Source organism: Biomphalaria glabrata, chromosome 1 (genome assembly GCF_947242115.1).
Source record: "Biomphalaria glabrata chromosome 1, xgBioGlab47.1, whole genome shotgun sequence".
NCBI classification, from domain to species: domain Eukaryota; kingdom Metazoa; phylum Mollusca; class Gastropoda; family Planorbidae; genus Biomphalaria; species Biomphalaria glabrata.
In genome coordinates this window covers 66,697,995-66,752,199 of record NC_074711.1, presented here as the reverse complement: position 1 = coordinate 66,752,199, position 54,205 = coordinate 66,697,995, and the positions used below count along the sequence as shown (strand labels likewise).

The following is a 54,205-nucleotide window of genomic DNA, read 5'->3' as shown; positions in this document are numbered from 1 at the left end:
AAAATTGCTATGAGCGTAGCCAAAGAGGTTTTGAGTTACCCCCCCCTTTTTTTTTCAGCGGGCTTGAAGCAAAAAAATACCACTTCAGTATAAAAAAAACAAACAATTTACACACTCAGAATTCTATGAGCGTAGCCAAGCCAAGGGGGGTTTTGAGTTTAAACCCCCTCCTCCAGAGGGCTTTTTTAAAGTTTAAAACCTCTCCAGATGGTTTTGAGTTTAAATATCCCCATACAGAAAGTTTTGAGGTTGAAAACCTCTCTCTTCAATTTTATTCTAAGTCAAACTACAGTCACCACATTATATTAGCGTAGCTAAGGGGGTTTTGAATTTGTTAAAAAAAAAACTCAAGAGATTTTTTAGTTTAAAACCCTCCAACAAATGATTTTGACGATAAAACTTTCCTTTTTCGATATAAAATCTAAAGCAAACTACATAATTCCAATAGCGTATCCAAGAGAGACTACACATTTCTACCAGTGTCTGGGCTCCATTTATAAAGCGCAGTGCCGAAATTGAAAAAGGCTAAATGTAGCTTAACAAAGATGGCTAAGAAGGTTTTTAGAAGTCAGTTATTAAGACCGGGACTCAATCAAGGAAATCCTATTCCGAACTGGGAGTCGACCCCTTAGTAAGGTTGTGACAGAGCGTCACATGAGGTTTGCAGGACATGTTCTCCGACAAAATGAATTACGCTTAATAAGAGTTGCGATGACATGGAGGCCATTACGAAAAAATCGCACACAAGGACATCCCAGTACAACTTTCACACTTTCATAGAGGTCGTCAGAGCAGGTGGGAAGTGGCTTCAGACATTGCCAGTGATAGATTTTTGTGGAAGCAGTTTGCCGCCCAATGCGCCGAACGACGCGGGAGGATCTAAGTCAGTAAGAATTGCAAAAAAGGTTTTCGAAATAAAACTTTTAATAGCAGGATAATGCACTGTAGATACCTCAACATATGCATTTTGTTGGTTTCAATACCGGAAATAGTGCATGGTGGTGGGGCTTCGCCCCGCATTAGGGGAGCTCACAGCACTCCCACAGACCCCGTTGCTGGCGATGGCTGGTAGTCTACAATTTTTCCACTAACTCCAGGAATAACCTATTGTAGAGTACAATAGACGTCTCCCGAAAGAATGAAGGGTCAGAATGTAATAAAGATTAATTATGTGAGTGTGTACACACACGCACACATATATATATATATTTGCGGGGGGAGGGGGGAAAATCCCCCCAACCCCTCCGAATAAAATCCTGGCTACGCCCATGGCGGGGACACCAACTTTCAACTGCCACTGGGCATTACTCTGCTATTCCTTTGCCTCCCGATGATTTCATTCTCATTCTTCCTATTATACGGAAACAAGTGTTCCGCCATTAACATATACGGAAACAAGTGTTCCGCCATTAACATATACGGAAACAAGTGTTCCGCCATTAACATATACGGAAACAAGTGTTCCGCCATTAACATATACGGAAACAAGTGTTCCGCCATTAACATATACGGAAACAAGTGTTCCGCCATTAACATATACGGAAACAAGTGTTCCGCCATTAACATATACGGAAACAAGTGTTCCGCCATTAACATATGCGGAAACAAGTGTTCCGCCATTAACATATGCGGAAACAAGTGTTCCGCCATTAACATATACGGAAACAAGTGTTCCGCCATTAACATATGCGGAAAGCAATAATTCTAAGTGTGGAACGAATCTGGGAATATTGAGATGTATCAATATAATAGTGAAATAATGAGAGCTGACAACCACAGTTTCGACTGTGATTTGACAACAGTTTGTTTTCCGCTTTTAAGTTGGTCTATTCCGAAATGATCATCTCAATATTTCGTTTGGGGGGGGGGGATGAAGGAGCAACTATATGAAGTCTAGGATGTGGATGATTTGAGCCAGACGTGAAAGATCAAGAAATACATGAGAAACTGCTCTTTGAAAAAACTTTCACAAAGATACTTAAATGTTTGAAGGACTACTTCATAGAACAACAAATTCCTATATGAAACACAATATCCATAGCAAAGGATAATAAACCAGCATAAAAAAAAATTCCAGTGTGTTTGGTGATATCTGTAATACATATTATTTTAATAGGTTTAAATTTGAATTTTATCAACAAAAAAAGACAGATCTTTCTAGCTTATAATGTAGCTTTAAATTACTTTTTCATTCTTCGACTCACTACAGTTAGAAATTTGTTTAAAAAAATAGAGATGATTAACTAAGAATGGGGTCTACCGAAAACTAGAAAACATGGCAAGGGGTCTACGAGACAAAAAGTTTGGGAACCACTGGTTTAGACGGAAGCTATCACTGATTCAATGATCCGCTCTGAAGTCTTTTAACTTGCAACCATTCTAACAGTGAACATTTTCTAAACAAATTAAGGAAGCAAGAGAAGAGTTTGAAAGCGATACCATTGAATGATATTTTAGATTTCTATATCCACCTAGAAGCAAATACCTGAAATGTTGTAGACGTGGTCAAAGAAGTCGCCTCCCTCACATCCCCTTAAATTTTGACTAGACTGATCCTTTTAAAAGAAAACGTCTAAACGCCTAAAATACATGATTGTGCTTCCTTATGTTTATCAACAAATCTCTCTCGGTTGTTTGATTCTATTTATTTCATTTCTTCTCTTATGGCCATCTAGACGTGGGCTATTCAAGCTATTCTCTGTAACCCAATTTGGTTACGAAAGTTGGACACTGAATTTTAAAGCTGAAAGAAGAATTCTAACATTTGAGAGTAAATGCTAGAGAAATCTGTTAGGTATCAGATACATAAAGACAAATGAGTTTTTACTTTTACTTTTCAACACTCTGGCTGACAATAATGAGGAACTTCTCAATACTATAAAGGGACGAAAGCTGAGCTGGCTCAGTCATATTGTAAAAAATGATTCACTGTCATCCTTCAAGATACAAGGGAGATAGCACGAAAAAAGAGTCGTCCAAAGAAAAGCTTTTATAAAAAAAAAATGATCGGCCTCTCTCTTGATATTCTGCTAAGAACAACTGCTGACCGGGAAAAGTGGACGGATTTGGTTACTCGAACTGTCAGAGAACTCTTACGACGAAAGTCAAGGGACAGAAGATGATGGACAATTATACTTTGAAAAGGCTGAGATAGCTGATTGATTAGAAACATTCTCTGTCGACTTAGTGTCCAAATAGAGTCACTGGAATATTAAATCGGGATTTGGGGGCGTTGTTAGATTTAAAAAAAATAGTTTGGTTGTTGTTTTGTTGGCCACGTAATAGTCTCATTTTTATTGACAATAAACATGAGCAGAATTATTTGAAAATAACTTTATGTGAGTGGACAGGAAACTAATATTATCATAGCATATATACATTTACAAAAAAAAAAACGCAAACTAAAGCTTTATGCCCATATCACAAGGTCCTCATGGCTCTCAAAGACTTTCCTTCAAAGAACAGTACCAGGGAAAACAAAAAGAGGCAGAGAAAGCGATGGGAAGAAAACACCAAAGAGTGGACGGGCCTATCACTGAAAGTGCTTCTACTCAAAGCAAATGACAGCATAGACTGGAGAAAGACGGTCAACAGATCATGTGTGGTGCCCCGACGATGCAACTTACTGAGGGATAGATGTAGGTGAAATTGATATATAATATGCAATCTTTAAAGAAAGCGGATTTATTGCGTTCATTCTCCAGTCCATTAGTTCTTGATGTCAATATGACAAATACGAAGCCGTAAAATTAGATTTAAAAAAACTGACAATGTTAAATAATATACAATTATTAAACAATAATAAACAAAATACCATTTTTTTTTACATATTTATTTGTAAACTTTTGTGATTGTATATCCTTTTCAATAAAAGAAAGTTACCATTGCACATTTCCAAAGTATTGTTTAAAGTGGTTCACATTCAAGTATTTAGTTTTATCTTCAGTCAGTACAAGAAGTCATATTTCATTTTTTTTTTACCTATCTTTTGGACTCCAATTATATTGTTTTTGTCCTGATGTTTTGACACTATCTCCATTTGATAACAACAACAAAAAAAACTATTCACAATTTATACAAGATGGCATGATTCTGTACACTGTCTCCAAATGTTTATTTCAAGTGCTGATCAAAAATATATTCTCCCAGCTTGTAATTGTTTCCGTTGTTCTTCTCGAAACTTCGGAGTCTGGTGACGTGATGGGCAATCTTGTTAATTGAGTTGACTTGCTCTTCTAAGAACTCGTGCTCCAGGATGTGGGTCAGCTGAGAGAACAGCATTGCATTTGATTAGAATATGTATCAAATAGAACAGCATTACATGTGATTATAATATGTATCAAATAGAACAGCATTACATGTGATTATAATATGCATCAAATAGAACAGCATTACATGTGAGAATAATATGTATCAAATAGAACAGCATTACATGTGATTATAATATGTATCAAATAGAACAGCATTACATTTGATTGGTTACATTGTTAGATGTATCAGAATATATACAAAAATATAGCTAAATATTGCTGTTAAAACATTTTGGGCACCACGGGTGACTGGCTCGCTTCATATTCAATTACACCAACACAGACAAATATAGTTTAACTCTTTAATAGAAGGTAGTAGCCTTGTGGTAAAGCTTTTGGCTTGCAACCGAGGGATAGTAAATTGGAATCTCAAATTTGCCGGTTGGCTTTTGCCATTACACACCCTCGTTGACTGTCTAAAGAAACTGATTAGCTATACATCGTCTACTCCAGTGTTTGTATTAGGACGTAATGAGCTTCAGGCCTGTCGTCCAATGTTCATGAGTTTGTATAAGGACGTAATGAGCTTCAGGCCTGTCGTCCAATGTTCATGAGTTTGTATTAGGACGTAATGAGCTTCAGGCCTGTCGTCCAATGTTCATGAGTTTGTATTAGGACGTAATGAGCTTCAGGCCTGTCGTCCAATGTTCATGAGTTTGTATTAGGGCGTAATGAGCTTCAGGCCTGACGTCTAATGTTCATGAGTTTGTATTAGGACGTAATGAGCTTCAGGCCTGTCGTCCAATGTTCATGAGTTTGTATTAGGACGTAATGAGCTTCATGCCTGTCGTCCAATGTTCATGAGTTTGTGTTAGGACGTAATGAGCTTCAGACCTGTCGTCCAATGTTCATGAGTTTGTATTAGGACGTAATGAACTTCAGGCCTGTCGTCCAATGTTCATGAGTTTGTATTAGGACGTAATGAGCTTCAGGCCTGTCGTCCAATGTTCCTGAGTTTGTATTAGGACGTAATGAACTTCAGGCCTGTCATCCAATGTTCCCGAGTTTGTATTAGGACGTAATGAGCTTCAGGCCTTTCGTCCAATGTTCATGAGTTTGTATTAGGACGTAATGAACTTCAGGCCTATCGTCCAATGTTCCCGAGTTTGTATTAGGACGTAATGAGCTTCAGGCTTGTCGTCCATTGTTTCCGAGTTTGTATTAGGACTTAATGAGCTTCAGGCCTGTCGTCCAATGTTCATGAGTTTGTATTAGGACGTAATGAGCTTCAGGCCTGTCGTTCAATGTTCATGAGTTTGTGTTAGGACGTAATGAGCTTCAGACCTGTCGTCCAATGTTCATGAGTTTGTATTAGGACGTAATGAGCTTCAGGCCTGTCGTTCAATGTTCATGAGTTTGTGTTAGGACGTAATGAGCTTCAGACCTGTCGTCCAATGTTCATGAGTTTGTATTAGGACGTAATGAACTTCAGGCCTGTCGTCCAATGTTCATGAGTTTGTATTAGGACGTAATGAGCTTCAGGCCTGTCGTCCAATGTTCCTGAGTTTGTATTAGGACGTAATGAACTTCAGGCCTATCGTCCAATGTTCCCGAGTTTGTATTAGGACGTAATGAGCTTCAGGCCTGTCGTCCAATGTTTATGAGTTTGTATTAGGACGTAATGAACTTCAAGCCTATCGTCCAATGTTCCCGAGTTTGTATTAGGACGTAATGAGCTTCAGGCTTGTCGTCCATTGTTCCCGAGTTTGTATTAGGACGTAATGAGCTTCAGGCCTGTCGTCCAATGTTCATAAGTTTGCATTAGGACGTTATGAGCTTCAGGCCTGTCGTCTAATGTTCATGAGTTTGTATTAGGACGTAATGAGCTTCAGGCCTGTCGTCCAATGTTCCCGAGTTTGTATTAGGACGTAATGAGCTTCAGGCTTGTCGTTCAATGTTCCTGAGTTTGTATTAGGAAGTAATGAGCTTCAGGCCTGTCGTCCAATGTTCCTGAGTTTGTATTAGGACGTAATGAACTTCAGGCCTGTCGTCCAATGTTCCCGAGTTTGTATTAGGACATAATGAGCTTCAGGCTTGTCGTCCAATGTTCATGAGTTTGTATTAGGACGTAATGAGCTTCAGGCCTGTCGTCCAATGTTCATGAGTTTGTATTAGGACGTAATGAGCTTCAGGCCTGTCGTCCAATGTTCCCGAGTTTGTATTAGGACGTAATGAGCTTCATTTCTGAAGGAACTTCCAATACGTTAAACAAACAAAATAGAAAAATCCTTTAAAAAAGAAAACAAAGCTTATCTAAAGGGAAGAACTCCGCCCTTAAAACTATATCAATAATGTACAGGTTATTTCCATTATTCGATATCAAACAAAATAATTAATTACTAATAATTAATTGACTAATTGAGAATTTTTGTTTATTGATTCAAGTTTTGTTAGGTGCAATAAATAAATTGTTTAAAGCATCAAGTTGATCGGAAAACACGGGTTAGGGTTAGGATTGGCGTTAACAATTAATTAAGGGGACTAAACCCAAAAATTTTAACTATATCTGTGAATGCTTAAGTATTAGTTTCCCTTGTTGGTAACTTTGTATTTGTCGATCCATGTTGTTGTCAATGAATAATTGTGCGAAGTTTCAACTTGATCTGAGAATGGTTGTGGGAGGAATAACGTGTACAAACTTTTTACCAGACAGACAGATTGAGTTAATATAAGCTTTGTAAAAACAAAGAGGAAATTGACTTTTACAGCACAAATTTAAGATTTCTAGCATTTACTTGAGTCACGTGATATCTGATAACAGTGACATTTTTTAATGATTTCTATAAAAGAGACCTGATACATGGATATTTTGATGCGGGCTTTATACGCCTAGATATTGCCATTGTTAAAATATTGCATAATTAGTAATAAAACAGTTGTTCATCGAAGTGGACATATACTTATCAAGAGGTAAGTTTTTTTTATCACATTAACTAAGAATTAACATAAAGTAATCTTTAAGAAAAAAAATCATTGGTCTATTTTTTGTTAACGATGGCAGCATTAATGACCAGTCTTTAGTCATATTATAATTGCCTTAAGCAATGTTCACACTGCCCAGTCATTACTTTTTGTTCTCCCTGTTCACACTGTACAGTCATTACTTTTTGTTCTCCCTGTTCACACTGCCCAGTCATTACTTTTTGTTCTCCCTGTTCACACTGCCCAGTCATTACTTTTTGTTCTCCCTGTTCACACTGCCCAGTCATTACTTTTTGTTCTCCCTGTTCACACTGCCCAGACTTACATGAGCGTCATTTTCGGCGTCTGCCTTCTTGTGGATGTCCAGCAGTTGAACATTCACGTACCTTTCAATCAACAAAGTGTCCTCAAAGGCCATCAAACCTTCTTTCCAATCTTCCCGTGGGCCCTAGCAAAATATAGATGGAAAGAAAACAAACTTAAGAGATGTTATTTTTTTTACATGTTATTATAGATTTTTTTTCAAAAAGTTATTTTTTAAATTGAGTCTAAGTTTTGACTTACGCAGTTATCATTAATTGTTTTTGTTGCAACGAATCCGCAAATCTGTAGATAAAAAGAAAGTAGCTTAAAATAGTTCCTATTGACAGATGTCTATAATCTTCTTCTACACAGAAAAGTAAACAAGATCCAGAAATAGAATTCTGAGTTTTCGTGCATCCATTATTTACATTTATGTACATTTATTAGTCAAAGGGCAAATACATTAAACGTCACAATATCTCTTGTATATCTTGTTCTAATAATGTCTAAAAGTCTCTCCGATATAACAAAATACGTCTTTTGCTTTAAAACTATGGAGGCGCGGTGGCCGAGTGGTAAAACTGGAGGGTCCAAGATTCGAATCCTGGTGAAAACTGGGATTATTTATTTCGTGATCTTTAGAGTCCATCCAGCTCTAATGGTCAGCTGACATCGGGGGAAAGTAAAAGCGGTTGGTAATTGAGCTGGCCACATGACACTCTGGTTAACCGTAGGCTACTGAAAAAAGATTGCAAAGTCTGAAAGAGAAACTTTAAACACTATGGCATTTGCTATTTGCTCCTGTCAGAAAGAGTGGGAAGAAAAGAGTGGGTGTGGTAGTGTTGGTGAACAATATGTAATTGTAGATGTTCATAAATTAGTCAACATAAACACTTACACACATTCTCCTGTCCTCAAAGTCATTCAGGCCGCTGGTGTCTGATCTGCCAAAGGATTTCACTGTCTCACAAACTGCCTTTAACTAAGGAAAAAGAGTTTTAAAACAATAACTATCAAGTTATCTGTTGGTGTTCAGAGCAAACATTAGTCCTACTAGTGAAGCTATATGCCTTTTTTTTTTGTTTGAGGATCTGAATTAGCGAGATGGTTTTAAAAAACACACTTTCAGATGTAATCTCAAGATTTCACGTTATTAAAGGCGTGTAGAATGTTAAGAAATTCTTCGTTTTACACAGCTCCAATAATGCATGCGTTCTCCTTTACAAATATACAACAGTTCGTCGTTCTCCTGGGCTAAGGAATCTGTTTGTTTTTTAAACTTGTCTCTTAATTGCTATAAATTGCTTTAGCTTCAAATTAAAAGTCAATTGATAAAACAACAAAACAATTACGACTTTAAAAAAAAAAACATTGCTAGATGTGCACTGTGATTAACAAATTTTCTTTCTTGAATATCGCGTGACTATATTGTTATATCCTTATGGTCTTCATTAGTCGTTTATTTTGTAAACATAGACTTAAAAAACTCACGTCAATTTTGTCATACTGGGCGTGGCCACCTCTCTTGTTGATGTAATCAATCAAAGATTGGGCATGGTCACGCTCTTCTATTGAAGCATCAGAGAAAAACTTTTTGATTCCAGGAAGACTTACATCCGCTCTTTGAAAGTAAGAAGCCTGCAGACACAATGAACAGAATTATGCAAGTAATGGAAGACATGCTGATAGAAAAACTTCGGTTGACACCTTTTTCCGACTCGTGTATAAATATAGTTGTGTACAAATAGGTAAAGTTGAATAATTACATAAGCTTGGTAAATGTAGCTGGCAGTCAACTCTTTCTGCACTTGTTGGACAAGCATATCATCGATAGTCATCTGGTAGTTTTGAGTCACCAGAGGAACCGACTCTAGAGATTTTTAAAAAAGACAAAATTATTGTTATTAAAATAAAAGGTTTTAATAATCAACCCCCCCCTTTTTATAACACAAACCTACACATATACATAGGCTATACACGGTGGGAAATGATATCTGTAGGAATAATATATTGAGAAACAAGAGCAGTTAACGTTGATCACAAGTTGAGTTATTCCCCTTGATATAATCGTTTCTATTGTTTTGAATGCTGTAATCTGGAAGTTCTGTGTCACAGGAAGAGCCAGCCTTATAGCCATTTTTTTTAGCATACACCTCCTACGGTTCACACATTTATTTATTACAAAGAATTCAAAACTTTGATCATAATCATCTCATTTGTTTTGAATTCTACTAATCTTTGACAGATTTTAAAAGCCGAAAGTTTGTTTAGTTAGTGTCCATGTAAATGTTGCAATATTGGCATAGTAGAATTCAAAACATTTCTGTGACTCAATTCTGTGAAAAGAAACTTCTGAAAAAAAAGTGTATTTATCTGAGAAATATGATTCTTTAGAAAGGGGATTAACAGCCTTTGATTTACTGATATGTTTCAACGAATACATTGTAAGTTTAAATTTTAAAGTTAACTTTGTCTAGTCATTTATTTTGTTCTACATTGTAAGACTGTGTCCTCCTTTTTGTCCTCCTTTGGCAATACTAGTAACCCTACTCATAGCATAACAAATTCATGTATCTTTAAAACATACCTTTACTAAAAACCACTAAAAGCAATAAGAACATACCTTTACTAACAGCTTATGGAACATATCTTTACTATAGCAATAAGTACATACTTTTGTCAGAAGCAATTATAATTTTACCATTTAGCCGCAAATAGGACATACCTTTGCTGGCAACATAGCTGACACATAAACACAACGCTAGGAAAACGACAGAGTTCATTTTGTTCGGTGAAGAATCTCTTGTCTCGCAACCAACAAAATGAAGTCAGTACCTAAGTCACTGCTTTCTAATATTGTAATGGCAACGGATGGGACCTGACTGAATGATAACAGCTTGAACTAGTTTTGATAACATGATTTTCACTTTTATCTTACATATCGAGGCTCTGATGAGTGAATATATCTTCTGCTAGTGTAATTAGTTTGACGTGTTAATTGTCAGCTCCCTAAAAAGATTACCTAAGCGTAAATAGATTAGGTCTATAAAGAAAAGTAACTTTAAATATAGGTCTAATTAACATAGCAACACGGACTATTTTAGACTATTTTAGACAAATGTTGAATGTTATCTATTGAGAATATGCGCATAAAATGCATCAATAAATGCCTAGGGGTATTTAATCATAGCAACTATTTTATCCTTAACTCTTTATGTTTAATTTATTTGTGTTCCTTTTGTTTGACTTAGTTATTAATTGTTAAAAGAAAAGTAATTGTAGCCTACATTAGTTCATTATCTTTGATTCGGTCGTTCGATGTTAAGCTGTTAACCCTCCTTAAGCTGTTCCTGGGACTGGACCTTTTATTTTGGCGAGTTGGTTTTAATGCTGTTTAGAAAAAGAACTAAAAGAGGTACTAAAAGGGGACACTAATCTCTTCGTTATTTTCATGGCTATTTTTTTTTTCTTGCAAGTCTGCGTGACAATGTTGTTGAATATATAGTCAAGTGTCATTGTAAGACGTGGATCATTCATTGTAGATTTTTATACATAGAGGCAAATTCATAAATAACAAGCTTTTTGGTGTATCCGGTGTATAGTTTATGGGAGTATTGATAAGAGATGTATTTAATAAATGATATTAATTTTTGTCCACTATTCAGCATCGTAGAATCCTATGTCTACGCTAATTCGCCTTTACTACGAAGTAACTTTCATTAAGTTGTCAACAGTTGATCCTTCAATTCGTGTCCTTGACATTTACACTAGGCCTACCTCTCTTCAAGTCGCATATTACGAGTGAGTGGGCACACACACACACAAAACCAGGGTTCACACGATTCTAGAAAACGGCTATTACGATTTTCCTAGAAATTTGACAGTTAATGTATATTGTTGAGAAAAGAATGACTAGCTCGATGCCCACACTGAGAAAAGAATGACTAGCTCGTTGCCCTCACTGAGAAAAGAATGACTAGCTCGTTGCCCACACTGAGAAAAGAATGACTAGCTCGTTGCCCTCACTGAGAAAAGAATGACTAGATCGTTGCCCACACTGAGAAAAGAATGACTAGCTCGTTGCCCTCACTGAGAAAAGAATGACTAGATCGTTGCCCACACTGAGAAAAGAATGACTAGCTCGTTGCCCACACTGAGAAAAGAATGACTAGCTCGTTGCCCTCACTGAGAAAAGAATGACTAGCTCGTTGCCCACACTGAGAAAAGAATGACTAGCTCGTTGCCCTCACTGATAAAAGAATGACTAGCTCGTTGCCCACACTGAGAAAAGAATGACTAGCTCGTTGCCAACACTGAGAATACTCTAGTTTGACCGTTATATAAAAATGATTTGGCTAGAGGACTAGAAAATATTTATCTTGAACAAACTAAACGTCTTCGACTATTTCACATGATAAGTCTTTGGATTTAGACGCAAAGGACGGTGCGCACAATGTTAAACTTTTTAATGAGTAGGGGACTACATGCGGAAATACCCGAAGACGTTTAGTCTGATCAAGATAAATATTTTTCCACTCCTATACTTTTGTTAATTGATTATTAATCTTCCTATAAACAGCCACTGTGTATCTTCGTTATAGTTGGACTGTTTTGAATATTACTGTTAGTCCCGGTGGAACATCAAAGTCAACACTATTGCACGTAACTGTGGAAAGTTAGTCTGACTTTTGATCCTAGCGCCCGAAGACCTACATTCGATGACTTAGGAGTCCGTTGGTTGCACTTTAATATGACAACATCGGAGTGGTTAAAATGTGGGTCAGTGTCCTGTAAGGGATATCTGTACCACATTCGCACACATGTTAACGTGTAGCCCATTACCTAGATGATTGGACGAAGGTTCAGAGACTATCTACGGTAGATCTGAGAACATTAGTCCCAATACTTAATCGAGCATTGAACAGTGAATAAGTCACCTTGAACCTTAGAGCTGTTGACATACAAGTTAACTCCATCTCTAATAGAAGCCGATCCCAAATGTAGCAGAGGCCGATCCCAATTGCAACAGAAGTCGGCCCCATCTCTAAAATAAGACAATGATAATTTGAATAGCAAGAATTCCATTTGTAAAAGAAGAAAATGTATTTGTGATAAAAAAGACAATCTGCCTTCTTGTTTCTACTAACTCTAATATGTTCTAAATTGACACGCATAAGATTTCAACATTAAAAGTTGGCAATGAACTTTGATACACAAGACAAAATAAAGAAAAACCATGGAGTGAAAGTCCTTAGCCGACTGCCCCTTTTTTATCATTACTAAGCTTATACCAGTTATTTCTTCTATTTCCCATTCTCGGATCAAGTTAAAACTTCGCACATTTAGGCTATTCATTGTGGATGATAACACGTGAATCAATAAAAAATATTAACCAATTAGTTAATCAATTAATCGCAATAAATTAATTTAGTTTTATATATAAATGTACTAAGCTAACGTGAAAAAAAAAGCCTTGATATGTGCTTTCCCCTCAAAGAGCGAATGAGACTCTTGTCAACATGCAAGATAGAGGACGAGTAAAATTCGCAAGACCAAGAGAGTAACTACGCAATTGTGTGCTTATAATAGAAAATGTATTTGTAATTTAAACATAATCTGCCTTCTTCAAGTTTTAACACACTTTAATATGTTGTAAAACATTTGATGCAATTTCACTCAATATAATCGACGTTTTTAACAAGTATTTTTGTATAGACCCTCTTTCATTTGTTTAATATATTACAAAAACCTTCAACTTTCAAATGTATACTTTGAGCTACTGATCCTTTCATTCGCTGCTCAACATTCTAAATTACCGTATTAATCTAACTACACACACACAAAGTCAGCAGACGTGGTGACTGAGTGGTAACTAAGAGATTCCGGATGTTGTTATTTTTAGTACCTGTCTCATTTGACATGGTAATATTCCAAAGTATTATAGAGATTTACTTGAAGGCAAATTTATAATAGCATGATGTATCCGGCGTACAGAGTGCAAAGTTATAGATAATCGAAGTATTTTAACCAAAATAATAATTTCTATGAACTTTTTATCTCTGTAGAATCACTTTTCTAAGCTTTGCTCTTGCAGGAGATATTAATGTTAATTATTTCAGTGATCTGTCGATAACGCGTCCCTGACATTGTTAATATTATCTGTCTTTTTTAAAAACAATTTCTCCTAAGTTTCCTGAATTTATGGATTTTTACGCTACCTCTGAGTGTACCCAACTTTAATGGGTATCTGGCATAAGTGAAGTAAGGTTAGTCACTGTACCGGCCACATGACACCGTCGTTAACAGTCATCATAGATATTGACTATTTTTTGCACGACATGCGCGCATAGACTGCAATAAGCTTAAATCTCTCGGTACATTTCTTTTTTCAACACGATAAAGTTTTACAAATATTTTTAACTATCGCATAAAGTGTTCAAGACAATATCCTACCAACGTGTTATTACTACTGCCAGCGCCATGTGTAAAAACGTTTGCCATAAGAAATAAATGCAATTTTTTGGAGGTATAGAAGGGTAAATATTTAATATAATTGTCAAAAAAATAATTTAATGTACAATGTCTTTTATTTTTATAGTGTAATTTTGATAGCGGGCTACAGTAGATTTTTTAAAGATCTCAATTAATTTTAAGAATAGCACAGAGAATAGTCGATCAATATCAGGCCCACAGTCACGTCACAAGGCTATCGTAAAAAAAAATAATGAAATCACAACACAAATATTAATTTTTTCAAAGATTAGCTTCTGTCTAGTTTTTACGATCTGCCCTGAAAGTTAATCCAGGATAAGGCGTCCTATCGTTTCTATCTATCGCCCAGAACTCGGAATAATTTCGAACCACGTGGTTATAGTGTTCTTGATAAAGTTTGGCAATCAGTATGGAGATGGCCGATTGGTCAAACCGATGGCATACTCCATACTGATACAGACTTTTCCTGGTACGGCATGTTGAAGCCTTGACAATGTGATGTAAATCACTCCTCTCTGTTGGGCACATACAGCTACCGTTGAGGGCGCAAGCTGCCCACGGCTCTAAAATAGCTTGCCTAACCAAAAGATCGTTGTTTACGACAATCATTCCGGACATTGCCTCGTTATATTTGAGGTACATGCAAGGCTCGTCTTGGAAATAGTGAAACATGCTGGCTAATGTATTATGAGCAACAATCTTTTTCCCTTTACCAAGTTGAATACCGCGAGTCTTGACTTGGCTAAAGATGTTTCTAATGGACTGAGGATCTTGAAGAAAACGTACAGAGGTATCTGCCCATATCAGGACATTCGTTTTTGTTATGTGCGCGTTAACAATGAGCGCTTTCCACGTGTAGCAATGCAACAGAGAGACGAATCTTGAAAAGATCTGGAAAGGAAAATCAATCAGATGGCATTTACAAATTTGGGCAATAAAGCTTCTTTCTTCGGAGCTCAACCCTAAATTGTAGATAATGAAAGTGAAATTAATAAGATAGGGCAACAGATGTTGATGTACTTTATAAATCAAGCCTTGAGCCTCCATGAAATGATTGCTGGAAAGTGCTGAGATGATTGTGACATTGAAGGAACCGGATACGTTCGCAGCCATCATTTCTAAGAGTTTCTTGGAAGGCAAAGACAGTCTCATATATTCAGGACTGACGATTTGTTCTATCCTGTCTCGAAGTGCAGTCGGCATTTTGAGTCGGTAACAACCGGTAGTCAAGCAACTGTCTCCAATAGAGGCGTTCGTCTCACAAACCGGGCTGTGACCAGTTTTCTCAGCCGACGAAACCTCTTTTAATCTTTCCTGCAGAAGTTGAGTTAAAATGTGAATATTGTAGTCCGTGGCTTGAGTCCTACGATTATGGCTGTTGTAGTTTTCACTCAACAATGATTGGCTGAATTTAGGCACAGCAATTTTCGGAGGAACAAGCGATGTCAAGCATACAAAAGAAATAACAATAGAAACATATAGTAGGCCAAATAATAGTCGCTTCAAACGTCTAGAAAACACAGACAAGCAACCAAACTTCCGAAACATTGTCGAGACGATAATTGTGTTAAGGCTTCGCATGTAACAGTACACAAACATTACACACGATATACAAAAGAGTGATTCAATTGTTTGTCAATAACTTGTCTAGGAAGACTAAATCTCTCCGTGAACCTATAGAAGATAATTTTGACATTAAAAGGCTGTCGATTATTCATAAAAATATTGAATCAAATCAGCTGTGTGTGTTACTATGTTGAGTGATGGTAACTTTAGCACTTAGAAAGGGGGAGATAACAATATAAAGCTGGGTGCGTTCATAAGTATGGATATTCTACCTTGAAGAAGAAGCGTGATAAGCACCTAGGTAGTCGTAACGGTGGCCCCGTGTTTTGACCCCGCTTACTTTCATTTCTTGCCTTCCTTCACAAGGTTTGGGCTAGGATATAGTGATCTATCAAGGTTTGGGCTAGGATATAGTGATCTATGTTTCTGAACCTTAAAAAAACAGAATATTTAGACATAATTCTGATCCAATTTTAGAGGCAATGCGTAATTATCTTCTGTAATTTAGAAAATAAGAAAGAGTTAAGTATGATGAACAGGGCCGGCCTTAGGTCAATTGGAGGCGTAAAAGCGAATAGAGAGGCCCCAGGCAAAGTGAATAAGGTAACCCCAAATGAAATAGAAAAAAATTTCAATAAAGTATAAACCGTCCTGTATCCATATCTAAATCAACAAATAAGTTAAATTAATATATAGTGCTGATAGCAGTAATGCAGATAGATCATGATTCATGATCTTCAGACTTGAAATAAATTTAACGTTTCGACATTTTACCAAAAGGAAGAAACAATAGTCTTCTAACGTATGTAGTCTAACAAATAGATCGAAACGTTTGCTAATAAACCTTGAATCAGTCTGTTAAATACATATAGTTTTGCTATGTTTGACATTTGATCCAGAGTTTGCAATTTTTCTAAAAAAAACATTTTTTTGAGTTGTGTGCGAGGCCCCCGCCAATCGGAGGCCCTAGGCGGCTGCCTAGTTTGCCTATGCCTAACCCAGCCCTCTAATGAATGAGCATGAATTAAATAACTGTTTAACCATATCCCAGCCCCAGAACCCAGTAAAAAAATTCACATTAACTTTCATCTACATTACAGTGTTTCCCAAACTGTATTCCGCGGAACCCTGGTGTTTCGCGAGGCCTGAATAGGTGTTCGACGAACTACTGGAATAATTATTAGTATGCCACCACGTGCGAAGTGTTCCGTTACAGAAAGAGTTTAGGAAACATTGGTAGGCTATACAATTATAGAACTAGACTTTGAGAAAATGTAGGTCTAACCAATCTCCAGCTCTACTAGGTAGCTGGTAAACTAAAGATTGTATACATTTTCATTTCATGTCTCTGTATGCACTGTAGTCTGCACATTTTATTCTTGTCTTATATGAGTGATCTGTGGTTTTATTCTTAAAATAACCACCAAAATATTTTTAAAATGTGCGTTCAGGACAGGACAATAGTAGGCTATACAGTCCTTATATCAGTTGCTCGAACTAGTTCTTTGCCATCCCCGTGTTTCTTAAAAATTAAGCATATTTTTTTTACAAAGCTTACATTAGCTCTGTCTGTCTGGCAGGTATTCTTGTACACTTTCTCCCACTTTTAAATTAGCTCTTTCTGTCTGTCTGTCAGGTATTCTTGTACACTTTCTCCCACTTTTACATTAGCTCTTTCTGTCTGTCTGACAGGATTCTTGTACACTTTCTCCCACTTTTACATTAGCTCTGTCTGTCTGTCTGTCTGTCTGTCTGTCAGGATTCTTGTACACTTTCTCCCACTTGCCATTCTCGGATCAAATTGAAACTTTGCACAGTTACTCATTGACGATAAAAGCGCATGAATCAATTTTAAAACATAAGTTAATTTATTAGTTCTAATCAAATTATTTTTAATAGAAAAGGAAATAAATATTGCAGTATTATTTAAGATTCGTTTTTTATTATTATTTCTAAAAATCTTGCTTGCTTTACTTCATTTCTTGTTTCCCAAAAATTGGAGAACCATTATTTGACCAGATTGTTGTTTTCTACTCGCGCTCTGCCAGCGCGACTCCACCTTCCTCCATCTCCATTCTTTCTGGCTACTTCTTTTTTTCCCCTAAAGCCAAAGCCGCTTCTGTGGTAAATTTAACAAATGTTATTAATATGTCTCAGTCAAAAGCAGCTTCTTAAGGATGACATGAAAGCCTTCAAATCAAATCTATAGTTGTAAAAAAAAATGGACTTTCCTTCCCTTTTTTTAAAGAAAAAGATAAATTTAAGCTAATAGATGTCCAGAATCGCACAGTCCACAGCAACACTTACAAAACTCCGAACAATATGAAAAGACAAAGGCCTAGCCTACATTTTTATATGCTGGCGAATCTTGGACGCTGACTGCAAATCTCAAAAGGATGATCCTATTTATGCAATTAAAATTGCTACAGAAAGATCATATTAACACTTACAAAGACCAATTTCACAAATGAAAATATTAGAAACAGCAATTGGACCCCACGATGACCTACTAACTACTGTCAAAAAAACGCAACTCTACGGCCATATCGCAAGGTCTTAGAGACTCGCAAAGACCGTCAGGGAACAGTACCAGGAAAAAGAAGAAGAGGCGGACAGAGAAAGCTATGGGAAGACAACACTAAAGAATGGACAGGTCTGCCATTGAATGAGATTCTATCTAATGCAAAAGACAGAGAGGAATTGAGAAAGACAGTCAACAAATCTTGTGTGGTGCCCCAACGGTTCAACAAACTAAGGCAACGTTTCCCAAACTGTGCTCCGGGGAACCTTAGTGTTCCGCGAGGCCTGAATATGTGTTCCACAATCTACTGGAATAATTAACCATAAGGCCACCACGTGAATTATTCTCTCTAAAAAAAATAAGCGAAGTGTTCCGCTAAATATTCAGAATGTGCGAAGTGTTCCGTTAAGGAAAAAGTTTGAGAAACACTGGACTAAGGGATAGGTGAAGGTGAAGATATTCCATCTTTCACTATTTCTCGTGTCTTGACTAAAGCTACGCTGTTTATTATATGGGGACCCAAGTTTTGCCTGTGTTAAGAATCAGATCTCTCTGTATTGAGTTTCCAAAACAACATGTCAGGGTTACAATGTTTAAAATAAATAAATAAAAAAGTTTTTAAACTGCTCTAATTAAACAACAGTTGACATTTATGTGCGCCACGAATCGTTAAGCAGGCTAAGAAGGAGATAAAACGTCTGCTGACTTGTGTTATAAAGGTCTTCACCTTGCTTTTTGTTTATGAAAATACCGCTCAATAAATCAATTATAGCTGTAAGAAAGGTCTTCTGGGATGACTACGTACAGTTTTTCAGTATTACAACAACGAAATAATTTCAATTTTGGACCAAAAAAAGGAAATAACGGTTTTATTCGGTAGCCGTTTTAATGAATGTTTTTTTTATTTCAAATATATAAACAAAAGTCTATTAATACCGAGGTATTTTTCATAATCAATCCTTCATAAAATGTACCTCTGTAGGCATGCGCTAGGTAAAATGTTCACTATACTTCTTTGTACTCGACCATCGTAGAAAAGATGTTTAGAAAAAAAAAGTGTCTATTGTGTGTGTTTTGTGTTTTTACTGTGTTGTAGTCTTTCGTTTTTTTTTAAAGAAGGGATTCCATCTCCCATTGTTCCATTTTAACAATTTATTATTATATGTTATTTTCCCCTGATTGCTAAATGATTGTTGTGTATTGACAATGATTTAAGAAAAATAGAAGAAGTAGATCTACCATGGGAGTAGCCAGGATTTTTTTTCGGGGGGGGGGGGATCCGCGCCCCCCCCCCCCCACCGCCGAGCACTATTTCTGGTATTGAAAGCCAACAAAATGCATATTCTGAGGTATCTACAGTGCATTGTCTTGCTATTAAAAAGTTTTATTTCAAAAACCTAATGTGCTATTCTACTGACTTAGACCCTCTCGCGGTATTCGGCGCATTTTCCGGCAAGCTGTTTCCGCAACTCTCATTATGCGTAATTCGTTTTGTCGGAGAACATGTCCCGCAAAACCTCATGCGACGCTCTGTCACAACCTTACTAAGGGTTGGAATCCCAGTTCGGCATAGGATTTCTTTGATTTAGATCCGATCTCTATAACTGACTCCTAAAATCTGTCTTAGCCATCTTTGTTGAGCCACATTTAGTGTTTTTCAATTTCGGGAGAAGACTATTCACACTTTATTAATGGAGCCCAAGCCACTGGTAGAAATTTGTAACCTTTCTTGACTACGCTCTTGGAATTACATGCCTGTATTTCGCTTTAGATTTTATATCGAAAAGGAAAGTTTTTTCGTCAAATCATCTGCTGAGGGGTTTTAAACTAAAAAATCTCTGGAGTTTTTTGTTGTTTTTTTAAATTCAAAACCCCATTTAGCTACGATCATAGAATTTGGTGACTGTAGTTTGCTTTAAAATAATATTGAAGAGAGAGGTTTTCAACTCTAAACGCTCTGTAGGGGAATTTTAAACCAAAAACCATCTGGAGGGATTTTAATCTTTATAGAAAAAGCCATCTGAAGGAGGGTGATTTAAACTCAAAACCCCTTTGGCTACGCTCATAGATTTTATAGTGTGTAATTTGCTTTTTTTTATATTTATGAGGTACTTTTTAGCTTCAAACCCCAACTGGAGGGGGGGGGGGGTTAAACTCAAAACCCCATTGGCTACGCTCATAGAATTTTGAGTGTGTAATTGGCTTTTTTTTATATTGAAGAGGGTGTTTATAGTAAATTTTGGAGTTTTTTTTTTAAATCTCAAAACCCCCTGATAGGGGGTTTCAAACTCAAAACTTCCTGGTAGAAGGTTTTTAATTCAGAAACCCCTCGGCTGTGCTGTGGTAAGTGATGATTTAGTATTAAAATCTCACCTAAAATAAACAAAATGAAAGCAAAAATCAGTAACTTAACCCCCAAACCTCCCCCCCCCTGGCTACGCCCATGAGATCTACTAATAGACAACTCACCCTCCTTCCCCAGGTTGAACATTCATGTGTCTCACAGGATGAACAAAAATGGCTTCTCAATTTTGCGGAGATAATTAATGAACACTTAAACAAATAAACTTTTGAAAGCCATAAAAGTGGTCATGGATTTTTCTTTCAATTATGAAAAAAATACAAAAAACATTGGACCTACTCGGGTTTACTAGTGTAATATAAGCTCGGGTTTACTAGTGTAATATAAACTCGGGTTTACTAGTGTAATATAAACTCGGGTTATCGAGTGTAATATAAACTCGGGTTTACTAGTGTAATATAAACTCGGGTTATCGAGTGTAATATAAACTCGGGTTATCGAGTGTAATATAAACTCTGGTTATCGAGTGTAATATAAACTCGGGTTTACTAGTGTGATGGTATCTTTCAAATTATTTGACGTAAAAAAAAACAACACAAGTTTTGAATATTGTAGATACTCGTATTCTATAGTGTAATATGTTCAATTTTGAGGGGAGGCGGTGAGTTTGGAGGAGTAGAATACTCTGCGTGCACTTTCTTGAGAAACCATGGTGTTGCTTTGTCCAAATATTACATTTCAAATTTAGTATTAATTTAAGAGATCTAACCATAGAGGTAAAGTCTCACAGTAGCCTACTCACTATTTAAAAAAAAACGAAATGCTGCTATTTCTGAACTCTTTATTTTTAATTACCTTTTTAAAAACCTTACCAACATGTCTCATTTGTTGCTGTTTTTTTTTAAACTGGATAATCATTAAGAGAATGCATGTTAAACATGTAACTTTGTGATTGATATTGGTGTGTAATTCGTTAAAAAAAAAAGACATAAAAAGGTATACAAACTTTACACACTAAGTCCGTATTGATTCACGTCGGCAAACAAAATTGAACGTGTCTCGGATGCTTCAACATGTTACGCTTAGGAAAGTTCAGCTTTTATGTGTTGTTATTTCTTTCGGGGATACTAGCCAATTCTTTAATTTATAACATCTTTCAAGTTCTGAATAAATCAAAAAGTGAAAGAATTTTGCGTCAGAATTTGAACTATTGGCAGCAAGAAGAAGCCGTTGAATCGAAAGACGCTTTTGTCGAAAGGATGGCGTCAGTGTTGACCCAAAAGCTTGCCGCCGTAACCGATTCAGAAAAGACTGAAAACTTTGTGTCGTGCATCAACGAAGAGGTGATAGGAAACAGCTGCGCGTCCACTGGATGTCTCCGGCTCCAGCTGCCTACCTCAGTTCGCGAGCGGGTAAATCAGCTAGTGAGACCCTACCATCTTCACCTGTCTGACAACATCACCACGGTGCTCCGGGAGATGCGAGCTCAGGTTCCCGGAACTTACGAAATAATTGTCGTGACTGCGACGTCTTCCAATCACTTTGAAGAGGCCAAGAGCATGATCTCCAACGTTAGAGTTAACTTACTGCCACATTTAAACAACTTCACTTTCATTGTGTACAACCTAGGACTGACAGAGGACGAGGCACTGCAGCTCTCTAGAAACTGTAATTGCCTTTTGATACGTTTCCCTTTTGAAAAATGTCCCCCTCATGTCAGCTACCTCAAATGTTACACTTGGAAGCCGATAATTGTCAATGCACACATCACTCAAACCCATTGGCTCTTGTGGGCAGATGCTTCTATACGCTTCCATCAGGACTTTAAACATACGGCGGATTTGCTAGAGAGAGCTAGAACACGAGGACTGCAGGTGGGTTGGTCTCCTAACTCAATCGCTTATCAAACTTTACAGTCAACATTTCACTTCTTTGGAGACGAGGCGTGCGCCTATCAACCTTACATGAGCTCTTTGAACGCTGTTATCGTTTTCTACAACGAAGAGTTCGTCAGACGTCTGATATTAGAGCCTTGGAGCGCATGCGCTATGAGTAGTCAGTGCATGTGTCCAGCAGACGAGCAGGACCTTCAGGCAATAAGAATCTCCTGTCACAAACGAAAGGGAAAATATGACTATGGAATATGTCACCGTTTTGACCAATCAGCTTTGAGCATCATTGGTACAAAACTCTATCAGGGCCTAGTGGGACATATTTTCTTGCAAGATTTACGAAATTTCGTTGATGTAAGAAGAGGTGACAAGGTCATAGAAAAAGGTGCACCATTTGACACAAATGAGTTATCCAAATTATTGTGAATGCTTACAGATGTTTTAAAAGAAACATTTTGCTTATAATATTGTATTCCAATGGGTGTTAGGTTTAATAGTTTCTACATTTAGAAATTTAAGTTTGGACTAATTGTTTTTAGCCTTTATTCCTTTGGCGATTCTTCGCGCCACCTTGAATTAGAACAAGTAATCTCACGTGTTCAACATGACTATGATTTATGTTAAAATTATCAGTGTTCTATGTAGTTTTTAAAGATATTTTATGGGTTTTACTATCAATTCATGCACGTTTCTTTTTACTTATAATGTTTGAATTATGCCCTAAGCTTGTGGACATTCTGTGTTTATACGGGCGCCAAATAGTCTTTTTTTCTATCTGAATGAAATCGATACATGAATAGCTTTTAGTATTGATTGGATGATTTTTTTTTCTTTGTGCAAAATTGTATTCTTTTGACTGACGTTTTTGAATTGCCATTAATTAATAGCCGAAATAAATTACCGATATTTCGATAAATATTGTCACAATTCCTCAAATTTCTTTGATAAAAGGAACATTTGGATCAGCGGCACATCGTGATTATGTTGAGCCTAACAATGCTAATCACCCAATGTTTTTACACACTATAAAACTAGAACTAGAAATGGTTTTATGCACAATTGAAAGGTAGCTAGTCTATCAGAATTTGTTGTTTTTATATCATAGTGACCATCTTATCGTTTCTAGTCCAACATTTTTGTCTGTGAATTTAATGTTATTTGTCCACGTGTTGAGTATATATATTGGCCTCCTTCAGTCGTAGAACGACTATGGTTCATCTCAGAGCACACTTCCTCATGTGGCTGTAGAGCCCTATTTTTGGAGAGACACTCCCGTCCACAGATAGCGCAGGTTAAGGTGGCTTTTGCTTCGGTGGTAGAGGAGCTGGCCATTTTTCGGATTGTACGTTTTTCTTCCTGAGCTGAGACCCATGTATTTTCACATGTTCGCCGGATGGAGGACAAGCGCATCCCGAAAGTCATCCTCTTTGGACAACTCGCGACTGGCACAAGAAAAACTGGTCGCCCCCACCTCCGTTACATTGATGTAATAAAACGGGACCTCAAATCAGTGAACATCAATACTGACCATTGGGAAGACATAGCTCAAGACCGCACCAGATGGAGAGAGACAGTGACCAAGAAAGCTATGGACGTGTTGAGTAGACTGTTGCTAATTGTATCACCTTGAGAGGAGTTATCGATGTTCGGAGTACCGGTACTAATTTGATCCATTTTGGAACCAAATGAATTGGACCCTACCAATAGAAAAGTGCAGATTTTTATTAACAGCTGCCTACGTAGAATCCTTCACATCCGTTGGCCAGGTACACCCTTAGTAACTGCGAGCTCTTATAAAGAACTAACCAAATTTCTTTAGAAAAAAAAAAGAGGGGACTGGGTTGGACAAAATGCGCAAGTGACCAATTATCATCACAAAGCAAAGCACTTAAGTGAAAGACGTGAGGCAAAAGAGAGGGTGTCCTAGCAACGAGAACTAGAGGCAAACATCATGAAGTTCCAGCAGGTGTGCGGGCTTACGGAAGCCCGAGTACGCTATTCTGCCTCAACGTGGCACTCGGGTGGAAATAATCACTAGAGGAAGTTATTAGGCTAAATGAATAGCAAAACAAAACTCCTGTGTGAGTGTCTAAGTGAATGCGAGAGCTTTCCCATTGCACGGTGCGGAGTTGAAAGAGAGCTTCCACGTCCCTGTCGATAATCCATGCGCCATTCCTCAAGGGACCGTTACAGTAATGGCGAGTCCTGCGCGGTTACCTAGGTAAAGCATATGGAAATGGCGTGTGTTCTCGGTATTCAGCCATATATTCTAGTCCATGCACCCGGAGTGCCAGTTACACTGGAAATAGCAATGTTTTACATAGACATAGACCTCTTCTAGACAGAATGGTTTGTTCAAGTAGGCTTACACGCCTAGATTTCGAAGAGCCTTCGGCTCAACTCTTTTGACAATCACACGGCTCAGGGAAGTAACAATCACCCAGTTTGTTGTCGAATTAACACTATTTTAAAAGAAAAATGTTAATAGTTAGTTTATCTATCGGCGTTCATTAGTTATTCACTAAAATTACTGGCAGTCTTAGTAAAATATGCATACTAAAAAGTAGCCTACGCAGACTACATAAGACAGAAAAATACAATTAGGCCTCTACATAGCTTACAATATTGAGAGGTAATCAAGTTAAGTGATTTTAAAGAAAATAATAAAATGATTAAAAAAATATTTGCGTTAAAAGCCCAAACATGCTAATCTTCCCTAATACTAATCTACCATCAATTAAAACTGAATGAAATAACTGTTTGGAGATGACATTAGATAATGAGACCTTCATTTCACAAACACAGAGATAGGGATCAGAACATTAAAATGATGTTTATCTTTCTAGAATAAAGAGAATGCATTTCATAAATCTTTATACAAGAATTTTCTTAAAAAAAGAAATCAAAATTATTTTTTCATTCTCAATTGTTACTTTCATTTTTGGCAGGTGACATTCCTTTTTAAAATGTCATTACATGGTGATTAGGGTTAGCCATTCTATTGAAGTAGTGTTATCTATATGTATTAGATTTTAGTTCACTGGAAACCACCAGACAGGGAGGAAATTAAGAGGAAATCAATATAAAGATCAACTAAGGGAAATCATTTATTTAAGGATATGGGAAAGTGACGATCCATGAACTAGTTTCAGGTGAATGTCCATTGAAATGTAGAAATTCTATCTAGCCAGACCAAACAGTCACTGCAGATGTTGGCATCATTCTGTTATTATGGAACATGTCAGTCTAAATATAAATATTTATTCATATACCTGGTACTTGCATTAAATGCAATTAAATTATAATGTTACCATAGCTTTAAACAAAAAACATAGACAAAAGTCAATCACAGTGTGGGAATTTCGTATTTAATAAGAAAATGAGACTTGGTCTGTTATTAATTGACATTAAACATCAATACAGTTATACAATAAATATATTTAAAGATTGTATAATGTGAATATTTAGATAAAATGGGACAATCACCCAGGGCAAGTCTTAGGGCACTGCAACCTATGCGGCCACAGTGGGCCCCGCACTTTCATAGGCCCCACGCTACCTCTAGTTGTAAATTATTAAATTAAACCATTTTAACTTATAACAGGGTTTCCGCGATCTCCTAAATTTCCAGGAACTCCTGGAAATCTCCTGAAATTACAAAGTGTACAAAAAAAAGTCATGAAAATCTCCTGAAATTATTTAAAATATCATGAAAACTCAAAATATGCTCTGAAAATAGACAAAATTGTAATAGTGGTGTGTCATTCAATATGGAAAACGCCAATCCTACTCGCAATAAAAAAAAGGCATTGTCAGCTTTCATTTAATAAAAATAATAGGGCGAATTTTAACTAAAACAGTAAGTTTCAATACTAAATTTACTGTAATAGTCACTGGCATACAAATATAGATCTAAATCTATCTCGATCTCTTAAAAAAAAGTCAAAAGCGATATTTTGATAGTCTATAGTAAATCTAAAAGTCAGATCTGAATGTTTAAATGGTGATGAGATGAAGAACAAATCAAAGTTGGCAAAGTCTTGTATATATTCAAGTGCACCAAACAAAGATTATAAAGTTTTTTTTTCAAGCTCAACATAACTTTGGATGAAACATAAGAAGAACAAGGTCTTCAATATCATTTCAATAATACTAAATAATAAACTTGTTATACTGAGAAGATCAGTTTGGTATATACATCTAGGTAGGCCTACTTAGACTTCCTTTCAACCTATATTCATCTATAACTAAACAAGCCATTTCATTGTTGCCTTTTTTTTAACCTATGGTCAACTATAACTAAAAAAAAAAGCCACATTTAATTAATATATCAAATCAAACCACTTCTTATTCAATTATGGGCAAGTCAAAATAGGTAAAGCCATCAGTAAGCTTAAATCAGATCTTCATGTTAGCAACCTCAAACTCAGGAGCATGTTCAAGAAATCCACACTGTTACCAGCAAGCTCAGTCAAAAACAGGAGCCCAGGTTGAACAGTGCAGAAACATTTTACTTATTTGACATGCCGCAAACTTTATACTGAGAATAAAGAACTCAGTCTCACATTCAAAGCATCTGAATGCAATAAGTTCTTTAAGTGTTTAGTATTCTAAAAGAAGAAGAATTCAAAGTATTTTCAAGTTACATTCTAAAAGAAATAAATCCTTAATAAGTACTCCATAATATTTGTAGTGCACCAATTCTTTATAATATATCTTTTCATTTATCACATACATGGTTTTTCAGCAACACACATATGAATTTTTTTCACCTTTAAGTTTCTTCAACGTTCATGTCTCTGTTTATACATTAAGTAATTTAATAACTTTATTCTGGAAAGCTGTATATAACATCAGTTCCTTCAATCTCAATCAAGTCAACAATATACTTTCTATTGCACCTACAGTCATTGCCACATTTAGGTGAAGCACATTTCGGACAAGGGAAGTGGCAGCCTGGACAGTTCTTATTCAAACAGTCACACAGATCCCAGGAGTTTTCCAACAGAAAACCCCTTTCGTCATACAAATATCCTCTCTTGGAACTAGAAGAAAAACAAAAGCAAAGCATACAATGTTAGTCAGATAAAGTATAAAATAACAATGTTATAAACATCATCCAATAAACTCTTCTATTGCATTATAAAAGTTCTGATCTATTACCTAATGTGGAAAATATTTGTAAAGCATGTTAGTGATAAAATTGAGTCTTAGTCGCATTTGACAGATACATAATGTTAGTCATAGTGCTGGGTTCACAACCTCTTTGTTGTCATTCATGCTATCATTGTCCCATTAATTTATTTTCTTCCCCTCCCCCCCCCCCCAACACCCCAGTATTTTTTCAATAATAAAATGGATATATCTACATAGCTCTCAGATATTTATTTGTTGGTGAGCTTAGCTATTATTTAGGAGTAGCATTTTTTTTAAACAGTTACTTATCTTACTTTTTATACAATCTCCTGTTCATCTTACGCATCTCTCTTTTTGATTTTTCAGGATCAAAATCAGCCATAAAAGTTCCATTTTGGTCTAAAGATAATTTTTTTAATTCAGAAGTAACTTGCTGTGAAAGCAAACAAAAAAAAAAGTTATACATTATATTAATAATTATACTGTTTGACTAAAAACTTATGTTGACCAGAGATCTAGTCGTACCATGATGTGCAGTAAAAATATTTTGTAGACTAACTCACAAAAAAGGATAACAAAAATGATAAAGCTGAAATAAGAATTGAATAATACAGCATGAAGGGTATCAACTGGTAATAAATGATCCACCAATCAAAACTTTTCAAATAAACCCTTTGTAACTAGGCCCAAACAAGAAAAAAGTACTCTATAAAGTAGTTAGCAACTCAACATTACCAAGCTCAACAGGAATGACAGTAAGCAGGAAGAGGCATACAAAATAGAAAATGATAGAAAATACCAGGATTTGGACAATATATCTTTTATATATCTTCATTTATTAATAAATATGTTTTATTTATTAATTAATTTTTTTTTTTAAACAAATTTTGATGGTAATCAGGTGGATTGAGACTGTTTTTTTTTCCCTTGCCTTTTTTATGTTTGTCAGGTATAGTAAGAACCCTGATTTTTTTTAAGTGTTTCAAAAGAAAAATGTTTATAGTTTGAATTGAACGTATGTCTACTTACATCATCAGGTACGTTCTGATCAAATGATAATGATTCTTGTTGAGCAGTCCTTAGTAGCTCTGTCATATTCTGCTGTGAACCACTATTACTTTTTGATAGTTCATTTTCATTGGAGTCATTAGATTCACTGTCAACTATAGAAATTACTTGACCATTTTGAGTTGAAAAACTTGAGTTGCTATTGGAATTGTCAATCTCCATTGACTTTTTATTTTCTTGAAGATTTTCAAAATATTTCTGGGATTAACTACAATGCAAGTTAAATTTCGATCAAATCTTGATGTACCAATCACTTGAAGTTGAGTACATATAGATCTATAATAGAGATAAGATTTATTATTTTAAAGAATAATGACAATAAAAGATATATCTTCTTATAAATTACAGACATTCAATGAAAAAGGATTATTATTACATCCTATACAAACAGTATATTTGATTAGATCTTTAGTAATAAAAAGGTTAAGAATAGAGAGAATACTTATATGACTTTACCCTAACATTTGGAAAATGCAACAACCCTGCATAACCTAAAGAAGTGCTTCTTGTTCAGAAAGAGTGTTAAATACTTTGGCCATATAGTTTTAGGGGGACAGCATCAGCACTCATCCTGACAAAGTCAAGGCAAACTACACCAACTAATATTTGAGAATTAAGAAGGTTTTTTTTTACTTTGTATGTAGTATAGACATTTCATATTCATACTCAGTTTCCCCAATGTCTGTGCACTCTTCATCGACTGATATAACAAAAGGTTATTCAAATGGACACAGGAGTGTCAAAGAGTCTTTTAAGATGCTAAAAGACACACTCGTCTCATCATCCATACTGGCCTACCCAACAACAGGAATGTTACTGGATATAGATGCAAGCAATACCAGAGAAGCTGTGCTTTCCCAAAAGGTTGATGGAACTGAAAGATTTATCGCCTACTTCAGTCGAAATTTGTCAGGGGCTGAAAGAAACTACTGTGTCACAAGATATGAGATCCTGGCTGTTGTGGGTGTGATAACATATTTTTATAAATACCTTTACAGTCAGATATTTCTACTAAGGACAGGACATGCAGCTATACACTGGCTGCTTTGTTTTTGTTTAACAATCCTGAAGGTCAGGTCGCTATGTAGATCAAATGTCTGCAAATATATGAATTTGACATTCACCACCCTGACAATTCTGTAAGTTCTTAATTATAGATCTATGTCAAGAGAAAAATAAAGTGCTAGTATTATCTACACACGCACTAATTCATAATAGCCTTTGCTGTATAGAAGAATAAAAAAAAATACATCTATGCAGACTTGAAAAAAAAAAAAAAAGGTATAGATCTGTCTATTTGATTCTAAGTATTAGTCTACACTTTGCTATGACTGTATCTGAAAGGAAGCAGAAATAAAAATAAGACTTAAAAAACTTTAAAATTTACTTAGTTAAGAAAATATCTATTTATGCTTTATAATTAAAATACCACTTTTTGGGGAAATACCAAAAATAAATACAAAGGTTTAATAGAAAGCATGCAGTTTTTGTAAATTGCTGTGTTAAAACCATGTCATAGTAAGCACCTAAGTAGTAAAAGGAACATGTGTACAAACTTTCATCTAAGATCTTGACTATTTTAATTCTACACTAGACTGAGACCTAAACATCTAGATCTAGAACTTAGAATAGACTCTAGATAGACAAAAACTAGTCTGGATACAAATCTAACCATAATGTCCATAATGATAATATGGAGGCGGAGGCAGGGTGGCTGAGAGGTAAAGCGCCTGGCTTCCAAACCTGGGGTTCAGATACTGGTGAAGACTGGGATTTTAAATTTTGGGATCAAATGGGTACCTAACAATATATTTATAGTATAAAGATTGCAAGGTCTGAAAGGGGAGCTATAATGATAATACGGACCATTAATGACATTATCAATTTACTTATTTAACTTAATTACAAGTAAACAAGTAACAAGTAAAATTTACTAAAATTCATTAAATTGAAGTACAAGTCAAAACTGAAACTTTAGTGAAAGATTGTGATTATCAGAATGAGATCATCAGTATGACTCACTAAGACTAAGTAAGACAGGTCAGTACTATTAGATATAGATATCTATGTGATTGTGATAGTCATCATAGTACATATAATCTTATTCTTAATGAGAAAGTCTTATATAGTTATATCATACTAATCATAGTGACATAGTCAATACTGTCAATATTTGAATAGTCACTACTGGTTAGTCACTCACTAGTGACTAGTGATATCACTGAATATCAGATATTGTAAGATATGTGAGTCAATGATTCAATGAGATTTATTTAATAATAATATTATAAATAATTATAATACTAAGTTATATAATAATAGTAATAGGAAGCATATTTCTGGATATTCATTTTTTATTTTAAATGCATAGCTTCTAGATTTAAATCTAGATCTATTCTAGAGTCTAGACTAGTCAGGATAACAAGATAAATGTCATAGAGTCTAGATCTACATTTTAGTACATTTAATCCATTTTAATGAATAACTAACTTTTAGCTTCGTTTACGCGCAAGGAGCAACAACCTTTAACCCGGAAAAAGAATTTTATTACTTCTCTTAGTTGCAATTGTTATGTATAGATATCGCAAAATAAATTTTATAATTATTATAGAGTTTAGTCGATTTTTTTATTGAAAGAAATCTGTAAACAATATATTAACTGGTTGATTAACATTTATTTAAGTCTAAGTCAGTAATATTTTGATATTTCTGTAGTTATCATATTTTAGCATAATATAAACATATTGCACAAGTTTATTGGAAAAAAACATAAAAGTTATTAAAAGCATAAGATCTAATTAAATAAATATTGTACCTCAAAAAATTGTTCGCAATCGATAAAAAGTACGCAGGTAAAAGAAGTGTTTATAATTATAAAGTGTAAACAAGTGACCAATCAGTGACACTAAGAGAAAGGACCGTTGTATCAAAACAACATGGCAGTCTACAATAAACAATCAAACATAATTTACAATATGTTTGTCCTGGCTTTTTGTTGCATAACGATGCTTATCGTTTCTGTAGACAGTGCTATATTTTCAATTAAAAATAAACATTCTCAACGTCCAAAGTTGTATTCAGTTGGTCTAGACGTGACATATGACTCATTTTTAAATGGAAAAAAAATAGATCAAGATCTTCAAAGTGAAAGTCTAGGAGTAGTAGTAGGAGCAGGAGATAGATTTAGATCTAGTAATAACCTGAAAAGTAATGTTAATTCCATGACTCAGACTGCGCCTGATTGGTATCATCGTTCTAAGAGAAATCCTACTCTATCTCACGCTGAAATAATTAAAGAAAGAGTTGTTTTGAATGGTACAGAAAAATCAACACAAGCTTTCATTCACTGGGTTGGGAAAGGCACCAGTGAGGTATTTTATAAATGAAGCATAGAAGATGATTATATATTAATAAATATAGATTTAGACTTACTAGATGTAGAATTACTAAGAATCTATTTGATAGGCCCCTATAGCTAAATAAAATCCTACTAGTCATGCTACACATGAGATAGAAAATGGCCTGCGATGGGTTGAAATTTCCCTTAAGAGCTCATCATCAAACAAAATGAAAAATTAAGTGACTTTATTTAGTAAAAACCCCATCAAAATGTATTTAGAGTTTCATTTTTTTTTTTTGTTTTTTTTTTCCATATTTTTTTTATACGCCTACCCAGAAAATTTGTAGAAATTTTTTATGTTCTAAATAATTATATTTTATGAAAATAAAATTCTGATTATAAAATACACATGTACATATGTTTTCTCATTACAATATTTAGTTAATTTAGCATTAATTAGTTTGCAATCAGAGTTTTTAAAAAAAATTAATAGTAACAAGTTGTTGTTTTTTTCAAAATCACATTTATTTAGATTTAATACCTACATAGTATGAATAACATAGAACAGAAACACATTATACATTAAATTCACTTAATTCTTCATTTCCCATCAGCTAATCCAGAAGATCATTTCTTCCCATAGTGTTGAATCCTCAATCCCACCAGGGCATTGTCTCTATATTCTACTGTTTCCTTATCATGAATTTCATTATCCTCCTATCACCAGCTTTTATGTGAGAGAAAAGTTTCTATTTCTAAGCATTTTATATTAAGACTATCAATACTTTGTGTTTGTTCACCATGTTTTGCCTATAATTTTTTTTTTAAATGTATATCTCCCTAAAAAAAACAATAACATGTTTCTCCTTCCTCTTAGTTAGCTAGGGGTCAACTAGATGTCATGATAATAATGATTGTACTAAGCAGATATTTTTTAAAAAGAAAGGTGTTATAGAAAGTGGATAGTTGTCAAAAACTTATACCTTGTGTTATGTTTACACATATTTTGTCTATTCACAAACTAACGTTTTTTCATGCTCTTTTAAATTGTTACAGAGGTTTGAGAGAGAAGTTGTAATTACTTTTAAAATAATTATAATGCATTTGTTATTTTTTTAACCATAGTGCATTTTAAAAAAAATATTAAGTTGTTGTTTTTTATTCTTATACTTTAATATTGTTTATGTATGTCTTCTAACAGCGTATCTTTGTGCTTACATGTAAAATTGACTATAAAAATAGAATCTCTCTTGTGGAGCACAGTCAGCTCTGGAGGTAACAAAACTTTTAACTACTTTTAAGTTTTTAGAGGGTTTTGAGCAGGGGCATAGCTAGGAATTTTCCATCATTTGTGGGCCCAGGGGGCTTGACCGCTTTGGGGGCCCCTGCATTTTGCATAATATCTAATGTTTTTATGTAAAAAACACTCATTTTAAGGCCGCCCTCGAGTGGGGGTTCAGGGGGATTTATACATTCTCCCCCCTCCTCCCCCTAACCTAGCTATGCCACTGGTTTTGAGATAAGATTATAGAACCAAGTTGTTTGTTAAATTATGCTTCTTGTGTTTTGTATTTCTTGAATTATTTTATTTTTTTTGCTTATCAACATGCTAGGAAAATTAATCTGAATAAGTCTCTTTTCATTTGTGACTCTTTTGTGAACATTATTATATTCGTTCAACACTCTGCATCATGCTAATAATTTTGTTCTTTCAGATCTGATGATTATGGCTCATCCTTTAAAGTTATGAGTTTTGGACCAGATACACGTATTTCTTATATGTATCCATTTCCAACTGATTCCTCAAAGGTAATCAAGTTAAAGCTAAAGTAAACGCTACTGTCTTTCATATCTTTTTCATTTTATAATGAATTTTTGTTACAATATTTTGGTAGGATAATGTGCTTTTCACTAGTTTTAAAAATTATCAATTTAACTTGTAATGCGTCTCTGGGTCTCTGGGAATTTTGTGATTGATTATAGTACATTAAAAGCATATTTTAATGTTGAAAATTTTTTAGATTAAAACTGTCTTTTGTCTTCTGGTGTTCCATTTTCTGGATAAATTCAAATCTTCTGTTGGATATGTTGCAGCTCATCTTCACAGATGTGATGGCTAAAAAGATCTACACCACAGATGATGAGCTCAATACTAACAAGTCATACACAGTTGATGTGGAGCCAGACATTATAGTGCCACACCCTGTGGACCCCTCAAAGTTCTTACTCTACAGCCTGACTCAAAGAAAGGTAAACATGGAATTTCATGAACAACTTTTAACAAAATCAACCACATTTCTTCAGGCTATTTCCCCTTACTAAATAGTTTTTTTTTGTTTCTTCTTAGCTATATTTTAATGATTATTTTTACAGTTGTATGTGTCCATCAACTTTGGTGTTAATGTGACCTTGTTAGCTGAGGATGTCATGCCTAATTTCTTTTGGTGAGTGTATTATTCACATATCAACTTACGAAAGTTAGTTAAAAAATTAGGCTATAATTATATTATAAACATTGCAATGTTTGTATTTAATTTTAAACTATTTTATCACAGGGCTGAAACTGATAAAATTGCAGATATAGTGCATATGGAAATCAAAGGAGGAAGTAAGAAATTTATTAATTCTAAAATTTTACTATAAATTAGACTGCACTTTTAAATATTTGGGAATTCTTAAAATGATAAATTTCTTTCATATTTACTGCTACTTAAAAAAATTTACCAGAACAAAATACCAGTACTTTACCTTAGAATTCACAGCTTACAAATTTTCAGCTGAAATTGTAAATGATTGCGCTTAAAGATTTTTCATATTGTTGACAGCAGAAAGCTGGGGAAAAAAATTAATGAATGTTTTATATTATTGAGTTCATATTACGTGCTTGCTTCTTTTATTAGTGCCAGCTCAGTCTTTGTACAAATCCTGTGTTGTACCCAGCTGTAGTAGCAGTGAGGTCTATGCTGAGTTAAGTGAAGTTGGTCCTTTCATAACTGGTAGTTTGACTGTCCAAAGAGAGTTCATCTTTGTTCAGGTAACCATTTGACCATTTTTACTTAGAAATATTACTTCAGCTCTTCACGTTGACTCTGCATATCATTTTCAAATATAGGATACATTTTATATTTACTATAACACATTGCTCTTTCAACTACAATTAAATATGTATCTAATCCTTTTATTCATTTATTTTACTGGAATTTCTCTTACAAAATATTTTCTCCTCAGTTAAAACAATTTTTTTAATTAGTTAATTAGCTCACAGCTCAGCAGCAAAATAAAGCTGGCTACAAGAAGAGGAAGATTAGATGATTAATGCATAGTAATGAAATACTGTCTAAATCTATGTGTTATTATTTGATTTTTAATTTCTAGAAAAGCAACTGGAATGGTTCAGAGAATTATTTAGCTGTTTCCTATCAGCGACAAAAATTCAAACGTGCTTACTTCCCTGGAGATGTAAAAACTAATGTAAGTGGAAATAGTTCAGACTTGTAAGAACTTTTGTATCTTTTTTTTTAGTTAATAGATTTAATGATTTAATTAGAAGTAACTTGTTGTTTTTTTAAGACAACAAAGAAAAGTAAATTTTGTATACAAATTTGGAATAATTTTCTTTTCAGGACTTTATTTTGTTAAACTTAGATGCTGGGCAAGTGTTTTTGGCAGTGAACCATGGTGACTTTGTAAATCTGTATCTCTCTGATGTTACTGGCCAGTATTTCACGCTCAGTTTGGAGAATGTTTCTCATACCATTCGACTGAATTGGTTTGAAGTTGATTTCTATGAGGTGAATAATTTTTATTAACCTTGTATTGAAACATTTTTTCTTCAATGTTGTTTTTTTTTTTAATCCATAAATTTCTTCATCTAGAAGATTCAATTCTGTGTTTATTAGGTTGAAGGAATGAAGTGGACTTTCTTAGTGAATAAACAAATCTCAACAAAATCTGGCATGAAATCTAAAACATACATTTCTTATGATAAAGGGGGCAACTGGGCTCCACTAGTAGTCAACCAAACTTGCAAAAATGTGAGTGTGTAAATTTTTTTTTTATACAAAAACATGAAACATTTAACAAATATTTTAGTTACATTGAAATGCAAATGCAAATAAATCTTGAAATAATATAGACTTGAGCTACATACAAGATATGGAAAAAGTCTTCTTTATAATAGCAAGAAAGATAATTCTTGTATTTCAAAAGCATTTTTTATTCTTCTACTACTTCATGTAAGCATTTTAATATATTGATAAAAAGAAGTTCTACCTTGAATATCACAGGCTGAAGAATGTGGTCTGCAGCTTCAGTTCATGCAGGCAGGCTTCTTAAACTCCATTTATTCTGAGAGTAATGCTGTAGGAGTTATAATTGCTCATGGTTTTACTGGCAACTCATCACTAGAACTTCCCTCTGTATTCACTTCTACCAATGGGGGAGCCAATTGGATTCAAGCTACTATAGATAAGGTTTGTTAAATGTAATACTGGAAGAAAAGCACTTTTTAAAACATGTAAAACAAACTGTTTTTAATTTGCTTTTTTCTCATTATGCCACTAATGGCATGCTAACAAGGTAATATCTGTCTTTGTATTTTCCCCCCTCTATTTCTCTCTCTCTCTCTCTCTCTCTCACTTCTGAGTGAGTTTTTGCTTTATCTATTGATATAGATACATATTTATTTATTTATTGTTCCCTAAGATTGTTATTGCCTTAAGTAGTAATGGATATAAGCACTCAACTACCTATAAAATGCTTCCAATCTCAAATAGTCTCTAACAACTAGTCCAAATCCTGACCTTCATGGCTCTGATATTGGGTCCGGTGGAATGGTTATAACTAACAGGGGCAAAGGTGAGCTACTGGTGCCTAAACCAGTATGCTTTGGGCAAGAGGTACTTGTTATCCTTGGCTGGCTACCATCTAGGAGAAGTAAACCTCTGAATCCAAGCCTTTACTGCTTTGGGAAAGATTTTGGGAGTCAAACCTGAACAAAAATTAGGAGTTGCAGCACACAACGCTACATATATAGCAGAACTTGTGATGCCACTGTTCCCAAACTGTATAGGCACTTACCATTATTTCACACACCTCATCTGCGTGGTATGAGGGAACTACTATGTAGGTTACATTGTTTTGACTACAGCTAATGCCCAGACTTTCATCTTATTTCTATGAGATGATCCATAGTCGCTTTACAACTGGAGGCCATATTTTTTTTTTTATTATATTTATAAACTCACAAAATAAACACTCTCAAGCTTTTCAGCCAATACTACTTAATGATGCAGAGATCTGGTTATCAATACCTGCCTCAGGAAGATTCTTATGATCTGCTGGCCAGACAAGATATCAGATGAACTGGCAAAGAACTAACAAGCAGCCTATTGAAGTAGATATCTTTCAGAGACACTGGAGATAGATAGGCCTCACCCTTCACAAGCATGCATTCAACATTACAAGGCAAGCCTACACCAGGAACCCCACAAGGAAAGAGGAAGAGGGGATGGCTCAGGAATGCATGGTGCAGCAATCTGAAGTTTATGGCAAGATATGGGAAAAATTAGAGAGACCCCTGGAGGAAGCTGGTTGGTGACCTATGCTTCTGATGGGATTACAGACAGAGATGAGATGAAAAAGGAAACAGAGAAAAAAAATGTTATTGTTTTAATTGAAGGGAAATGTTTGGTCATGAAATACCATCAAATAATAGTAATTTTATATCATACTCATGAGAATACTAACTTGATAATGTATTTATCATTTTGATAATGCAACAATTTCATTTACAGAAACCTCTTAATGGTATTTTCCGCTTCAACTTAATGGATCAAGGAGTAATTTTATATCATACTCAGGAGAATACTAACTTGATAATGTATTTATCATTTTGATAATGCAACAATTTCATTTACAGAAACCTCTTAATGGTATTTTCCGCTTCAACTTAATGGATCAAGGAGGCATTCTGACTGCTATTTCTGATGGTCTTCTCTCTGGATCTAATAGTACAACAGTATAGTAAGTGTTTTTATCAAGTTCTATTCTTTTAAGTAATCTCTTTGTTTGATGGAGTTATCTGCTAGTGCCCACTTGTTTCTTTACATGCAACCTTTTGTCTGTAGTTATTCTCTTGACCAAGGCTACACCTGGCAGAGTGAACAATTTGATAAAGAAAATTTGATTGTGAAAGGAGTCTTGACAGAACCAGGTATCACCACCATGGTTGAGAGGTAAACTTAGTGCAGTGTGTGATGTATTGGTGTGTAGTACCTGAGATATGTTTATTGTCACATAATCTTTTAATAGAAGCTTCAGACTGGGAACAAATAATTTTATGAAAAATTAAAGAAGAATTAGAACACTAAACTATATCTTAAAAATAAAATAAAAACATAAATAGAAACCCTCAGAAATATGCAAAGATAAAAACACAATCTTGTACTACATACCTGAATACACCAATGAGTTACCTAGAACATAATTAGTGTAGGAACTAAAATCAATAAAGCTATCAATCACACGGTCACTCCTAATAATTTTATTTTTTTTTTGCATGAAAAAAAATTTAAACCAACTCTTCCGAGGTGAAGAAACATGCTGTAAGCTGGTACATATAATTTTTTTTTACTGTGAATTTCAGTGTATTTGGACATGAAATGAAAGAGAAACCATGGACATTAATCAAGTTAAATTTCTCACAGTTGCTGCCTAAAAAATGTGAAGACAAAGATTATATTGATTGGATTCCAAAGGATTATAATTCAGTACGTTTCCTTTACTGTCTCTAATATTATTGAAAAAAGAAAGCAACATATTTTGAATTTTTTTATTACAATATAACAGAGTGATAAATTTGTAATGTAATGACACAAGATGCTTAGAAGTTGAGGTTAATTGGGTTTTTCCTAAGTGATATGACGATTAATTAAAAAAGGTAGGATGACGAACAAAAAAGGAGTAACTGACAATACGCCTTAGAGGACGACGCTAGGCTAGCGACGACAGAGGACTGTGCCATTTTTATTGTTCATTAAATTGTTGAAGTTATCAGCCTGCGTTATCAAGTACATTCTTTATTCATTCTGTTGTTGTGTCTTCTATGAACTCGCATGCACCATTAACATATATAATCATCAACAAAATAGACCATCAACAGTAATGAACTTTTCCAGGTGAACACCAGCTGTTTATTGGGTAGTGTTGTTCATTATAGAAGACGGAACTCTTCTGCTCTGTGCTATAGTGGAGGCACTTCAGGCACCACCAAAGAAAACAAAAGTTGTGTGTGCACACAGGAAGACTATGAATGGTAAAGATTTTAACTTGTTATTTTTATTATGATTGGAAATGAACACATATCTGTTTTTTGTTTACAAATTAGTTGTGTATTACTAAAGATAGTGCATACATTTCTTTAATAAGACTTTTATTTTATAATTAGTGACTTTGGCTTTGAAAAAGTTGGTGATACCTGCAATAAGTCTAAATGGTGGAATGATTATTATTTGCCAAGTGAATGTGAGGTCAATGACACTTATCATGAAACCAATGGGTAATTCGTTATTTTTTTTTTTGTGTATTCAAATGAATAGTTTTGAGCTTTTTTCTAATTTACCAACTGACAAAACATTAATGTTTGAACTGTATGGCTTTAGTTACAGAAAAATACCCACAGACAGTTGTGTTGAAAGTGGCATCAGTTCAAAATATGAAAGAAAAGTGAAGCCATGCCCAGTCATTGCTCCTTTAAGATTGTCCATCATTTCAGAAGCAGTGAATGTCCAAGCTGGGATGGAAGTTACATTTCATCTGGAGCAAGCAGGAGTAAATCATGGTTTACTTTATCTAATTTTTTTTTTAAATCCAACCATGCATTAAATTTTAGAAAATTCATTAGCCAATTTATCAACTTTCTATGATTTCACTCATATAGCCCTGAGCCATATTTCTGAATCTACAGTGTATAGCTATAGTCTGTGATTAGGAACAAATGTCAGCCATAATTCTGACATCATGTACAAATATCTGATTCTTATTTATCTTAAAAGGAAGTGTTTGATGAAGAAGTGACCTTCTGGTATTGCTATTTGATTGCCCTGTCATTAGTTTAATGCATGCAGAAAAGAAAGAAAATTACATTCTGGAAATGTGTTGCAATTTTCCAAAATATTAATCATTTAAGTTTACTGACATTAAATTTGGCAGCTTTTTTTTTCTACGAGCCATTTTTCTAAATAGATGCGTTTCTTGTCTTAGGGTTCTACTCGTGAAACAAACTACACTTGGAACTTCAATGACTCTAGTCCCTCTAAAGAGGACATAGGATTCAATAATGCATCTATGAAAAAACATATTTTCCACAAGTCTGGCCACTACATGGTATCTGTGACAGCTGTGAATGTGAAAGGCAATACAACAGCAGTGGCTCATGTACATGTACAAGGTAGGACCACAGATATGTTGAATGACTGGCTGTAAAAAGATTTTGTCCACAATTAACTTTTGTCCCATTTATTGATGTAGGCTTATTTGATAATAGTTTAGAGAAATAAAATACAAATGCAATGTGTACACCTGAATAGCATGAAATGTACTTTTACTGACATTAATTTCAAATAATAGATTGTGTTGTAAAAGAATATGCCATTGAAAAGTAATTGCAACAAAAAGTGTGTTTTTTTTTATGTGAACTAAAAGTAAGTTAAGGACTTATGCTACTATTGTGGCATCTATTATTTGCTCTTCTCTTGCTATTACTCAAATATTTTATTTTTTGCATTATTTTATTTTTAGAGCCAATAGCCAATGCTTACATTGTTGCACCTTGGGCATGTGTGGTCAAAATGCAGGTGACATTTAGCATAGTTGTGGCTTCACATGCCCGACTGGTAGATTCTAACAGTGACCACATGCATTATATTTGGAGATTTGGTGATGAGGTACATCAATTTTGTTTGTTTGTGCATCAATTTTGAGTATTTGACTACAAACTGGATAATTGTTATATATTGAAACTTACAAGACTAACTCAAGTAAAAAATAAACTGATATTACACTTTATTGTACTAGAATGAAACATAAAGTAAAAATTTTAATAAGAAAACTTAACACGATATTAATGTAGTCAATACATATTAACGACCTTACTCAAACAGAAAATTCAACAACTAAACTCCATCAAAGATTTAATACTGTTGAACATAACATAAACACAAGGTGGATCTGGATTTAGCAAAGTGCTTGACTGTTCTGCTCTCTCTTAGAGTAATTAGTTCATGTCCCAAGAAATCTGATGATCTTGTAGTATCTTTATAGAATGTCTTATGTCTCAGAATCTTCCAACAGTGGAACATTCCTCTCTTTTTCCCTTCTGTGACACCATAGTGATGTTGATAGTTTCTTCAGCCTCTCGACTCTGTGGAGGATACTTTATGTTATCCTTACTCTATCAGAATGAATATTTTTTTTTATTAGTTTTTGGGGGAGGGTGTCAAACGTCTTAAAAAGATAATCTCTTTTTTTTTTCATTGGGCAGCCAAACAACTTCATTCTGAGGATTGCTCTTTAGCAGTTCCACTTTTTCTGTCAATGAGTCATATTTAGAAGAGCATGTTTCTCTTTTCAGCAATACAGATTACCTGGGGGAGGGATGCTCCTTAAGAGGATTTGTGATCTGTTGGAACATGCTTTCATGCAGAGGTTTATTGGTTGCTGTGTAGAGTAAATCATGAATAGAGTGTAAGGCCTGGTTCAGTACCAGCTCCCAACTTGAAATCAAGAGGCCCAATTATTTTAATACTAGAGTGATGCATTACACATTATTCTTTTTTCTCCTTTTTCCACTTGTCCATTAAGCTGCAAGTATCAAATTGTCATTCCAACAAAAGACATTACTCAATTATTTAAATAATTGTAAGAAGCATTCATATAATCTAGAGGTTAAGTTGATGACATTTTTTAAAAACATTTGCTTGTAAAATGTACATTATAGTCATAACTACTTCATTTCTATTCACCTGAAACATCCAACAGCCCATTAACAGTTTACCAACCTTGACATGGAACAGTACATTATCTCATGCATACAATACATCTGGACTCTACAAACTTACATTGGAAGCTGTAAATGCCATTTCATCACTTTACAAGGAGGTAGTGATACAAATCTTTGGTAAGTTCTATCTCATTATGATATTCAAGTTTATTTCATGTTGAGATTTAATTGGATTATTGTAAGCAATTTCACATTTTTCATAAAATCCACAGATAAGGCTAAAATTCTAATTCTGAAGTTCAGTGAGAATGTGTCTATGTATAATTTGAGTCAACCATTAATAGGCCAGTTGTTTACTCAAAGAATTAGGCAACAATTGGCTGAGGTAAGCCTGGTAACTTAATTATCTTACCTATTCATGTTTATTTTATTAAATCACTACTAAGTCTACTCTGTCAAGAGTATTTTACATTATCACTCATTTTGTTATGAAGGATGTTGGAGTAAATATGAACCGGTTGGAAGCTGTTCTGGTTAGTGTGGATCCAGTTCTAGTTCACCTGTACATTTTCCAGTCAAACGAAGACAGTGAATTCAATATGACACAGGTAACAATTCAACCTTTGGAATGATGGTACATGACACTAAAGATGAAAAAAAAATGATTTTGTTTTAAAATGCCATTTCAATTAGCTGGGAAAAAAATTATTGCTGATCTTGAATCTATGCTGATTTTGACTCTTTGAAATCAGTCAATCAATCTTGCTCTTTATGAATGTCAACATTTTCTGGTTAGTCAACAAAATAGCCCTGCAGAAAAGCCTTTCTCTATCTTTGTTGTCTTAACTTCATTGAAAACATGGATACTTTGTGTTGAACAATACCATTTTTCTTACTAAGAAGTAATCATACTGACCTAATTGATTCAATGGCAAATCCTATGACTCAATATCTGTATGTTGTTTGCATTTTTAGCGGCCCCCAAAAGGGAAAAAGACGCTATTAGTTTTGTGTGGCCTGTCCGTCCGTCCTGTTTAGATCTCAGAAACTAGAAGAGAAAATGAAAATCGGACATCATGATATTTTAGATCATTCAAAGTTCTGATGCAACGGCTCCTTTTTTGTTTTATTTCTGAAAGCGAAAAATCTAATTTTTTAAATCAATTATGCAAGCAGTTTTTTCATAAAAATACACCATTTTTACAACTATTCATTATTAATAGTAACAAACACTGGAGGTTTTTTAGTAAAGGAGATGACTAATTATCATTCTTTTAACACATTTATGCAAATGATTTTAGATTTTTGGTCAAAAAAAAATATTTTTTTTACAATAGTATTGCTTAGTTATGTAAGTTCTGTCATACTAAATGCTACATTTACAAATAAAATGTTAACTTTTTTTAAAGAGAAAAAATCTATTTACTATGCAAATAAGTTGGATGATAATTTAAAATAACAATTAATAAGTAGTTTGTTCATATTATCGCGTGAACTACAATACACAGGAGTCTGCATTGAACAGAAAAGTAGAGGAATTTTTTTTTTATTTTTTTTTACAGAAATGTTTTTTTCTTGAGGCTTTGAATAAGAGATTGACCCTTTACAATTAGATACTTATTATAAAGTCATCAGTTAGGTCAGAGTCACATCTAACTTCACATTCACTTTCACCTATCCCTTGGTCTGCTGGACCTTAGGGGCACTAAATAGGATCTGTCAACCTTCTTTCTCCATTCTTTTCTGTCATTTGCATTTGATAGAATTTCATTATGAAATTTTTTCTGAAAATATTGAAACCTGCCTTTTTACCTGCCTGGGTGGACCACTTCTGATAGAATTTAATACAGATATTCTTCTGAAACATATTGAAACCTGCCTTTTTTCCTGCCTGGGTGGACCACTTCAGGGGCCGATTTTGAGTTTGTGTTTCCACACAAAATGTCTTTGTTACCTTGTTGAGGTATAAAGTTGTGCAGTTTTACCTTAGGTTAGTGTGTAGTCAGTCATTGATGAAAAAAAAAATGTATGCTGCTACAGTTTCTCCATAAAAATATTTTAAAGTACTTTATAACAAATTTTTTATTTTGAGTATTTAATAAGATGATTAAAGATAATAACAGAGAATTCAATTAGTAAAACATTATCTTGTGCACATTTATAGATTTACAAGACCATTGTCCTTCATGCTCATATTATAAGAAATATTATTTCACTGGTTTTTCCTTAAGCTTTAAAAATAATATAGAAGTGGTTGGGAAATTCCACGCATGCGAAAGGAGATTGGATGGTTTCAATAAAAGGTGGGAAGACAAAGACATTAAAAGGTATTTAAAGAGATGCATTGGTAGTTTGGGGGCTCAAACGATAATAGTAATGTGTTAAAATTGAATTGTATTGTACATTTATAGAATGCGTATATTATTAAACTTATTCCTAGTTCCAGAATAAAAGCTTTGTATTTATTGCTAAAGGATCTCAGTTTTGAATTTATACTTTACACTTGTATCACAATACTATTTGAATGTTCAGTAATTGTTTAAATGAAGAGATCTATATGAAATTGATCATCAGAAATGCTTTGTCTGATCAACACAATTTAATTGTAATCACTGTAACATCAAGTAAACATTGTGACATCAAACACCATATGTATTGTCTCAACCGTCATCAGATTTATATACATTCATAAGACCATCATCACCTTTTTGAAAACATTTGTATAAGTTTGAGTGTGTAATATTCAATGACCATATTTTTGTTTGACAGATCAAAACATTTGTATTAGATAAGATAAGTCAAGGAGTTTTGGGTGTCAACATTTTAGGGAGAACTTATGACACTGATAACATTATCCAGATTGTTTCTGCCACTGAACTCACAAGTAAGTTTGTTTGTTTGTTTGTTTTACATGTTTCGGATGTTCCTTCAAAGTTGAAGATAGTTTACTTCCTAGTCCAAACCTCCCGCAGGACGACGGGGGATGGGAGCGGGCAGGGTTTGAACTCTCAACCATCGATAAATCCGAACGACAGTCCAGCGCGCAAACCGCACGACCAGCAGCCAAGTTTTACAAATCTCTGATAGTTATTTTTTTTACTGCACATGTGAATGAGTTAGTGAATTCTTTTCTGACTCAGGACTCATGCACAGTAGCTTTTTCAAGGCATTATTTAATGTGCATCTTAATTTATACTTATAATTTAGAAAACAATAAAATCAATGTTGTGAATTAGTTTTCTATGCAACCTTTTTTTCACAGACTTTTATGTTAATAATAAAGCAACATTTAAATGTATTTACGTTATTTTTTCTGCTCTATTTTAATTTTTTTGTTTTTGTTTTTACTTTAAGCTGATGAAGACAACCCATCTCCCAATAGTGGCATGAACCTGAAGGCTTTATTTATTGCTGCCCCAATACTGGTGCTTGCTGTCATTGTATCTGGTGTGTCCTTTATGTACTGTAGAAAGTAAGTTGTCTCTCAATATCTGTCTGCCTCATTTTCTTTTTTATTTAACATCAAGTATTGAATGGTGTCACAGCTGTGAAGTCAGATGGTTTTTTTTTCTGTTCCAGTTGTAGTGTAAACAGTCTGTCAGTTTAATATAGTGGATGTTTACATTTTACTAGGCATTTAGTGGGCAGTCACATGTACTGGTACATTCCAATCATGTTAAATATAAAAATATTATTTTCAGTTACCTTAAAGATATTTAATGAGCATATGATACATATGTGGTCTCTTGTATTTTGTACAAGAATAGTAGTCTCATGTTAAGTGTGTAATAGGCATCTTAAATATCTAAATTTTTCATTTCAGGAAAATGAGCAGTCTTCGACAGTACAATCTTCTCAATAATCATGATGATACTGATGCAATGCTTGATGATGATGAGGCTCCACTTGATTTAAATGCTGATTTTGGAATCCGTGAAAGTTCTAGAGATGATCATCTCTTGGAAAGTAGTGGTAGGTTACATTTCTGTTATGCAGTTGTAGGTTACATTTCTGCCAGACAATAGTGGTAGTTTACATTTCTTTAAGACAGTTGTGGTAGACATTTTAAATTTGGTATTAGTTTACATGACTAGAAACGCTAAATCAGGTTTCTCTTATATTTTAAGAATATGCAGAAAAAAATGCAGAATACAAATATGTAATTTGATTTCCTCGGAGATAAATAGTTTTTAAAATATAAATTATTAAGTTTTATTTCTTATTACCATATATTGTCATTGGAAATACGCCATTTTGGTTTTAAGCTTTAATACTAGACTATCTCCCTTGAATTACCTGCCAACATTTTTCTTTTGCTGTTTTGTCTTTCTTTCTAGCAGCTATTAGATCTAATATTAAAATTCATTTAAAATGATAGCATAAGAACAAAAAACTCTCTTAAAAAAAGTTATTGAAAAAATGAAAAAACAACTTCATCAATTTATTATTAACATTTTTTTTAGACCTTCATTTCAGTAAATACACTTAAAAAGACATAAGTTGACAGCATAAGAACAGACATCTCTTTTAAAAAAGTTATTGAAAAAAGAAGAAACATTAAAAACAACATGGTGGTCAGTAAAGGTATCTTGGCATCTAAACTATTATATTTTTTTTGGTCACAATTTGAAAAAGAAATCATTTTCCTATTATTTAGTATAGATAAAATATCAAAGATGAGATATGTGAGATAATAGTTATTTTAAAAATTGAAATACTTGACTTATCTAAATCATTTTGAGTTTATACTAAAAGCCCCTAATTTTTATTTGGTCTAAGATCTTTAATTAATCATAAATTTATAGAACATTTTTTTATCTTCTTATCTTATATAATACAGACGTTACTTCAAAAAAGAAGATGATTACGTCCTACGCGTCATGCATTTAGTCATGCATATTAACCAATAACTTAAATTCTGCCAAGTCACTGGTTTTCCTGGCTAGCTCAGGCAACCCATTCCATGCTCTAATAGCACTAGGGAAGAAGGAGTATTTGTACAAATTTGTCCTAGCATATGGGATGAGGAATGTGCCTTTATCTTTGTGTCTTTCAGAGTATTTTATTAAATTTTGTTTTTGTATTTGAAGATTATGGTTCAGTGTTTTATGTATGATTGCTACTTTACTTTTGAGCCTTCTGTCCTGAAGGCTTTCTAAATTTAGTGATTTTACTAAAGGTGTTACTCTAGTCAAATGTGAATATTCGTTTGTTATGAATCGCACTGCTCTATTTTGTGTCTGTTCTTGTTTCTTAATGTTTTCTTGAGTTGAGGGGTCCCAAACAGAGGTTGCATATTCTATTATTGGCCTAACCAAGGTTAAATAACATTTTAGTTTTATGTTCTTATTTGATTTATAGAAATTTCTTTTAATAAATCCTAATGCTTTGTTTGATTTTTTTGTAGTTTCATCAATATGTGGATTCCATGACAGTTTTTCATTTATTATAACACCTAGGTATTTTGCATTTTTAGTCTGTGTTACTGGTTTGCCATGAATAAGTTAAGTGGAATTAATTTGTTTTAGTTTTTTTGTTACTCTTAACAACTGACATTTTTCTGGGTGGAAAGACATGCTCCAATTTGATTCCCATTTCTGTAATTCATCTAATTCTCTTTGTAAAATATCTGTGTCTTGTGTTGTTTTTATTGTTCTATATATTATGCAATCGTCTGCAAATAATCTGACTTTTGTTCCTGAAGTAATGCAATTTGGTAAATCATTTATGTAAATTAAAAATAGTAGTGGACCCAAGACTGTTCCTTGAGGTACACCTGAGTTTACTGTTATCGGTGTTGATTTAGAGCCATTTATTATTACAGTTTGTTCTCTCCCTATCAGAAAGTCTTTAATCCACTGATGCAGTGGACCATTAATGCCGAAATATTTTAATTTTTTAAGCAAACTATGGTGGTGAACTTTGTCAAAAGCCTTAGAAAAATCTAGTAAGATAGCATCTATTTGTTCACTATTATTTAAACCTTTCGAGAAATCATCAATTAGTCCTATTAGTTTTTTTATTGAATGATTTTTGTTTCTTAAATCCAATAAATCATTTATTATTTAGTATTTGAAAGATACAAATAATAAACACAAGCTTTAGTATCGGGAAGAATATTTAATTTAAAAATAGTGTATTGTTAACTTAAATGATATATCGGTAATGCAAGCTTAGCGTGAGTTCTCAAAATGTGTCATTTTTATTCTACAGGTGGCAGTCACCTTGTAATGGTCACTGGAAATTCCTCTGACCATTCTGTGAATTGTTAAATTAAAAAAAAAAAACTTCTGTGAAAAAGGGGCCATGAAAACCATAAGACATTAAAATAATGTTGTTGTTTTTTTTGTTTTTTTAATATGGTATTAAATTATACATTATTTTTGATGCATTACTATCTTTATATGAACTGTTGAGCTCATTAAAAAACTAAATACTCCCATGTTTGAGTATTTCATTCATTGTAACATTGTCTTCTTCACATATAAACTTTTTACTTTTGTATTTTATACTTTTTTTTTCACCTGTCCCATTGTCTGGTGAGGCAAAACATATCATTAAATGTTTTTAAAATATATGATAAATACCAGCATAAGGCTACATTATAAGGTGTCAAACACCTAAAACAAGATAGTATGAAGCTAATGTTGATTTGATGAAAGGCATACTTCATACCAAAAGTCAAATTAACTTTGATGCATTTGTTCACAGAAAATTCTCTAGCATTTATTTGTGTCCCAACAGTTTAATGAGCTTGGCTGTTAACAAATACAGCAGCGAGCTTATTTGGATGACCAAGTTTAAAGTTATTTAACATTTTTTATGCATTTGAAATAATGATGAAATAAACTTACCTACACTGTAATATCTATATGTATACACTCCATTTATTTCATAAATTTTCTTTTATTTCTCTGGAGCTTGACTTTGTGTAGCTTATCCTCACGCTTTACTTGTTTAGTAATAATGTATTGCTCATAAAGAAATTGTACTCTCATTCTGATCTAAAGGCTTTACATGTTATTGTTTTCTTTTTAGACTGAAATGATACACTTACAGTAAATAAAACAAGCTATATGCTCAAAGCGGATCATCAGTTAGTCAAATACTTTTTTGGGGACTTAAATATTAAGAGATGGGTGTACCACAAAATTTTAATTCAGCTTTACTTTTTTTATAATAATATTCTGTCAAATTTATATACCAGTATTAAAGTTTCAAATGGGGAAAATTAAACTGATGAAATAATTTTATTTTCACAGAACTTACAAAATGATTGATTTTAAAGGATACTTTATATAAGTTCACTATGTACGACTCATTTTTGTGCATCGTGCAAATTGGGAACAAGTTCATTTCTCTAATTAGTTTATTACTTATAATTTGCCTGACTAAAGACATCATTAAAATAAACATCTTTTGTATTGTAGTATTATTTTATAGTAAACAAGAAAAAGGACATATAGTACATTTTTTTTTCTATCAGCATTTACTTGTTAGTCATTGTGTGGGCATTTTATATGTGTGTTAATTTGTGTTTAATCTGTACAAGCTCTCATGTCTTGTGGTGAACATCTTTCAGGGGAAATTGCCTGCACATATTTTCAGAATAATCTTTTTAGACCCCAATTGAATCTCATGTTGCCAATTGTATGATTCCTAGCATTCAATTCCTTCCCCCATGTTTAGTCTTTGCTTTAATGACTATTATAATGTCTGTGCTACAAATCGTAAAAAATACATTACTGCTGAATGTCTTTCATTGCTGATGTGATTAAAATGTTACCCACATTGTAGCAGACTTTGTAGTCATTGTCTTTTTATTTAATTGATCTTGGAAACTCATTTCTGTTTCAGTATTATTGCAATAAAGAAAATTATAAATACAATCCAACAAGATACGCTGTTTCAACATAACCACTTATCAGTGACTTCAAGATTGCTAAGTTTTAGGCTCTCTGGTCTATTAAATAGTCTTTAATAACCATTAGCCGGTACCCCGACAAAGAAAAAATATATTTCAGTCATTTTGAAAGAAATATTTTAGATATCGTAAAATATTAATAGAGCCAATATTTTTTTTGTTTTGTTTTAATGTCATTATTTTTCAGTCATTTTGCAGGAAACATATCTTAAAACATAAATATGCAAACAGTAAGCAAAAATTATAACAAGCTAAAATGAATCATTTCAAAACATAACATTTATTTACATTCCAGAAGTGTACTTTGAAAAAGGCAAAGATACTTGTTAGATTTATGCACACACACTCACACAAACTTTCACAAAGTTAAATTGTAGGTATGTCACATAGAAACTCCATCAGTGGCTTGTTTACGAATATTGGCAATATAGCTGCAAGACATCTGTTAAGTTGGAGGTAGTAGGCCTACTTTGTCTTGCTTACTACAGCTTTATTTCGTTTTTCAGCATTGTACCTCAGAATCTTGTTCTCTGCCGTCTCTGGTCTGAGGAAGTGAGTGATTATTAACTTGTAAACATTGGGGTGATGATCGTCAATAGACAGCTGAAATGCATGGAGCCATCCCTCCACTGAATTGTTTGTTCGTGGTAGATTGCCTGTACACCATCTCTAACATTCCATAATGCTATCGGAATTATTGGAGTCACTGTGTGCTTTCGTCTCTGGCAACCAATAATATTGCCAATAGGGTTTGTTGGACTAGTCCGTTTCGTTTCTTTGATTAAAAAGTATTGGGCCGGAAGTCGCTTTTTTCCCTATATATCTTTGTATTTTTCAGTTCTCTTTTTAAAATAAACTGACATTATTATGCTATAATTTTAAGTGTACCTGATAGAGAAAAAAATTCTACACAAAAATACGGGTAGTTGGGATATAACCCGATAGAGGCTATAAAAAGAAAAGACCTGAAACTAGCGCGTGAAACTACACATTTACAGTACTTTATTTGATGAGTATTTTACCCAAGATCTGTGTTGTTTTTTTAGGACTAGCTTATTTCATGTACCCGGCATTTTCCGATACACAATTTCATACCAGTGGCGTAGCTACCAATGTGCGGGTGGTGCGGGCCGCACAGGGCACCAAGTGGAGAGGGGCACCAAAATTCCCCCAGCGTGTATTAATTTCCTATTTCCCTGAGCGTTTCAGTAAAAGCGACTAATTGTATGGACACGAACAAACTTAAACTATGTATTTTAAACATGAACTAACGATTTATAAACTAGTCATGTCGCTATTTTGTTTCATCTTCCCAACTATTTCTTCAATACAATGTAAGCTATAGAGCAGTTTGAATCTAATTTACTAGATTTATTTCGGACACACAGTACATGTTGTTACTGCACTGATCAATGCACTGTAATATAAAGAAGATAGGCCAACCTTTTTTTACTTCATTGTTTAGTTCATTGGTTTAATCTAGATATTGAGTTTACAAATATACTTCTAAACTCTAGCTCTAAACAATTGTAATAGTTTATTCATTTCTTTATGACTCTTTATAGTTTAATTTTGGAAATAATTATATTGTAATGTCAATATTTTTAAATAAGCTAATCTTTGTTTTCTACGAGTTTTATTTTAACTAAACTAGTTAATTGTAATACTGTAACGTAAAAAAATTATGAACAGTGCTCAAGGCTGACTAGTCTAGCTGGGGCCTCGCAACCCTTTTAAGCTCAGCCAGAGAAATCGGCATCTCTGGTTCTGTCCGGTCTGGGTAGACTATAAGGGCCCCATACCCAGATCTATCGGGGTCCGTCATTACCGTTCCATCGGTATAGCAGAAAATGGCATCTGATGGGTAGGACTTTAGTGTAGCTGATGCCAAGTTTTGGAGTATGGCAGGCGTTAATCGCCTCTTCTTGTCTCCCTCTTGTCCTATAAGGGACATGTTTATTTGTGGGACCGACAATCTCCTCCACGGAGGGCACGTACTAATTCTTCTAATAGGAATTCTATCAGTGGAGAGCCCAGCTGATTTAGACAAATTGGCCGCTATGTGGAGAAACGATCGCATTTTTATGCGGTTCCTTTCTCTCCACTGTTGCACTAATATTGTGGTGAGTAGAATAGAGTCGCCCCTTTTGTAGCGCTCTTAGGCCGTAAGTACCGTCTTCTTCCTCCTTAGATTTAAAGGGGCCACGTTTGTTAAGATTTCAGCAGCGTTTGTTTAGCTTGTCGAAAGGTGCCACAAATGAACCTTAGTGCCTGTGATTGTACTCGGTCGAGTGATTCCAGAGCAGTTTTACTAGCATATACTTGAACTGTATAGCTGTACTTTGTGCTGGCCAGCTTTCTTAGTAACGCTAACTTCTCCGAGGCTTTTCTTTTAACTTCCTGGACGTGCTGGAGCATTGACAACTTTCTATCCAGGGTCACCCCTAGATATTTTGGCGTGTTTTCACGTTGGAGTCGCAGCCCACCTAGTTGAACTCGAATGGAGCCTTAAGAATGTCGATCCCTAGGCTGAACAGGGACCAGGTCGTTTTGGCAACGTTTATCTGGATCTGTCATTTGTCACAATACGAGAAGATGGTTTGGAGGTCTGCTTGTAATGCCGCCTGTATTTGGTCGGCTTTCCTCCCGGTTGACCAGAGGACAATGTCATCCGCATAAAGCAGTTTCTTTGACCACACTGAGGTGCGTTTCTTAAATTTCTTAAGTTAAGTCTAAAGAAGCATCGAGACAATTTCAAGTCACATCGTTGCCAGAGTCCACCGACTATAGGCGAGCTGTTATTGGGTATGAATTAACTGAACAATTAAAAGCAACAAAGCAAGATGAGACGGTTATCATTGAATCCAGAAAAAATGATGAGGCCGACATCCTGAATGATGAAAAAGAAGAAAATACTTCAATACCGCAAGTTCTAGAGACTAAAGGACAGCACACAAGCATGTCTTTAGTACACTCCTCAAATATTCATACTGAAGAAGCTGAACCATCAGACAGTGTAAACAATTCAGAAAAATTGGAGATTGGCCAGATGTGATCACAGATAATATTCGCATACACCTTGTCACTGAAGGATCTGAAACAGTTCAGCGTATGGACAGTCAATTCAGAGAGACGTATAGACATCAAGAATCAGCAAAAGGAAAGGCTAGAAAGCTTTCAAAGGCTTGGTTTTTCCAGCAAATGTCAACGGCGAGAAAGTTCTTAGAAAGTGGATGTGTTATTCGCCGAAAAAAAAGAATCCTTATTTTGCTACCCCTGTATACGCTTCTCAACAAGATCAAGTACCAAATCTTCATTTAAATCCAAAGATAGATTCAATGAGTGGTGGAGGTTATCCCCGAAAATAGAAAAACATGAGACCAGCAGAGCTCACATTCAGTCATCGCTTGCTTGGAGGGAACTTGAAGCTCGCCTGAGAATAGGGAACAATATTGACAACAAGGCCCAAGATTTGATTATACAAGAGACGAAAACCTGGAGAGTTAGTAAAATTACTATCAAAGTACGATCCACTCTTGAGGGAGCATGTGCTTCGAATTAAGCTTTGTTCCAGACCGAATTCATACATGACTCCACAAATACAAAATGAATTTATTTCAATATTGGGGGATCACGCTAAAAAAACAAATCATACAGCAAGTAAAACAAGCCAAATATTTCTTTATTATTTTTGACAGTACATCTGACATCTCAAAGCTGGATCAAACTTCCCAAATTTTACGGTACTTTGTCATGGATAATGACGGGGTGCAGGTTCGTGAGTCTTTTGTTGACTTCATCGACACAAAGGACAAGCATGCTGCTGGAATCGCTGAGATGAGAAACTGCGTTCGGATGGCTTAGACATAATGGACTGCAGGGGTCAAGGCTATGATAATGATGCGGTCATGAAAGGTCAAAACTACGGTGTCCAAAAACGTATTCTAGAAGTCACTATTCATTGCCTGCTCAAACCATTCTCTTAATTTAGCAGAAATTCGAGCTGCTGAAGCTGAAGTCAATTCGGTAACATTTTTTGGTATACTGGACCGTTCACACGCCTTTTTCTCAACTTCAACACAACGCTGGGATATCCTCAGCAAAATAACCGGAACTAACCTTAAACGTTTAGTTGAGACCCGCTTGAGCGCCAGAGGAGAAGCCTTCAAGTTGGTTAGGGATAAATTTTCTAAAATTATAGAAACTCTGGAGACATTAACTAGCAGAGATGAAAATTCATCGACTAGATCTGAAGCAGATGGATTATTAGTTGCTATTCAGTCTTTTAATTTTCTCACAGATCTTGGATTTTGAGCTCCTGTATTAACTGAAATTAATGATGCGCAATTCTACCGTCAAAAACAAGGATTGTCTATACGAGACCGCTCACTCAAACTAAAAACATTAGAGACATTTTAAAGTAGTAATC

The 54,205-nt window shown here is 34.5% G+C and overlaps 5 protein-coding genes across 11 annotated transcripts; 2 read left to right on the top strand and 3 right to left on the bottom strand.

Moving 5' to 3' along the window:
- Positions 1 to 3,964: 3,964 nt before the first annotated feature.
- Positions 3,965 to 10,431, bottom strand: LOC106060578 (yolk ferritin-like). The gene is made up of 7 exons (XM_056009255.1): positions 10,261 to 10,431; positions 9,302 to 9,405; positions 9,027 to 9,173; positions 8,434 to 8,517; positions 7,797 to 7,838; positions 7,558 to 7,680; positions 3,965 to 4,266 (listed from the first exon to the last, which is right to left on the bottom strand). The coding sequence occupies exons 1-7, from the start codon at positions 10,316 to 10,318 to the stop codon at positions 4,114 to 4,116; spliced, it is 711 nt and encodes a 236-aa protein (XP_055865230.1). The 5' UTR covers positions 10,319 to 10,431; the 3' UTR covers positions 3,965 to 4,113.
- A 124-nt stretch (positions 10,432 to 10,555) lies between these two features.
- LOC106060577 (uncharacterized) lies at positions 10,556 to 15,790 on the bottom strand. The gene has a single exon (XM_056009245.1). It carries the CDS (start codon positions 15,624 to 15,626, stop codon positions 14,307 to 14,309), a length of 1,320 nt encoding a protein of 439 aa, XP_055865220.1. The 5' UTR covers positions 15,627 to 15,790; the 3' UTR covers positions 10,556 to 14,306.
- A 5,279-nt stretch (positions 15,791 to 21,069) lies between these two features.
- On the top strand, positions 21,070 to 23,367 carry LOC106060576 (uncharacterized). Its single transcript, XM_013218509.2, has one exon. It carries the CDS (start codon positions 21,490 to 21,492, stop codon positions 22,732 to 22,734), a length of 1,245 nt encoding a protein of 414 aa, XP_013073963.1. The 5' UTR covers positions 21,070 to 21,489; the 3' UTR covers positions 22,735 to 23,367.
- Positions 23,368 to 25,657: 2,290 nt separating this feature from the next.
- On the bottom strand, positions 25,658 to 31,051 carry LOC106060575 (ARL14 effector protein-like). Of its 7 annotated transcripts, none has more exons than XM_056009205.1 (5): positions 31,003 to 31,051; positions 29,503 to 29,609; positions 28,474 to 28,788; positions 27,759 to 27,877; positions 25,658 to 27,353 (listed from the first exon to the last, which is right to left on the bottom strand). In XM_056009205.1, exons 3-5 carry the CDS (start codon positions 28,672 to 28,674, stop codon positions 27,137 to 27,139), a joined length of 537 nt encoding a protein of 178 aa, XP_055865180.1. In that variant the 5' UTR covers positions 28,675 to 28,788; positions 29,503 to 29,609; positions 31,003 to 31,051; the 3' UTR covers positions 25,658 to 27,136. The 7 variants fall into 7 exon arrangements, with proteins under 7 accessions (XP_055865180.1, XP_013073961.1, XP_013073960.1 ...); XM_013218507.2 differs by having other exon boundaries at positions 30,975 to 31,035; XM_013218506.2 differs by having other exon boundaries at positions 30,965 to 31,003.
- Positions 31,052 to 31,381: 330 nt separating this feature from the next.
- LOC106060574 (VPS10 domain-containing receptor SorCS1-like) lies at positions 31,382 to 49,646 on the top strand. Its single transcript, XM_013218505.2, has 26 exons — positions 31,382 to 31,883; positions 33,054 to 33,127; positions 33,568 to 33,661; positions 33,947 to 34,102; positions 34,226 to 34,296; positions 34,408 to 34,460; positions 34,753 to 34,886; positions 35,228 to 35,323; positions 35,476 to 35,643; positions 35,752 to 35,886; positions 36,139 to 36,324; positions 37,773 to 37,876; positions 37,981 to 38,088; positions 38,499 to 38,622; positions 39,031 to 39,167; positions 39,300 to 39,410; positions 39,514 to 39,682; positions 40,115 to 40,301; positions 40,652 to 40,797; positions 41,891 to 42,029; positions 42,125 to 42,237; positions 42,347 to 42,460; positions 44,622 to 44,736; positions 45,207 to 45,324; positions 45,676 to 45,824; positions 48,066 to 49,646. The coding sequence occupies exons 1-26, from the start codon at positions 31,449 to 31,451 to the stop codon at positions 48,122 to 48,124; spliced, it is 3,495 nt and encodes a 1,164-aa protein (XP_013073959.2). The 5' UTR covers positions 31,382 to 31,448; the 3' UTR covers positions 48,125 to 49,646.
- Positions 49,647 to 54,205: the final 4,559 nt, after the last annotated feature.

Bases quoted from the DNA above. Each gene is read 5' to 3' on its own strand.
- LOC106060578 (XM_056009255.1), bottom strand. From the start codon at position 10,318: ATGAACTCTGTCGTTTTCCTAGCGTTGTGTTTATGTGTCAGCTATGTT. The intron at 8,518-9,026 runs GTGAGTTTTTTA...CTTTTTCCTTAG, and splicing joins CCCAGTATGACAAAATTGAC to TTAAAGGCAGTTTGTGAGAC. The intron at 4,267-7,557 runs GTAAGTCTGGGC...CTGTTCTCTCAG, and splicing joins ACGCCGAAAATGACGCTCAT to CTGACCCACATCCTGGAGCA.
- LOC106060574 (XM_013218505.2), top strand. From the start codon at position 31,449: ATGGCAGTCTACAATAAACAATCAAACATAATTTACAATATGTTTGTC. The intron at 34,103-34,225 runs GTAAACATGGAA...TTATTTTTACAG, and splicing joins ACAGCCTGACTCAAAGAAAG to TTGTATGTGTCCATCAACTT. The intron at 34,461-34,752 runs GTAAGAAATTTA...TTCTTTTATTAG, and splicing joins TATGGAAATCAAAGGAGGAA to TGCCAGCTCAGTCTTTGTAC.
- LOC106060576 (XM_013218509.2), top strand. From the start codon at position 21,490: ATGTTACGCTTAGGAAAGTTCAGCTTTTATGTGTTGTTATTTCTTTCG.
- LOC106060577 (XM_056009245.1), bottom strand. From the start codon at position 15,626: ATGTTTGTGTACTGTTACATGCGAAGCCTTAACACAATTATCGTCTCG.
- LOC106060575 (XM_056009205.1), bottom strand. From the start codon at position 28,674: ATGGAGATTGACAATTCCAATAGCAACTCAAGTTTTTCAACTCAAAAT. The intron at 27,878-28,473 runs GTAAGTAGACAT...TTGCTTTCACAG, and splicing joins ATCAGAACGTACCTGATGAT to CAAGTTACTTCTGAATTAAA. The intron at 27,354-27,758 runs GTAAGATAAGTA...TTTTTCTTCTAG, and splicing joins AACAGGAGATTGTATAAAAA to TTCCAAGAGAGGATATTTGT.